General features: G+C 49.7%; 1 protein-coding gene across 1 annotated transcript; it reads right to left on the reverse strand.

Annotated features, from left to right (window-relative positions):
- Positions 1-1,712: 1,712 nt before the first annotated feature.
- On the reverse strand, positions 1,713-6,703 carry LHX1 (LIM homeobox 1; the record flags this gene model as incomplete). Its single annotated transcript, XM_081271802.1, has 5 exons — positions 1,713-2,092; positions 2,479-2,644; positions 4,010-4,287; positions 4,384-4,610; positions 6,534-6,703. The coding sequence occupies 5 exons, from the start codon at positions 6,701-6,703 to the stop codon at positions 1,713-1,715; spliced, it is 1,221 nt and encodes a 406-aa protein (XP_081127928.1).
- Positions 6,704-71,599: the final 64,896 nt, after the last annotated feature.

Genomic DNA, 71,599 nt, shown 5'->3' on the forward strand with positions numbered 1-71,599 from the left:
TTTAAATTCTATATTAACTTATCAGCAAATATCTCTTCAACTGTATCAGTTAAATCCACAGAGTACAAATCTGTATTTAATAGCAGCGGGAAGCCATGGAGTAAAGCTTGGCTGGCATTAGTAGAGGAGTTCAGCCACAGCCAAGGCAAAAACAGATACATCAGCCCAATCCTGCTTCTCTTCTAGCTTCTGAGACCCACTCAGTACCCCTCAGGGCTTCCCTCTAGTCAACTGAAATCATCAAATACCACACCAGTTATCTAAACATCAGGTTTTCTATTTTTATTAAAAACTCACAAATTTATTCAACATGTTTTCTTTCATACAGTGAATGGTCTAATATGCACTGGAGGTCACACAAGCTTAGGTTTATTAGAACAATAAAAGACATATGAGAAATTTAATATATGAAGAAAAAAGTAGCAGCTGTTGACTGCATATTTGACCATAAAATTTAAATATTTTGGACTTTTATTTTAAAGACACAAAAATAAAACCTGTGTGGGTCTATATAAGTCATATTAACAATTCCATGAATGTTCAACAGGACTAAAAATTAGCAAAGATGTTTTTTTTTTTTTAAACCTTGTAACACTTTTTTTTTAACACTTTCTCAGGTTGCTGGTGCCAGGCACCTTTACAGTATTTGTGCTATAATTATTCTATTTGGCAACTGTCTGAATATCATGTTTTCTTTGCCTCGCGTAAACAACACTTTTTTACATACTAGCACAGTGAGCTGAAAGCCCTGCAAATCTGTCAGAACATCTACAGGAAAAGAAAAATAACAATTTTGGTTGATTGCTCAAAACATTTTTTTGAACAAGAGGTTTCAAAACAGGATATATTAGTAAAACACTGAACTCCTGAATTTAACATTATACGTAAACAGTTGACTGTTTTTAGTTCAATAGTCTTTTTTTAAACTTTTGTGTGTAAAGGTAGAATACTTTTCTTGTACAGCCGATGTTCAAGTCATTTTACTGAGTGGTCTGGCTGGAGACCATCCTAACCAGTGTGTTTGTGTGTATCTCTGCGTGTAGAGTTTTGTGAAGGTAGAAGAGTTGATACTGAGGGCTTTACATTTAGAATTTTGCAATTTTGGCAAAAACAAAAAAACAAAAACCCAGACAAAATATATATATATATATAGTCCCACCTGATGCACAGCAGGTTGGTGTTTCTGAAGCTATAAGAGTTTGTTGTCGCTGTCGCTGAACTCTGAGACACTAACAGGGGATATCTCAGGGCTCCAACCCTTCGGGCTGACCCGGGAGCGCGCCGGCGGCTTCGCCTCCCTCACCTGGCTGCGCGCCTCACAGCCTCCCTCCCCAAGGCTCCCTGGATCACCAATGGCTGAGTGCGCCTGCGGCTCTCAGGATGTCTTTCTGCCGCCCGCCGGCCAGGGACACAGCCTGTGGATCTGTCCAGTGATACCGGTTCTGCTGGGGGAGAGTTCTGCATTTCCCTTCCGGAGCCCCAGTTCTGAACCTTGCCATCCAGTGCGCACATCCCAGTCCCGCCTCGAAACGGATTTGGATCCCATTTTGTGTCCCCCTTTCCCATCTGGTCTCCCCAGACCAAGAATGGTCCCCGAGGCTGGAGGAAGTGGGGCAGGAGGCTTGCTTCTTATGTTTTTTTTTTTCTATTTTTCTTAAATAAAAGTTCATTTCTGTACAATCAGGAAACTCCACGAACCGTGAGAGACCCCGCTACCACACGGCCGCCTCGTTCATTTCAGGGGGGTGAGACAGGTGGTTTCCGTAGCTCGCCCCTCCATTAACCGACAGTGAAGAGAAGGGCGGGCTGGGCCCGAAGACCTCAGCGGACATGGAGTGCAGAGACCCAGGCAGGCTGGGCTCTGGGCTGGGTGAGTCCCCTGGGGGGTGCGCCAGGATATCGGTGAACCGCTGCGCGTCGCTGGACGGATGATGGCCGGGCAGAGGGTGTTCCAGGCCTCCCAGAGGCGTCCCGGACGGCCCCGAAGACGGCACAAAAGGTAGGTCCACTGGTGTTTGGGCCTGTGACGACGGGGGACCTTGCGGGAAGAAGTCGTAGTTGCCCCCAGGACCGTAGTACTCACTCTGGTAATCTGCAGAGTGGCAGAAAGGAGGATATCAGGGCAGGGGATCCCCGGGACTGTCAGGACAGGTAGGGCGTGAAGGCGAGCACGGGGGGGGGGCAGGGGGGGCACTAGATGTTTATGGGGGGAGGATCCTGCGGGTCTGGGAGCACGGAGGAGAATTTTGCGCAAAGACAGCCGCTAGTCCCCCCTACCGGCTCACTTTCCTAGTTCAAAGTGAGGAATTTGACCCTTGGTCTCACCACCTCCCCCGAATTTATTCTCAGCCTTTAGCCTTCTCTCCCCTGAATCTTCTCTTCTCTACTCAAAGCAAAGGGTGCCTCCCGTGCTGCCACCCGCTTCCAGCGAAGCCAGTCCCGGCCTGGCGGTGCCCTGCCACTCGGCCGCGCACCCACCTCCGTAAAAGGAGAAGGGGCCGTTGGGGATGAGTTCGCCCGGTTCCAGGCGGTCCACTAGCGGCCGCATCCGGCGCGGACTGCGGAAGAAGGCGTGGCGCCGGGCTCCTAGCGCGCTCAGCTGCTTCATCCTGCGTTCCTTGGAGCGCCGGTTCTGGAACCAGACCTGAAGCACACACGCCGCGGAGTGAAGCCGCGGAAACTCCACTCCCCAGTCCGCGTGTGCGGCGGGACCCAGCCCCTCACCCCTCCAATACCCGACTCTCGCGCTACGCTGGGCTTCCCGGGCGTGGTATGAAATTAGTGGTGGGGTCTCTGAGTAGGACCGCGCAGGGCAGACACTGAGTCAAATGTGGGCAGGATTCCCGACTGGGGGATGTTGGGTAGCCGCATTGTTTCCAACAGTCATACAGTCACAGTTACAGCTTCTGAGGGGCTATACACCCCTATTCACTAAACGCTTCAAAACAGTATCACGCACACAGCTTCCCTTTCACGATTCCTTGAAGCGATCCCCCCCAACCCGCCACTGCCCACAACCCCGTGATAGTGACCGAGACACAGGCGGCTTCTTACTGACTCTGTTTCCCAAGGGCAGTGACCAAAATCACCATCTTCTCTTCACACCTACGCACAAACTCTCTGCCAAATACTTATCCACTGCCTCTCACTAATAGTGATCACAGTGACACGGACACACACACACACACACACCCATTCATACACACAGGTTGGCACGGCCTCTCAAAGGTCTCAGAGCCTGCAGTTCAGGGCCGGCTGCCCCACACACTCACAAAAGTACACTGAATCTCCCAGGCACAGAGCCTCCAGGCATCTTGATCCCACATCTAGCCTTGGGTCAGAGACTCCCACCGCCCTGGTCTCACCTTCCTCCCCCTCCCAATGCATAGGCTCAGTTGCCTCCAGATGGCCTCTCCTCCCCCATCCCACTCCGGAATGCATTCAGGCAGAGCTGACTCTCCACCGAACCACTTCCTTCCCCTTCAATCCAGGATGCCCCCACCTTTCTTTGGAGGGGAAGTCTCTGCTCTGGGACTTGTCTTACTGGGGCAAGAGAACCACAAAGTTGGGGTTGGAGACTTGGAGAAAATGTTGTGCAGAAGAAACTAGAAGAACTGCTCGATTCTGTAGTCCACAGGAACCTCTTCACTCCTTCCTAATGGTGTGGGTGGAGGGTGGGACAGGATGTGTGCAGAAAGAGGGGTCCTAACTGTTCTTGTGGTGTTTGACAGTGTCCTCTCCTCTAGCCTTATGCCAGCTAGCTGTTTGACTCCCCTCCCTCTCCATGACAACTATTGGGCGCGGAAGAGGGATTTCTTGATGTTCCACGCATCGCATCAGCGCATCAGCTTTTCCAAGGTTCGGAGGGAGTCTGGCCTCCCCCCCACTTTCTACCAGCCACCACAGATTCGCTCCCTTCCTCGACTCAGATCTGTCCCAGGCTTGGACCGGGTGCACTGAGTGGCCCTGTGGGCCTCAGGGGGAAGGAGTGGCACGCCAGGACTCTGACCTGGATGACACGCATGTTGAGGCCTGTCTCCTGCGCCAGCTGCTCGCGGATGTGTCGTGTGGGTTTGGGCGTAGCAGCGAAGGCTGCCTTCAACGTTTCCAGCTGCTTGGCTTTGATGGTGGTGCGCGGTCCCCTGCGCTTGGCGCCCAGATTCTGGTCGTCATTCTCGTTGCTGCCCCCTTCCTTGTCGGACACATTAGCGCTCTCCGAGTCCTTGGCGTCATCCTGCGATGGGTCTTGGGAATCCGGAGACAAACTGGGGTCACTGCCCGTGGTGGCTGAGAAGAGGAAAGGGACTGGTGAGCAGGGGCCTGGTCGGCCTTCCCTCCCTCAGGACCCGCCCTCCCCTAGCCAGCTGGGAATCAGGGCCTCACCAGAATGGAGGCTGTTCTCTTTGGCGACACTGCTATTACTTAGGTAATCCTCTTTGCAGACAAACTTGTTTTCGTCAATGATATAGAGCTCCTCGCCGGTGGAAAGCTGTTTGTTACACATCATGCAGGTGAAGCAGTTCAGGTGAAAAACTTTGCTCCGCGCTCTCCGTACCAGGTCGCTAGGGGAGATGCCCTGCGCGCAGCCCGCGCATTTGGTACCGAAACATCTGCAGAGGGTAGGGATTGACCAGGGGCGGGGGAAGACAGAGAATGGGAGAAAGAAAAGAGCAGAAGAAAGAAGTGGAGGGAGGAGGGAAGGAAGGGAGGAGAAAGGCCGGGAAGGAAAAACAGAAGTAGGAAGAAGAGGGAGATGAGAGTGCGCCAAAAAGGCAGAAACAGATTGAGCAGGTGAGGTGGCAGGAGAGAGCGCGGAGGCATCCGGGAAAAGTGAGAGAGGAAATACATGGTTAGAAGAAGGGACTCAAACTGCTGGCCAACCCCAGCCTCAGGGCCCAGGGAAAAAGAGAGTCCTGGAAAAAGGCGGCAAGGTGATCACAGGGGAAGCGGGTTACGGGGACCGGAACACTTATTTTCCAATTAGATTTCAGGAGTCAAGTTCGAATTAGGGCGCCATATGTACGCGCTCAAGAGTGCCGTTTTTCTTTCCTAGCATCCCCTCTTTTTTTTTTAATCACAAAAGGATCCCCGCACCGATAAAGGTCCTGTCTAGCCGTGGGTAAAACAAACACAGTCGCGGAGAGCCCTGGTGGCAGTAGGTGGGCTGCTGCTACGATCATGCCCAAAGCCTGGCAGATTGGCGCAAGTGGGGGTAGCGGCGGGGCAGAGCCGGCTTTAGGCGCCTTGCTGAGTTTTGCTGCGAGCCAGGCCTCAGGGGCCCGCTGGAAGCGGGTATGGTTCGCCGCCCTCTGACTCTGATCCAGTCATTGCAGAGAAAACCGGCGCAGCCGGCTGAGGCTCTGAGGCTCAGCCTCCCACTAATAACAGCGTGCATAGCGCTTTGCTCTAGGATTCCTGGCAAAGCCAAACCACATGTCCTGAATCGGAATTGGGGACTGCGGCTTTCTGGGCCTGTGGGCAGAGCATTCCGTGTGGCCTCGATACTCTCCCCCCCCCATACATCAATTTTGATATGTCACCAAAAACGAAAGAAAGCGGAGACCAAGTCATCCAGTATACTGGGAGGTTTCCAACCCACACAGTGGAATTACAATTCCTATTTGCGCCTGTTCTCGATTGACTTGTGTTTGTGCGCATGAGGTGGTAAAATAGAGAGTTTGAGAAAATACAATTAAAATGGTGAACCGAGGGAGGGAATATAGAGAAGTCTAATGGCTCTAAGGAGCTACGAACCAGTTGGGTCTAGACAAGGAGGTGCGGGGCTGTGGCTGAACAGTGTCTAGGAGGGCTCGTAGAGGAGTCTGCTCTGCACAGCCAGGGTCAGGGTTGGGCCGCTGCAACTGCCAGCTAACCCCAGCAGGGGATGCAGAAAACAAAAACAAAAACCCTAGGGGCACTTTGCTTGCTACAATGCAGCAGTTTGCCCAGGACTACACTTGGAAACCAGTCCGGGTTTAGGGAAGAATACTGGGCCTGCAGGATTGGTCTCAAGGCTGAGTTCTTTATTACTGCTACCACTGCAAAAGTCTGGGGCGCTTCACCCAAAAGCCTCGGTGGTTCCCGCCAAGACATCTCAAACGCAAAAGGCAGTAGCTGGGAAGGAGCAGGGGCTCCTAAGCTCAGCCTGGAAGGGAAACAATCCGGGGAGTCCCCGAGATGTAGTTGCTGGAGAGCTTGGCTTGGGAAAGATAGGAACTGGAGCTGACCCACCCGAGGCTGCCTTATCTTTTCCAAGTTAGGAGTGGCTTCTGGGCTGAGGTGGGCTCCCACCCTTTCTTCCTAGACACGTGCTGCGAAGCCCCGACCCACACTTTCCAGGACGCCGGTAGCCGCTACCCGAGGCTCAGAGCGCCAGCTGGCGAAGAGGCAGGCTTCTGCCTGTGTATCTTGGCTGCCCTCTTCAGCGGCAGCTCCTAATGCTACTGCCTTGACCACGCTGACCTCTGATCCGAAGCTGGCCAGGAAGGGCCCGCCGGGAGGGAGCAGCAGAGGCGTGGGAGGGAAGTACTCACCGGAAGAAGTCGTTCTTACAGTAGAGCTTGCCTTCCCGGGAGAAGCACTTCTCGGTCAGGTTGCATTTACATTCACAGCACTGGACACACTTCACGTGCCAGGCCCTGTCCAGCACGTTCAAGAGGAAGCGGTCCAGGATGGGCCTTTTACAGCCGGCACAGTGCACCATGGTCTTTGGTTTGGTCGGGTGAGGCCCGGAGAGTTAGGAGCAAGTAGAGACCAAGTAGACTCCCGAAGATGACGGCACAGCTCCCCAGCCCCTCCCCAAAGAGGAGACACTCTTGGCCGTGCAAGCCAAAACCCGCAACAGGAAACCAGACGGGGGGAAGGAGGCTGACGCGGGGCGATGGGTGCCTCGCTAGTGTGTGACCCGGGAATCCCAGGGCCACCGGGAGGAGCAACGCCCCCTCAGCTCCCCAGGCGAGGAAAAGGAGTCTCAGGCGGGCGGGAAAGGGACTCTTCTGCTCAGAGCCTGCGGAGGAATGAAGGTCACCAAGAACCGCGGCGGGAACGGAAATAAATAAATAAAACGGAGTCGGAAAAGAAGAGGAAGACACCCGGAGCACGAGTTGCGGGGAAGGCGCCGCTGAGTTTTCTCCGGGCTTGAGGTAGAGCTGTCAGAAGTCAAAGTGCATCTGCTTTTGTCGGGATATGAAGATGGGTGTGTGAGTCCCAGGCTGCCCACCACCGGGGTTTCCCCCTCTTTTTTTTTTTTTTTTTGTTTTTTGTTTTTGTTTTTTAAGAAAAGAACAAAACAAGTAGAGAAGCTTTGGATCCTAAACTGCCGGCATAGTGCAGCGGGTTGGGACGCGCCAGGCGCCCGCGCTGGGCCTGGGGGAGGGGGCGGGGGTAGGCCAAAGGGGGAGGTGGGAGGGAGAGTAAGGTAGGAGATCTTGTCGATTGCAGTTGTTGCTTAGGTTTTCCCCCTTTTGGAGAAGTGTTTGTGTCAATCGAAAACGGAGAGTGACAACTTCGGACGGACGCACTCTCTAGCTCCCCACCGCCCAGCCCGGTCACCTCGGCTGGTGGCCTGCCGGGCGGCCTCCTGGTCCTCGAGGCGGCCCTCCCTGCGCCTGTGTTCCTTTGGAGAGGCAATGCCTTCTGGCTCTTCACCGTGCCTGGCAGTGCATCGTGGCTTCAGTCACAACTCTCAGCCGCCTGGGCGCGCAGCCCGGCATCGCTCGGCCCACGCTCCAGCGGCTGCTTGCGTCCAAACCCACAGTCGCTCTACTTTCTTTTCTTTTCCCTTTCCCCCCCTCTCTTTTCGTTGTGGCGGCAAGTCTGGGTTTCCTTTATAGTCTCCTTCCCCCCTTTTTTTCCTTTTGCAGCGGGAGGAGTCGGGGGGGGAGGGGGCCGCTTGGAGAGCTTTAAAATAATGTCCTCATGCAGCGCCTACAGTAGGCCAGCGGCTGGAACAGTTTGGCGCGGACTGCCGTTGTCGCAAGTCGGGCAGCGGCTCCTTGGTGGCTCTCTCCCGGCGCGCATCCCTGGTATTCTGCCCCAGTCAGCCGCCCGGGTGCGTCTCTCCCCAGCTCCAGCGGCTCGGTCACTGCTTCTGCCTGTTGGCTGAGCTCTGGAAGCCCCCTCGCCTTAATGCAGCGCCCGCCGACGTCACGGCGGGCTGCGACCAATCAGCGCCTCGCGGTCCCTCTGTAAACCATTCTGCATCCCCCGGCCCGGGAGAGTGCGGGGAGACCGCGTTTAGAGGATCAGTGTCGGTACTTACGGCCCCGCGCGGCACCGGCGACGGGCAGCGAAGTGCCCTGGCCTCCTCCTGCTTCGGTAAGGCGTCGGTTTCAGTGGGAGGGACAGAGAGGGCGAGAATAGGCGCAGGCAGAGACCAGAGTTCTGTAGGAGGTAGGGGCAATCCCAGATAGAGCCTTGTCTAAGGTTGGGGTGCGGCCGGTGGAGCTCAGCAGCCCCAATGCACAGTGTAGCTTTTGCAATTCACCGCGTGTTGGCATCCCCACTACCCCCACTTCCCCCACCCCTCGGCTTGCTTTATTTGGCCTGAAAGTTTGCCACGGGCACAGCGCTAGTCTTTGGGGAGGCAGGGGGCGCTTGGCAGCTGACTCTCCCTCCTCCCGTCCCTATTTCTATATCCCCTCCCCCAGTGCATCCAAAGTCCGCTGGGTCGGGTGTCTGGGTGATCTGGGTGTCGTTCTCCTGCAGCGCGCTCTTGGAAAGTTGATTCGGTCGTTTCCTGGTGGGGGCGGGGGAGACCCGAGGCGCGGCGCCCAGGTGGGGGAAGGAGTGGGTGGGGAAGTGCCTCCGGTGAGGAGTCTAAATCCCGGCGGGAAGTTGTGAGAAAATTGTGATCCGGAGACACCTTTTGCAAACAAAAACAAACGACTAGGAGGGAAACCGCGGGGGCTCCGGCAGCTGGGGGGCAGTGATAGTGGCGGTGGGAAGGAGGGAGGAGGAGGAGTTCCTGGGGCGCCACAGAGGGCCTGCAGTAAATGGACGTGTGTAATGCACTGGCATAGTGTGCCCGGCTTCCAATCTGTCCACCGTTCAGGTTTCAGGCTGGTACCAACCTCCCCAGAAAACAGCAGACCATGCCTTCCTGTGCTCTCTCCTTAGGGAGCATATTGTCTCCGTAGTTCCATTTCAGGCATAAATTCAGAACCACTGCCCTCACGGGCGGATTTGCCTGGAAGTGGGGGTGGGGGTCGAATCCGGATCCCGAGAGGCTGATTCTCTAAGAGTCACTCTAGTTTTCCGGAGTACTCAAGTCAACCCCCAAATTGTTTCTACTCCACTTTTTCTAGGCTCAACCTGGATTTCTCACGACCTGGAGTCTGAGGTGGTAGGTCTCCGCGGTCCCAATTTTGCTCCACATTTTTGTTTTTAGGGAGGAGATTCTAGAAAGGTGCATTTAGCCCTAGTAAGAAAAAAGCAAGGTTTAGTTTATATTTTGGAATTGGCCTTTTGATCACTCATGCTATGTTGGGGAGAGCCTTAGGGGAAATGCCGAAGAAACGTAGTAGCAACGAATCTGGATTGTCAGGGAATCCAGCTCCGCAAAAATAGGATACCCTCTTCGGACGAACAGGGAAAGCGCTACATTGAATTCGGCTGGCGTTGGGTGAGGTTGTTGGATTTTAGGTCTCTGCCAACGCACCTTTTTTGCGGGCACATTCCGGCAACTCGGAAGCCCTCCGGCAGTCATTGCCTTGTTAAATCATTGCGGGCGTTAAGTTTTCACTGGAGCTGCCAAGGTCTCTTCTATGCCTCTAGGGTTTTCAGCCCCGAGGCGACCTCAGGGTGCCAGTCTTCTAATGCCTTCTCTGCACCTGCAGCACTTACACACCTGGGCTCCGGCTTCCAGCTGCGGGCTGGGGCAGGGCTGCCGGCTCTTTAGCTCCGACACACCCATCCATCCGCCAGTCTTTCCCAGGAGGAAACTCTGGGCAGCGGCACGGCACGGGTAGAGAGGGCGGCTCTACCATTTAGCGGGCGTACTCTGCGGGCTCGGAGTTGGAGCTCTCCCTGCCGACCTGACGTACCCTAGAGCAAGCCGACCAGAACCCTGTATTCTGGCACCCCGGAGGCGCAAAGAGCAGCGTGGTACACCGGTCTGCGAGGCACCTCTCAGCTCGCAGCTAGGTGAAACTCTCCTGGAAGAGCCAGAGCAGCAGAGCGGTCTCCAGGTCCCCCTAGCCCAGTTGTCCCAGTGCTAGCCGCTAGCGACCTCCACTCAACCACCTCTTTTTGGAATCTATAGCAGCCCTAATCCCAGGTGGCATACCCCCGCCTCCACCCCAGCTGGGCTCCTTCTCATGCAAAGCAGTGGAGCCACAGGGTGGGGGAGCTGGAAAAGGACTGTAGACGGGGACCTGTGTGGCAGCTGGACTAAGCTCCCGGCCCTTTCCGAACCCGAGGCCCGCTGCTTCCTTGGGTGGGCAGGAAGAGGTTGCTCTTTCCGTTTGGGGGTGGAGGGACCGCGGGACCCAGATGTCGGGGAAAGAGGATTCCTTGCGGCGTTTTAGTGCAGTAGGGGAATTGGGCGAGGACCCGACGCTGGCTCTAGTTCCTAGGTCTGTTTGTCCCGGGGTCCAGATGGCTCAGTAAACAAGTCAGCGGTACTAACCCCAGCGTCTACAAGAGGTTGAAGGAGCGCAAGGCAGGGCTTGCCTCTTGGCTCCTGAATTCTAGGTTTAAAGTCCAGATTTAATGCTTACACAGCAACAGCACACCAGATTAATGTTTTGTGTGGAGAAATTGGGGGAGAGCGACTGTTTGTTTTTATTGAACTTTTATTTTAATGCGATTGATTATGGAGACATGGAGGAAAAAATACCTGATTCATCTTTCTAAATTCTCCACCTCCGAAGCCACTCATCTCAGTTCTGTATTGAAACGAATGTCCTCTCAAGGAAAAGCACCAACCTGCCCTCCTCACCCAATGCCATACTTACTGTCTGCATCCTCGAGTACACAAGCGCTTTCCTACCCCACATCCTTCAAAGTCACACAGACCAACAAGCCACTTACACCTTCCTGGGACATTGTAAATTCTGGACAGGTGCCATGAATTTCAGTTTGGAGGTTGGTCCACTGATGGCTACAGAATCCTGTACACCCATTCCCACCGCACCCTCGGAGAAGGACCCAGAGGGTCCAGGAAGTTGTTTTCGGTCCCAATTTCTTTTTCTGAGAAGCCCTTGAATATCAGTACAAGAGGAGAGACCCTGTCTGGAAATTGGGGGTTGGGTGTATTCTGCCAGCCGTCCTCAAGCGTCTCTGTTTGAGGGGCTAAAAGGCGCTCCCACTAACATCCTCTTTGATCCCGAGGCCTTCTAGATCCTGAGCCCCACCACCCCTCCGTCCTGCCACGTTCCGGATTGAACAGGGACGGCTGCTATTGATCCTGAGAGAGCTGTGGCCGCCTCTGGCCACTTCCCTCCTCTTTCCTCTCCAGTTCAGTCTATGGGCCCGCAAAAGGGTGATAAGACCGAGAAAGTAGACGCCTGGGGCTGCCCTGGCTCTGGGTGGTTCCTCTGCGTATAGCCGCAGACTGGTGTATTCTGCAGGCAGGTCAAGGGATGGGGAGGAAGGACCTAGCCGGTATCCCTGAATGCTGCGGGTCAGGGAAGCCACGCAAACTTCGCAGATTGGGTGAGGATGCAGCATGTGCGAATAGGGAACTGTTAGGCCAGGGTCCTTTCGTTCTGATGGATGACTTCTCCTGTTCCTTCCCTTCCCATCTGTCCTCTCGTGATTCGGGTTGCCTTATCTCATTCCATCACTTTCTCCATGAAATATCTACTTACGTCCAGTACTTTACAGTTTGTCTCCCCTGAGCGGCATAGTCAGGGGGTTGGAGGTGGGGGAAAGGGGTTGTATTATCTCCACTTTCCGGGAGAAGAAACCCAAGTTAGGAGAAACCTAAGTTAGGGGGCTTGCCCGAGATGTCTTCATCAGTGCACTATTGAAGGTGAGAAATTGACGGGGTCGGGAGCGGTGTGTACTTTGCCCCTAGCCACGCTTTCCTAGCGGGGCTTGGGCAATGGTGGAGGAGGGACAGTGGGACCGAGAAAGAGCAGCATCCGGCAGGTCGTCATGGTGTGCGCCTGGCCAGGGTAAACAACACTGACTTCCCACGAGGGCTGGGGGGACCCGGGGTATGGGGAAGAGGGCGGGTGGAGCAGCGAGGTCGAGGACCAGCCTGCTGATCTCAGATGCGCGTCAGCGCCAGTGCCGTGGAGCAAAGACGTTTTGGACAGCCTTGGAAAGGAGAGGGTGCTCTGGAGAAGTGAGAAGGACAGGGAACTGGGGGCGGGGGGGGGGAGAAAAGGAGAGAAGGTCTGAGGGGAAAAAAGCAAGAGAGAATAAAAGGAAAATGTGTCCGGAGAAATTCACCCAGGAGTAGAGCAAAAGAAACGGAAAAAGAGACCCAGAAAGACAGCCAGTGACAAAAATAAATAAATAATAAAAGAAGGTGGCAGGGAAAGGCTTGTATCCAGGACCCTGCTGTTCCCAGGGGGGCTTGGGCTGGAACCCAGAGAGTGTGCCGTGTGTGACAGGCGTGTTCCTGGGCGGGAGAAAAGGAGGCGGTGTTTTTTGGTGGGAGATTCAGTGCCCATGGAAAAGCATGTGAGCGGCTCTGGGCAGGAATCCAACAAATAAATAAAACGTCTAAGACGGCGTGACAACAATGTGTATTTGGGTGCGTGCCCGTGTTCCTCTGTCTGAGCACACGCACACCCGGTAAGGAAGACAAACGGGGCTCGTGCCTCTGAGTAATTAATCCTCTGGCTAATTGACTCTCTCCCCATACCTAATCGCAGTGGTCACTGCCCATATCTGGAGAGATATCAAGTGGAGAGAGAGAACCCCAAAGCTAACAACCTTTGGGACTGAGATTGAGTTCTTGCTGGACTTGGCAGCTCTAAGCTCTTTTCCTTGCTTCCTCCTCCTTTTGGAGCAGAGTTCAATAGTTGTTGCTGCCTTGCCCCTCCAGGTTTGGGCAGCATTAATAAAGGTCTCAGATAAGGGTAACCTGATCTCTCTCTCTGTGTGTGTCTCTCTCCCCCAGTCTCTCTCTCTCTCTCTCTCTCTCTCTCTCTCTCTCTCTCTCTCTCTCTCACACACACACACACACACACACACTGAAGCTGTTCTACAGCCCTCCACTTGGGGAGCCCAATCTCTGAGGCTGAAAGCCTCCCACTGCCCCTCTGCTGTACCTCTCCTGCCCCTCGGCAGTACCAAAGCTCTTTCTCCACTATTGTTTGGTGGTGGTGGTGGGGATGGTGGCAGATCCCTGAGCTGCATCCTTATTTGGGTTACTACTTCCTCTACTCATGTGGGACTTGGGATAGTCCTACAGTCCCTAGTAAGGCAGGGGAGGTTTGGGATGGTTTGAGAAGCAGCCTGGGGTAGATGGAAAGAGAACAGTAGGAAGGATGAGGTTTGGGAAAGGCTTGGGAGAGACTTCATGAGACCAAACCGCTCAGTTGTGGGCTGAGGGACAGAAGCCCAGAGGGAAGCAGTTGCCATCTGATAAGAGTGAGGCCTCCAGGGAAAAAGGTAGACATCGTGCCCCATGGGAAAGAACGTCAAGTGTGTGGGAGGCAGAAAGGTGGCCACGTCTTTGTGTCTCTGTGAGTGAGAGGGTACAGTTCTGGTATCTCTCTATGGCGTGGGGAGGGATCCATCATGCTACCCACAGCACCCTTAGTTCTCACGGCTGGGAAGAGTGGGCCAGGAGAGAGTATTGGACTTGGATTGACTCCTTGGTTGCTGAATTGGCTGAAGGAGTCTGAAGTCTATAGTCTGTCTGGTAATGCAGTTTTGAGGCTTGGGTTTTAAAAGTGAATGTCAACTCGAACCCCTGTGAGGTAGAAGTTTTGCTCTGTTGGCCTCCTCAGAGGCTAAATAAATAGATGTAGAGATCCATAAACCACCCAGGCCAGAGAGAGGAAGGAGGGGTGGAAGGGAGCATTTTAGAAAAAAAAATCCACCCCCCCCCAACACATTCTTAATTGTCCCTTGGGAACATTTGTACATTTGACCAAAGCAAATCCCCAAGCAGTATCAAGAAAATTACTCATAGAGACTGGAGGTCCAGAGAGAGTTGGGGATGGGGAGAACAAGGAGGCCAGGAGAGATGGCCAGCATGTTTGTTTGAGAAGGTAAGAAACTTGCCCCCCTCCCCTGCCCCATCTCTGTTATGCTTTAGGAAAAAAGTAAGTGTACTAAAGTTCCAGGGGAAAGAAAGAGAAGGGCATCTAAAAGGCAAATCCAAACCAGAAAGGAAAGAAAGTGAAGAAGAAAGAAAAAGGCGGGGTTGGGGGAGAAACTATAATAAAAGAGGGTGAAGGCGGCCCCAGGAGGTTGGGCCTCGTCCCAAACCATCCATCTTCATTGTCTCCGTGTGTGCAAAGGCAACTTCGGCATAAGGAAAAGCCACTATTGGAGCCGCGGCTTTATTTTATATCCTATACATCAGGAGGGAGGCAAAGCTTTATTTTCGCCAAGAGACAGATATTTTATTTCTCTCTTACGGTTTTATGTGTGAGAGATGTCAGGTTGCCACAATGGATGGCTAATGCATAGGCAAGAGGAAGCCGTGTTGGCATGCTGTGTGTCATGGGGTCTGGGGGGGGGTGAGCGGGCCTGGGATTTAGGGCTGATGGGACACTCTAGGGGATTTCTGCTAAAACATCTCTCTTCATAAATCCAGAAGCATGGTCAGTTCAACAGGGAGAAGAAGGAGTTTTAGAGGGAAAAAGAGTTGGGCTTAGTAATAAACGAACACACAAAGGAGCCGCTTACCTTCCAACAGGCTTGGGCAGTGGGGACAGACGGCTCCATGGAAATGCAGACCCATAGCCACACACATGCCATTCACAGGGAAGTATGTTCCAGGCAGAATCATGTCAGTTTTGCTTTCTTTTCATGTTTTATATTTTTCTGCCTTCTGTTCTCCTCTAGACAGGAATCCTTTTTAACCTCAGAGCCTTGGGGGGAAAAGAGCCATTAATTTGCAAATCATCTGATCTGTGAAAGGATCAAGATGATTGTTTTTCACCGCTAAATCTAACGTCTTGCGTGGACACAAACAGACACAAGCGAGCCCAGAGCCCATCATGCTGCGAACCCTCGAGTGTAGGTCCCAGATTTGAATCCAAGAAAAGCCCCCACCCCTTGTCTTGCCTTTGAATTCCCAAAGTGCATAATGCTCACATTTTCATAACTGGGGAGGTGAGGAGACAGAAAAGTAGGGGAGGTCTGTGAATTACGTGTTCCATTTGGGACTTACATTTAGCATCTCCCCTCCATCCAACCCTTTACCAGCAATTTCTTATAGGAGTAACTTTCATTCAGTCTCATGTTCTACTCTTCATTTTTTCATATCTTGGTTTATCTCCTTTTTCTTTCTTCTCCCCCCACCCTGGCCCCCCATGGAATGAAAAGGTGGTCATGGTCTTCCCCTCTTTTCAGAGACCCTCAGGCAGCACAGGCCCCCTAGACAATAAGCAGGGGACCTGGCCACACCATGCCCAGCCTTTGAGGAAGATAATTAACCTGTCTGGGCCTCAGTTTCCTCATCTGTAACACAAGGGGAATGGGTTAAATGCTTGCTGAGTTCCCTACCAGCTTCCGACCTCCTCTGACCGAATGAGATAATGTGTGAAAACACTTTGTGAACGCTAAAGCCAGACGAATGCCAGGGATTATTATTACGATTCTAATCAATCCTCTTTTCTCCACATGGATCCCGGCTGTTTAACGCCAGCAAGCGGGCTAAAGAGGGCCCAAAGCGAGAAAAGCTTAGCGGAGATGGAAAAGCTCTGTGCTTCGGAGGGGGAGGAAAAACCCTGCATCTCCAGAAACATTCTATCTCTGAGGCCTGTGGGAAGGGATGGGAGAGGGAGGAGATCTGACTTGAAATGACCCATTTCAGTCAACATGGCGACAGAGCATACAGAGCATATTTCTTCAAAAGCATCGTTTGTCTCCAAGTGACTGACTTAGGAACCTGATGAGAAGGCGATCTGCAAATTTTTTTTTTTTCCAGGAAGAAAGGAAAGAGCAAGGTGTAGCTGATTAGCAAGTTAATTATTTCAGTACCCCAAGGGTTCCAGTGTGGTGGTAAGTTGTCCAGCCCTGGTGTAATTTCACAGTCCGTGCATTTCTTGGTGAGCACCTGGGGTGCTTGAGTCTGTCTCTCTCTCTCCATCCACCTGCCTTGTGTCTTCCTGACATACCTGGGGAGAGGAGGAGGAGCTAGGGTAGGAGTTGGTACAGACATTCATAGAGGCTGTAGGTGGGAGGTCCAAGCAGAACAGGGTGGAGGAGGCCTAAGTGATAGCTTCCACCTCCACTGAGTACCTGGTCCTTTCTTATTCCTTTCTCTCTCTCTCTCTCTCTCTCTCTCTCTCTCTCTCTCTCTCTCTCTCTCTCTCAAAAATAATCTTTTGTTTAATAAATATTAATGAAGCAGGTTAGCTGAAATTGGGGATGCCATGAGGTTATTTCCCAGACTTGGCCTGGAGAAAAACTGGGTTGGAGAAGCCCTGGCCTCTCACGTCTTCTGAGCAGCCAGCTCTCCCAAGTGTCTGATTTCTAACCTCTGGCCACCACTTGTTCTGCAGTAGTGGCCTGACTTTAAGATCTGATTCTCCCTCAGGGAGGGTGGGGAGGATTGTGTGGTCAAAGGGACAACTCCCCTCAGAGAGAGAATCTGGGGATGTGAACACGAGCCTCAGAATTAGCAGCTTCTGCCCTCCGTTTGCTCCATTCTGGTTTCTGCTCCCTGGGCTAGTAGGGCCAGCCCTCTGCAGCTTCTGCCGAGCTGGGTGAAGGGAGGGCTCTACAGTTTACTTAAGAGTGGTCCCATCTGCTCAGACTGGCCTTTCATAAGGGGAGGGATTTATGCAGTGTCCTTGTGCACAGACCTGGGATTTGGCTGAAAACCTTGGGCCTCTGAGAATAGTCCTGAACGCTAAAATGTTCAGCCACCGAGATGATTCATGATCTTGTCTGTGTGGACAGGGTGTGTGTGCGTGTGTGTGCATATGTGCTTGAGTGCATGCGTGCGTGCATGTGTTGGGGAGTGCAGACACACGCTGCTAGATGTTTTCTACCATTCTCACTTTGAATCCAAACATTAGGAAACTTTTTTATTCTTCTTCCCCCTCCACCCCGTGTTCACTCAGGAGGTAGCCACGACACCAGGTTCCGGAGAAGCAGCTTCCTGACTTCGGCAGCACAAGGATAGCACAGTACTCTCTGATGCCGGCATTCAGCTGTCCCTCACAGGTTGGCTGATTCCCCCGCTGGTGGAGAGGGCTGGGGGCTGTCTGAAAAGATGGTGCCACTGCTGGTGGCAGGGGACTTGGGGAGCGGGGGTGAGTCCAATTGCTGTTGGGGTTGGACTTGGTCTCCTTCTCCTTCCAGTCCTAGGAAATCTCCGTAGGAGAAAAGGTAGCGAGAGAAACTTTGAATGCAGGAAGGCAGGCAGAGGGAGGAGGTTCTCATTTCAGTCTTGCCAAAGATGAAACCCAGGGAGGGTGGTGACAGATGTTGGAGAGTGAGGCACTGAGGTGCCATGTGGGATCTTGGCCCTGACTCAGGAGATGAATAAGTCCTTGGCAAGTTTGGAAAGACTTACAAGTGCCATGTATTCATCATCTCTGGGGATTAAATGGGATTTCTTTTTGCTGCCCAGTGGCTGGTGAGGAAGTGTTTTCAGCTTGTATGATGCTCGTGTGTGGCTCACGACCCAGTTTGACCTTGTAGAGGAAGACTCTGACTTTCTGGACTCTAGGTTTTCTTTGCCTCAGGCCATTCATAATGGAGGCAGAATTCTAGTTCACTGTTCAGCACTGGGTCTGAAAGGTGAGAGCTGGCAGGCCTGTGACCAGGTGATCTACAAGCCTTTTCTCATTTGGGCTCCAGGAAGGACATAGTTTCCCCTTAAACAAGAGACGCAAGGGACAGTCTCTGTGAATCTTTTCAGGGAGGATTTACCCTCAATTTGATAAGTTTGGTGCTTCCTTTCCTTCCTTCTGAATGGATAACTTTGTCAGTCAACCTGAGGGTCTGTGGAACCTATAAAAATGCTTCCTTTGGCCTCACTGTCTGAACCCACGCTGGGGCTCCCCCTGGTTTGCCTCTGACAGACTGGGAGGAGTAGACACATTCCAGAGACCAGGTCTTGGAGTGTTATCTCTTCCCCCACCCCAAATCCTCACCCTCTACTTTATCTCCCTTTACTACAAATGCAGAGACCTCCTAGGGAAGTGAGAAGGAATGGGTTTTAATCAGGTTTAGGGCAGGAAGAGGAATAAGGGAAGCCCAAAGAAAGATGGGGGCAGTTGGGATTCTAGATGACACTCTTCTGTTATCCTTCTCATGTTTTGTGTATTATATCCTACAAATTATGCATTTGTTGCAGTAATCTACAGCGTATTTTGTACACTTGCCAAATGCTGCTTGGTCAAAACAGTGTTAAATAAAATTGTAAGAAATGCTACCCGGGCTTTGCATGGGTTATTTAATTCTATCAATGATAAACAATGTTAATGTGCAGCATCTCGGTCGGCACAATATCATGTTTCATTTATATATTCTGAGACATATTTAAGCATGAAAGATACTGTTTTCTGACATATACATTTCCCAATGATTACTTAGGAGAAGCATGATAGAAACAGCGGAAAGCTTTTCCTCTTACGTAAACCCACACCCGCCGTGGACACAGACTCTCTGTCACACACAGTCACATGGCTGGCCAGCCATGTACATATCATCATATACATGCTTTCATGTAGGCTTTATAAATATAGATTCAGCTTTATGCACTTGTGTACATCTTTAGCTGTATGTACCAGTACATACATCAGGCACTATTTTGGAGTGTTTGGTACATTTACACATATTTTCTCCTATGCCTACTACACTGCTGCAGAAATTGATGCTAATATCAACACACATGTCATTCCACACATGGATCTTTATAAGTACACACGCGAGTCTCTTACTGCTAAGTCAAGACAGGCCTAGAAGGTCGTGTACCCCCATACGGGAGAATACTCTGTACAGATGCCTACACATCTGTGTTTATGTACATGTGCACATTTGCACACACATTCTCCTATATTGACATTCACTCACATACTCCATCTGGCTATGGAGCAAGAACTGTCCTGTTACTCCTGAAGGCTCCAGACCTGGTGGACAATTTTTGACCTGGGAACTTTGTGCCTTGTATAGGTCTAGAGGACTTCAGGAGGAACTGTTGTCAAACTGCCAGCCTCCCTGGCCTCTGATGAAAGAATATGAAATGCAGGGATGGGAGAGGGAGTTGGTTAGCTGGTCTCTGCAGACAGAGATGCCTCCAAAAGAGGTCTCTCCCCTCTATTAACAACAAAATAAAACAACAACAGCAAAAGAGGTCTCAACTTTTATTTGCTCATTTCACAAACATTTCAGAGAGATAATGTAAGAATCAGCATTCATGATCAGCAACTTTGGTCCTGGTTCTGCTACTAGTTATCTGTGTGGCCCAGGCCACCTGTTCTCTGGGCCTCAGTTTCCACATCTGTGACATATTAGCCGACATGGGTGGTTCTCCTCCCTGGCTGCATAGTAAAATCATCTGGGGAGGTTTTACAAAACACAGATGCCTAGCCAGGCATGGTGGGCATACCTGTCATCCCAGCAATGAGGGAGGCTGAGGCAGGAGGATCACAAGTTCAAGGCCAGCCTGGGAAACTTAGTGAGACTGTGTTTCAAAATTAAATTAAAAGGGTTGGGGATTTAAAGCACCCCTGGGTTCAATCCCCAGTACACAAAAATGAAATAAAATAATAAGAATAAAAAATTAAAAACAGATGCTTGGATGCCAGACCAATTAGGTCATCATCTCTAGATGTGGGCATCTCATATATTTTTTATGTTCAGCCAAGGTTGAGAGTCACTGGAATGAATGATCTCCAAGGTTCTTCTACCCTTAAAACTCTATGTTCAAGAGAACTTTTTTATGTAAACTCCATGCTGGACCCAGAATATTCTGCTTAAAAGTTCTAAATTCACTTAGAGGAAAAATCACAAAAAGTCATTTAAATTATTCTTCAAGTGTAGGAAGAGAAACATTTTGAACCAACTATTATTCTGGAAAAACTTGCCTGCATTCCTAGCTCTGTTTCTTTGTTTGCTCTCTAATCTTCTCTGACTCATCCAATGCTAACTGTATGCCACAGATGCAAATAGTCTGAGTACTTTATAAACGTGATGGATACCTTTGCGACCACACATATTTCCTTTCTGTCACCTCACCCAACCTGTTGGATAGCATACTATTTTTAGAAGGGTAAATGAAAAGACACAGGCCTCAAGAGAACACTTCTCTCCCTCCCCTCCAGCCCTGACTCAGAGAACGCCAGCCCCCAGGCCCACGGCCCAGTTCCAGAGGCTGGAGCAAGCACTGAGTTGCACTAGTGTCCTAGAAAGCTGCTCTCCAGGGCTGGGGACATAGCTCAGTTGGTAGAGCAGGCTTGCCTCGCATGCACAAGGCCCTGGGTTTAATCCCCAGCACTACACACACACACACACACACACACACACACACACACACACACACACGAGAAAGCTGCTCTCCATAGCTCAGTTGGTAGAGCAGGCTTGCCTCGCATGCACAAGGCCCTGGGTTTAATCCCCAGCACTACACACACACACACACACACACACACACACACACACACACACACGAGAAAGCTGCTCTCCACCTGGGCCTTTGGGAATCCCACATTAATATTCAACAACAACAGTTCCCAGGCAGAGCTGGTCCCCCACTGAAAACAAACCCACTCAGTGGCCACACCTGCAGGAGGCCACTAAGGCCCCCTGAGACACCAGAGACAGCCCTGCAGCTCCCTTTTCCATTTAAGGATGTTGGGGGGGGGGGTCTGCCTTTTGCTGGGGTGGTTTGGTTCATCCTGATGGAAGGCTTTCAATTTCCCTTCCACTTAGCCCTCACTCAAGTTGATTTTCAGGTCCACCAAGAAAAACCAGTTCTCTCTTTCCCACTGTCTTCCTTGCACCTCTTAGCTGGCCTGCTGAGGAATTTTGGACCATTTTTCTTTAGGAGCTTTGTCCCAGTGTGGCCACTGATACTCCAGGTAAGCACTGGGTTAGTGACTGGGCTTGAACCCCCTGTGGGATTGGGATCCAACCCCCTCCTCCACTCTTGTTTGGGGCCAGTTTCCCTGTGTGCCTTTTAATTTCTTCACCCTCCTTTTCCTTTTATCGTCCCCTGATGACATGCCCACTCTGGCTTTGGCCCCCAAGAGGGCCGGCCCATAAGGCAGGAGAAATTTCTGGTCACAGGGACATCTCAAGCTATGTCCCTCCCATTCCTCTTCTTCCCTCCTTCCCCTTTCGCCCTTTGCTTGGTGCTGAGGAGGATGTCCCAGAGACAGCGTTCTAAACCCAGAGCTCAGCTTCCCAGGCTTGAGCCCCTTCCCAGGCTCACCTCCCCTGGGGCCTGGGGAGTATCACACCCCAGGACCTGATGGATTCCCCAGCCACCTTCAAAGGGCTCGGCATTTGTTTGCAGTTCGGACCTTGAATCCTGCTCTGGTCATAAATGTTGTTTATTTTGACTAGGACCTACTGAAAGGGGACCAAGGGATAGGCAGGGCAAAGAGAGAATTCTATAGGAGAGATCATAAAACCATTAGCAGGACAGGGCTTTTAAGGGTCATAGGATCATAGAAAATTTCTGGCTGTGAGGAAGATAGGCCATCAGGAGGCGCAGAGATGACCATTCTGTCAGCAAAAGGCCTCTAGGAGCCACATAGGAAGGAGGGGTTGGGGCCCCATGTATAAGGAACTCTTTCTAAAGAGTGGATGCAGGGTGTGGGGGCATGACCCCCCAATAACCTTACACCAAGTAGAGGAGGCCAATAGTTGCTGAACATGATGGATTTGCCCTCCTGGTGGGAACCGCCAATCGCCTGGCTGCATAGCAGAGACTCTTAACCTGGGGAATGGGCACAGCTCCTGGGTAAGGGATTCTGCTTTCACCATTATTTATTGAGTAGCTAGTATATACCAGGTACTGTGCTTGATGCTCTTCCAGCACTCCATTTTAACCTTTGAAATAATTCAGAAAGAGATGTTTTTATCTCTATTTTGCAGATAAGAAAACTGAAGCTCAGCCAGGGGAGGTGGTTTGTCCAAAGTCACACAGCGAGTTAGTGGTAAGGCTGGGATTAGACTTTCAGGCTTCAGATTCTGAACCTACTCTCCTCCCCATCTCCCTTCCCTTCCACGTGGTATCCACGAATGTCAGGTCCCCTGCAGCCTGAGAGAACAAATGGATGTAGGTTTCTTTCCCTGCAAAGCATGTTGGGTTAAGGAAAATTGGGGGGCAAACCTCCTTACAGTAGAGTCTCTGCAGAGAGCACACTCCCATAAAATCCATCCATAGTCAGGACACCAGTTTGGTTGTCTTTCACCTGCTGTGTGACAGATCAAGTCATTTCTCTGAGCCATACCTCTCTGAGCCATACCTTCCAGATCCATTCCAGACCTGGGGTCTCTGTGAAAGGTGAGGGTTGGTGAAGGAGGCAACAAACCAATTCCCTTCCAGCTTGTCTTTGGTTTAACAGCTGGGGCAGGCTAGGGGGAAGTGAGACTTGGTTTTGCCCCCAAAGCAAATGCAGGCAAGGCAAGATTTGCTAAGATCCCTGCTGGGAACCTGAGAGGCTGAGAGCCAGGGCAGAGGCTGGGGCGTAAAGAGGCAGTTTAAGTACCAGGTTCTTCCCTCAACTCTTGACTGTGTAATCCAGTTGCTCAGAGAATGGAAAATCCCCTTCTCCTCCCCCCTCCCCCCTCCCCCACAAAGGCCTTCTAATAGGCCTGCCAGCTTTGGGGCGCTAATCTGCCCAGACTTTACTCTGTGAGCAGGTTGCCCAGGGTCCCTAGCCCAGCTGCCCCTCAGTGGGAGATGGGGAAGGCTGGGGCGGGGTCTGGGGAGTTGGGGAAATCTCCTGTTCCTGGCCTGCCCAAAGGATCAGAGAAAAGAAACAGGACTCTCAGAACTGGGGGTAGGTGGGCAGGAGCGCTGGGTCCCTGGCAGAGGTGCCTGGGGTGGGGCTTTTTATTAGAGAGCCCCATTATTTCATCTGCCTGCTCCTTTCCTTTTTATTTAAAGATGGCTCCCTCCCCAGCACCTTCGCCTCCCCCACCCCCTCCACCTTCACTCATCCATCCACTGAGCGCTGACAGCTGCCCTGCGGGTGAACTCCTGATCCTCCTGTGGCTGCAGACACTGGAGGGGCTCAGGCCACAATGCCCCCCACCCACTGCCAGTCAGCGCACACGCACATGCACACACACACACATGTGCACATGCACACACGTGCACATACTTATATGAGGTGGGGCTGCCTCAGTTGCCCTGAACCAGACAGAGGGAGAAAATAACCAAGGTGAAAGAATAGCAGGAGGACCAGGAGGAGGAAGATGGGATGAAGGGTAGAGAGTTGGGAAAAAATAGAGCAGAGGAGCAGGCGATGGAAGAGGAAAAGAAGAAAACAGAAGAGAGGAGAGGGAGACATCAAGAACAAGAAGATGGAAAAGTAGGAGAATAAATGCAGGAAGGCCCTGGGGACATGCAGCTCAGTGGTAGAGCACCCGTCTGGGTCCCTCCCCAGCACCTCCACCAACACTGCCAACTAGGAACAGATTGTTCTTAGCAGCTAAAGGAGAGGAGGAGACAGAGACAAGTGGGGAGCAGGGGCCCCACCCGCACCAAGGGAAGGTGATCCTCTTGGTCTCCCAGGTGTGAGGGATGAGGTTGGATGGAGTTCCACCCGCCCAGCTCCCACCTCTGGGCACACCGTCCTCCTGGGTGGAGGGAAGCCAGGGCATCCCATGGACCATGTGAAGGCTGGCCGGGCTGCAATCAGAGGGGCTTTTGCTTGTGGGGAGTAGACTGTAGTGATGGTCCCAGGGAACCCCTCAGTCCCTCCCCAGGATGTGCCAGCCCTGGTGGGCCTCACTCATGCAGCATCTCTGCCCTCCTGACTCCCTTTGGTTGCTACTGGAAATTGGTCCCAGTTGCTGGATTTCATATTATGATGGATTGAACCTTAAAGTCCCAATATTTTTTCATTCCTTCATTTTATAGATGGGAAACTGAGGCCCAGAGAAGGGAAGATATTCATTCATTCACAGCTATGTCAGGAGCTAATGGGAACCCTCTACCTTTCTAAACCAGCAGAGAGCAAGGGCCACAGGGTGGCATCTTTCTGGGAGAGGGCCCATCATTCCATGGGTCCCTTCTCCTATCCTAGATGAGAGGAAACATTCGTGTTGTGATAGCTACCATACTCAGAGGCCCTACACTTTTCTTCATAAATCTTCAGATGTATCCACTCAGGGGATAATCTGCATCCTGCATTTACAGAGAAATAAACCAAGGCCCAGAGAACTTTAGCAACTTGTTCAAGTTACACAGCTAGGAATTTGACGGGAGATTTGCTCAAAGCCATGCTGAATTTCTTTCTTTCTTTCTTTCTTTCTTTCTTTCTTTCTTTCTTTCTTTCTTTCTGGGGCTGGCAATTGAACCCATGGCCTTGTGCATTAAAGGCAAGCACTCTACCAACTGAGCTAAATCCCCAGCCCACATGCTGAATTTCTTATGCCATGCCCTCTCTTAGGGAATGAGAGCCAACGTCCTTTCCCTCTTTCACTCACTACCCTGCCACACCACAGGATTAGATCTGAGCTCTCCCATGCTGGCTGGAACTGATATTGTCAGGGAGAACACAGCTGGGTAGATTCCTCTGAACTTGTTCCCCCAACTCTCCTCGAAGACCCCCACAAAGACAAGGTTTAAGGTCTCCTGAGATGCAATGTGATTTATCGGTGATATTGTTATTTTATGAGATGGGCCAAAGAGGTGTCAGGAAGCAAGTTTGTTGTAAATCTCCTTTCTCTGCTCCCTTTCCCTCTGCATGTCCCTTCCTGGGATTTATGGTGGAATCTGTTCAGAGCTGGGGACTTGGGGCTTGGGTTCAGGCCTGGGGTGGGAAGGCAAAGGATAATACATCTTCCTCTCCGTGATCTGCTCAATGAGCACAAGCTACCCCTACTCCATCACAAGCCTGCCATGCATAATCCTCAAAGTCCTCACGAGGGTCTCCACCCCTCTCAACATGGCTCTGCAGACAAGCCCATTGCCCGCGCTAGAGGGAAGCCCCTGGGGCTGCAGCCAGGAGCTGGCAGCCCCAGAATCAACAGGAGCCTTGGAGAAGAGCCCACCTGAGGCTAGACATGTGACCCCCCACCCAATGACTCTGAGGCCAGCAATGCTCCCCCTGGGGATGGTCCCTCCTGGGGTAGTTTGCAATGGATGGGGAGGTAGGAAGGCAGCTTGAAACTGGCTTCTGCCCCCCAGAAAGTAGGTCCCAGCAAAGCTCCCAGGGGAACCTCAAGACCTGCACTACAGATGGCTGTGGGCCTGTACCTGGGGGTGATCATGAAGCTATTCCTGGGAGGGCAGATGGAGGGCGCTTCCTCCTCTCCTCTCTCCCCTCTTCATGGTCTTTCATGGCGGTGCATGCTGGACTGTTGTCCTAAGCTGAGTTTGGCTAGCGCAGAGGTCAGCACAAGCTGGTCACTGTCGGGGGGCTAGAGACCTTTCTTTCTGCTGAGCTCCCCCACTCCCCTCACACAGGTGCTGATGGCCACCTGTCCAGGGTGGTGTCCACTACTTAATAGCTGGCCATTGCACAAGAATTTCTCCAAATAGTCCATAGTCCCTGAAGGATACACCTTGGCCACCACACAATTCCCTACAGTTCCAAGTCCAGGATGCAGGAACTTGAGTGGGCTCAGGAAATCCTGGCTAAATGAACACAGGAGAAAAGAGAAGAGGAGACATCACCCCTGCAGTGGATACCAGGTGACTCCTCACCCTACCCTCTTCCTGTGCCCTCCTGACTGCCCAAGCCACGGCTGTACTGTGTCTCTGGTTAAATATATGGAATTATCTATTATAATACTTCAATATTTATTACATTGATTTCGCTTTAAATGCTTTGTAAATCATAGCAAAAAATAATGGCCTTCCAACAGAGAGTCATATACCGTAATCAACTGGAAGAAAGTCGGATTGTAATTTAAAAAAAAAAAAAAATCCTTATGTGAGTCTCTCGTTTAAATTAAGAGACAGGACGTGATTCAAATAATAAGACCCAAGTGAGGCTGGTTTTTCTTGGCAAATTAGTAGAGGTTTTAACTGGAACTGAAAAGGTGTTAAGGTGGAACACTGACCTTATTAGACCTTAATTATTTTCGTTTGTTACATTCCTGGAGCTGAGGTTTCCCACCCACCTCACCACCCCCCTGCAAAGTGGCCATGTTAAGCCTCATCTCAGGAACTTTGGCTTTAGAGATCACTTCTTAAGAGGCATAAGTGGGATAAGAAGCAGATATTTTACCAGCATTCTAGAATTTCTGGGGCACCCAGATTTGCTAGAGTTTGGAGGCAATATTCTTGTCCTTGAAAGCTAAGAATTCACCTGACTTGAGGTCCATGGCTGCTTCCTCTACCTCTTTTTTTTTTTTTTTTTTGGTACCTGGGATTGAATCCAGGGCACTTAACCACCAAGCCGTACCCTCAGCCCATTTTATGTTTTATTTAGAGATAGGGTCTCTCTAAGTTGCTTAGGGCCTCACTAGTTTGCTGAGGCTGGCTTTGAACTTGCTATCCTCCTGTCTCAGCCTCCTGAGCTGCTGGGATTGATTATATGTGTGTGCTACTACTCCTGGCTGGGGACCCTGGCTTCTTTAGTTTCTTAGATTCCACCTGCTCTCCCTGGATCTACTCTTTGCCCAAACTTCTGGAACCTGCATCTGTTTGACCAAGAGGGAGGAGGGGGTGGGAGCACGTCAGCAGATGGGGGTACATAGCAGGCAGTAGTATTCTCATTATTTACTGCAACCTTCATGCTCCACCTACCATGGCCAGTACTGGCTGATCATCAGTTCCAAAGCCATCTAGGCCCAGCCCAGATGACCATGAACATGGAGCATGCACCCTCCCCACTAAATGGAAATAATACCAGTAAATGGCTTTGTACATGATGGACATCCAACAGTAGTGATGTGATCTCATTTTTGCTGGAAGGACAATTTGCTTCCAGACACCTACCTGCCCAACTAGCCCTGGGGTAGGGTATAAGGGTAGGGAAAGCATATTGAGCCCCAAGAGACCAAGTGCAGACATCTATTCCACAGCTGAACATTGTCTTCCCAAAGGTAACCAAGCCAAACTCTTTTTATTAAATGCCATCAGCTTCAATCCTTCCACTGGCTTCCAAATTTGGATTGATCAGAGCAAAAGACACCTTTTTCTAAGACTTCTAAGGCAGTCTGTTGGGGATCATATCTGGTGGTCCCCAGACAGTGGTCATCATTCTCCAGAAAAAAAGATTGGAATAGGAGTGAAGAATTGGTGGGAATGGACAGAGGGTGGAGGGGACCCACTAAGCCATTGCAGGTTGCAGGGATCCCCAGAGGAAGAGGGAAACCAAGCCTTCCCATGTTTGACCATCAGCTGAGAATATAGGGGCATATAGTATCAAAGTGGGGTTGGTATTCTACAGAGGATATCCTCAAATACCAGTGCATTGGGTCTAAAAGGATGTTAGAAACCATCTCAGCACTCTCCTGCCATAGAAGGGGGCATGGAAATGACCCAGTACCCTTCCTGAGGGTCCATGACAGGGAGCACTGTTGAGATGATGCGGAGGGAATACAAAGCTACAGGTGCTGTGGTCCCTGACCTGGAAGTGGCCTGGCAGACATGAAGGGTGCTCTGGAGCCTTGATGTGAAAAGGTCCACCTGGGCTCTGGGCAAGGGTGGCTAATCCCTGCTCCTGGTCAGCTGGAATGACCCTTTCTGTACTCCACTCATGTCTCTTCTTACTCAGAAAGATAATATGAATGAAGAAGCACATGCCCAGAGGAGTCAGAGATCTGGGCTCCAGCCCTGCATGACCCAGGAAGTACCTCCCCTTTATAAACTCATTTCCTTCCTGCCCCTCTTATATCACACAGGATGGGGGTGATGAGACTTAGCTGGAAGGCTGGTGGGTAAACTGTGAAGTGTTATAAGCTGGGAGGGACTGCTGTGGCCAGCCTGGCTTGTCTATCCAGGTGTAGAGAAGATGACTTCATCGACTTTTTTTTTTTTTTTTAGTAGCAGAGATTGAACGCAGGAGTCATTCAACCACTGAGCCACATCGCCAGCCATTTTTCATATGTTTTTATTTAGAGACAAGGTCTCATTGAGTTGCTTAGTGCCTCACTCTTGCTGAGGCTGGCTTTGAACTCGAGATCCTCCTGCCTCAGCCTCCTGAATTGCTGGGATAATAAGCTTGCACCACTGAGCCCAAATTAGTCAACTTTTATTTGTGGGCTCTGGTTGAGTTTCTGGTTTTTACCTCCCTCTTTTCTTTGTGTGGCTTATCTCCAAATTCTGTTCCACCAAGGAATGGGACAAGGGAGTAAACTCAATCCTTCCAATAATTTGACTGTAAAATAGGTATTATTATACCTGTGTTACAGATAAATAAACTGAGGTCCAGAGAGATTAAATAACCATCACACACAGCTGCTGAGAGGCAGAACAGGGATGTGAACCCAAATCTCTCTAACTCTGGATACATCCAAAACCCAACTGGTGAGGCTGTGTGTGTGTGTGTGTGTGTGTGTGTGTGTGTGTGTGTGTGTGATAATACACAGTGGAACATGAGCTCCACAGGGCAGCGGTTCATAGGTTATTGTTAACTATTGTATCCCTAACCCCTGGAACAGTACCTGGCACTCGGTGAGCAATAAGTATTTTAAAACAACAAATGTCAGTCAGACACAGTGGTGTACACCTGTATCCTAATAAGGCAGGAGGAACTCAAATTGGAGGCCAGTTTCAGCAACTTAGAAAGAAGCTGTCTCAATATAAAAAAAATAAGAAGGGCTGGGGAAGTAGCTCAGTGGTTGAGAACCCCTGGGTTCTGTCCCGAGTACCACAAGTAGAAAGAAAGAAATGACTGGGGATGTAGCTTTGTGGTAAAGTGCTCCTGGGTTCAATCCCAGTACCAAAAGCAAACAAACAAACAAAACATCCCACAAATGTTAATGTTAAGGGCAAGCTTAGTGTAGCAAAACTGATTTAGTAATGAACAATTGATTGAGAGCTGCATCTTACATCACAGATTCACAGAATGTTCTGTGAGGTGAGACTTGGGGGAGCATTTTCTTATCCATGCCTCTCCCCTTGGGTTGTTTCTCTCTCAGGGTACCACATGACAGAGATTGGGGCCTCAGATAATTGAACTAAGAAGAATAAAGTTAGGAAACGGCAGCATTAACAGGGAAGTAAGAGCTCTGTGAATATACAGATTATATAAAAATCATGTCATAGACACAAGTATTGTCTTGCTCTTTGGTAGACCCTTGGGAAGAACTTATGTAGAAAACAATGCATGATTTTTCTATTCTATTCTTTTCTTCTTTCTTTCTGTAGTGCTGGGGATTAAACCAATGGCCTTGTGCCTGCTAGGGAGCACTCTACCACTGAGCTACACCCCAACCCCAGGAACCAAATTTATTTATTTATTTATTTTTGGTACCTGGTATTGAACCCAGGGGTGCTCTACCACTAAGCCACAGCCCTAGCCCTTTTTAATATTTTTATTTACAGACAGGTTTCTCTCTAAATTGCTTTCGGGCCTCACTAAGTTGCTGAGGCTGGCCATGAACTTGTGATCTTTCTGCCTCAGCCTCCTGAGCTGCTGGGATTACAAGAGTATGCCACAGTGCCCAACATCCAACTTTGCATTCAGTTAATTTTTACTGAGTACCTACTATGTGCTGTGCACTAGGTAAGCCCTGGAAGTTCAGAGATGCCCAAGGGATGGTCCCTGGCTCTCAAAACCACAAGGCCAGAGCCCCTGCTAGGGCGACCTTCCTCCAGGCAGCCAGACACCAGTCAAGGGCTTGCTTGGCCCAATTGGGATCTTCTGTCTCTCTTTCCCGGTGCAAAGAAAGTCAGAATCTTGCTTCAGAAGGTCAGCCCAGGGTCCTCCTCCCTCTCAGCCTCCTCATCCCCTGCCCTCCCCCTCCAGCTTTCCTGGCTGAGCAGAAAGGTGCAACAGGGAATCTGAGAGAAATTCTGTGCTGTTTGTTTTGGGTTCAATGGAATCTCATTTACACGTGTTAATTGCAACTAATTGGCACTAATTGGATGAACAGGAAACCCTCTGGGAGCACTCATACCTTTAATTTGTAGTAAATATCATTAATTAACATATGCTAATTAGAGCCAATTAACATTGATTAAGGGTTGCCAGCTACTTGGAAAGTACAACTCTGTGTCCTCTTCCCTTGGTTGTCTGAAGTCAGCACAAAATATGATACATGAAGAGACTGGGGGAGGGCGACTCACTGGGCAGCCTCTCTGGGTGGAGGGGTCCACAGCCTCAGCAGCCCATGCCCAAGCTGGGTACATAAAGGGTGGCACCCCGCCCCTTCCTCTGCAGGGGGAAGGTCCTACAAGATTAGCACTGCTCAGGGAGTCGGGGGAGCAGGCTCAGGAGGCTCTGGGTGTTGAGATGTTGCCCTTGACCAGTTCCTGGACAGCAGACAGCGTGGTGGATGGGTTGACGCACTAGTGGTCAGCTGGAGGGAGTGTGGGCAGCTGAGATCAAACCATATGTGGGGCACCTTGTCCAGACCCATCAGCCTTATCCCAACTTGCATGGTGTGTGTGTTTGTGTGCACGCATGCTTACTAAAGTTCCTCCATCTGACATCATTGTGCAAATGGGAACACTTGCTCCATCTGACAGGAAGTGCATAGATAGTAGGACCACCCCTATCACACATCTCCTCTGCTCATTCTGGGATTTGTTTATTTTTAATTTAAGATTAGGATGCTGCTCAAACTTCCCAGAGTGTCAGATTTCTCTTAAGGATCAGGACCCAGAATGTGGCTCGGGGTAGAGCTCTTGCCTCACATGTAGGAGGTCCTCAAATCACCAACACCACCACCACCACCAAAAAAAATCACTTGTCTGGGAGCCAGGAGGCTTAGGCCTTTTAGTTCTGTTGTTAACTAGCTATAGGACCCTTGAGATTCATTTAAAAATATATAAATTGTTTTATTTTAGTCCAATTATAAAGAAATAAATGTTTATTGCAGACCTCCCTCCCTGCCCCTCCACCCCCCAGTTGCCTTTTTCTGTAACAGTCTCCCAGGGCTCCCCGTCCGCGACTTCCTTCTCTGAAGCAGTCACTCATCACTCATCGTCCCCTGCCCAGTGTCCTTCTTCATCAACAGGAGGCACGTTCCCTGAAGGCAGGGTTCATTTCAGACCTTTATGGACACTAAAGGTATGTATTATATAAGTGGATAAATAAACACATAAAATACAAACTATCTGTAATTTCTACCACTACAGAGAAAATCAAGATTTAGGGGACTGGGGATGTGGCTCAAGCGGTAGCGCGCTCGCCTGGCATGCGTGCGGCCCGGGTTCGATCCTCAGCACCACATACAAACAAACATGTTGTGTCCGCCGAGAACTAAAAAAAAATAAATATTAAAATTCTCTCTCTCTCTCTCACTCTCTCTTTAAAAAAAAAAGATTTAGTGAATGTATGTATGAATGTGTGTGTATTTATGCACATAGATACTTTTGTGCATAAATAAAAGTGGTTAGACATAAAACATGTATATAACATATATGGAGGTGTCTCAGAAGGCTTAGTGTTATTTTTGTGTCAATAACTTCGAAAGTATGAGTGCTACAAACCTTAAAAAATGAAAAAAAAAATCAGCTGGGTGTGGTGGTGCACGCCTGTAATCTCAGCAACCTGGGTGGCTGAGGCAGGAGGATCTCAGGTTCAAGGCCTGCATGGGTAACTTAGGGATACCTTGTCTCAAAGTAAAATAAAAAAGGGCTGGGGATATAGCTCAGTAGCAGAGCTTGCCTAGCATTTATGAGGCCCTGGGTTCCATCTCCAGTACTGAAAAAAAAAAAAAAAATCTTTTAGATTTATTATATGCATTTGGTTTTTGTGAATTTTGAAAAATTTTATGTTCCCGTTTTAGTCCCTCTGATTAAGATAGCAGTGAACCCCCTCAAGAAAAATAAAATTAGGATTTTATTAGTAGAAATTCACAAGACAAAATGTGTAAATTAAACTTAAATAAATAAATGTGCAAATGGCAGTTTTGTAAGCTTGTAGCATTTACAAATCTGAAGTTATAAAAGCTTAAAACTGTACTAAAGCCTTTTGGAGGGTTCTCTTTTACAAACACACCTAGTGCATGCTTTCTCAGGGCTACATGATATTCCGGGGAACACAGATACACTGCACTGTGTTTAACCGGGTTCCAAAATTTAGGTTGCTTCCAGTGTATTGTTATAACACACGCTGCTGGGGTGGACATTCTTTCACTTAAAACCTTGCACATATCTTGAATCACTTCCTTAGGAGAAATTTCTAGAAGGGGAATTGTGGAAGCACAGGGAATGTCCACTTGCTGGGTGTGGCTAACGTGTCCTGCACTGATTTACAACTCCTCAGTGGAGGATGAGAACCTGGTTTCTTCCTGTTCCTGTCAACACTGGGTACAGTTCTTCTTTCAGCCACTGAGCAAGCCATTAGGTAGATTTTCTCCTCTGTGGAATGGGGCGAGTGTTGCTGGCACGCCTTAACTCATGTGGGAGAACGTGGGTCATTACTTAACCCAGGACTGGGGTGTTTGTTCTCCAGGTGACCTGAGAAGAGAAAGCTTTACAGTGCCCAGAGCTGAGCAACCATGTGATGGAAAGGGATGGTGGCCCCGGTGGATAGGACCTGGAGAAACCTCACCTCCCAGGGACGCTCTGTGGGGATCCTCATCCACATGACAGAAATGGGGCTGCCCTGGAGAAGTTTGGGGTTCAGAACAATGCTAACCACAAGGTTGGAATACGCCCCCTGGGAGCACCCTTGTAGGGAGACAGGTCCTCTTCTAACCTTCTCATACTGGATGCTGTAAGTACCATTTAGCATCCCCATTTTACAGATGAAGACACTGAGGGGCAGAGGGGTTAGCTAATGTGCCCTAGCTCACACAGCCACCAAGTGGCAGGGCTACCATCTGAATTTAAGTTTAGAGCCTACTTGGTGGCCTTGTTCCGCTGCCTCCCTGCCCTTCCCCTTTGACTTCAGCAGCCAGCTCCTGAGGGGGAATCCCAGGCCACAGGGAGCTCCTCATGCTGCATCCGATCCCTATTCCCAGCTCCCGCCTCACAGAAATCTGAGGTCTGAGGGAGAGCTGCTGGCGAGGTTCACAGCAGCTTAATTACCAAAGTGATTTTAATTTGTTTTTGTTAATTGAAATCTCATTAAGCAAGTAATTTACTCCAACACAGCTCAGGAGTCCACAATTCTATGGGTGAGGAGGCAGAGGGGGCTTTTAGAAGTTGCTTCCATCTCTGGATTGCTGGATTGCTGCACTACTTACTTAATCCTGTGGCCTGTGTGGATTCCAGTGTGCGCACATGTGACCCTCCCACTGTAGGGTCCTCCAAGGTGGCCAGGGGTACCCTTTCTCCTTGTTTGCTGGTACGCCCTGGTCCCAGTATCATGGGTCCTGCCCTGCAGGCTTGCTGTGTTCCTTGGAATAATGAGGAAAAAAATGAACCTGAGTTGTCCTTCCATGGGTCAAGTGTGCACCCAGGTGTGTGGTGGGTGGTGGACACACACACACACACACACACACACACACACACACACACACTCACAGAGTTTCCTATTCACTCACCTTTGAGCCTCACCCTATTCTGGGTACTGGAGAACCCTGGGGGAGTGATGGGTCTTCTATTCCTTCAACTAGCAACTTCTCCCCACCCTGTCTCGGGGACAGAGGCAATTTCTAAACTGCTTTCTCCACCCATGATACCTGTGCAAGTGCTGCCACTTGCACAAGGTATCCATTCCAAGTCCTCCTGGTACACTGCCCTCCTCCCCAGTCAGGTTTCTACTGAGTTCTGGTGGGTCCTCTCTTTAGATTCTCTCTCCTACGTACCAAGGGGATGTGCTCCTCTGGCCTGCTTGATGGGAAGCTCTGGGAGGCAGAGATGTTGCCTTGTCTCACCCACCCACCCTGCAGGAGCTGGAGATCCTCCCAACCCTGAGCATCTCTAGTTCTGCTCATTCATTTCCTAGTGAATGATGCATGGATAGTGGTTTGCCCATCATTCCGTCCGCAGCTCAGCCAACACTTTGTAAAAATTGTGGTAAACGAGGCTTGATGGCACATACCTACAATGCCAGCTTCTTGGAAGGCCGAGGCAGGAAGATTCCAAGTTTGAGGTTGGCCTCAGCAATTTAGTGAGGCCCTAAGCAACACAGTAAGCGCCCATCTCAAAATGAAAAATAAAAAGGTGAAGGGATGAAGCTCAGTGGTAAAGTTCTTCTGGGTTCAATCCCCAGTACAAAAAATAAAACATAAACAAAAGCAATAAAAAGTTTAAAATATTATGGTCAACTGGGCATGGTGGCACATACCTGTAATGCCAGTTAGTTGGGAGGCTGACACAGGAGGATCTCAAGTTCAAGGCAGGTCTGGGCAATAAGACTCTGTCTCAGAATAAAATAAAAAGATATGGGGATGTGGCTCAAAGGTAAAGCACTTGCCTAATGAGGCCCTGGGTTCAATCCGTAGTACTATATTTTAAAAAAATTGATGTAAAATATACATTTATGCCAGGTGTGGTGACATACATCTGTAATACCAATGGCTCGGAAGACTGAGGCAGGAGAGTCTCAAGTTCAAAGCCAGTCTCAGCAACTATGCGAGACCCTAAGCTACTTCGTGAGACCCTGTCTCAAAATAAAAAGTAAAAAAAAAAAGGCGTGCGCGCGCGCACGCGCGCGCGTGTGTATGTGTCTATGTGTCTGTGTTTGTACTGGGGACTGAATCCAGTGGTGCTTAACCACTGAGCTGAATCCCTAGCCCTTTTATTTATTTATTTATTTTTATTTTGAGACAGGGTCTCACTAAATTGCTGAGGCTGGCCTTGAACTTTCGATCCTCCTGCCTCAGCCTCCCGAGTCTCTGGGATTACAGGTGTGTGCCACTGCACCCATGTGAAATGGCATTTCTTATAGGAGGTCTTTTCAGAACCCTGGACTCTACTGGTCACCTGTTCCTGGGGCCCCTTTCATTACTGTCATCTCCTGCATTATAATCCTTTGCCATCTTTGTCCCTCCTTAGCTGAAAGTTGCTGTGGCTCTGGCTCCACTTGTGAGGGTCCTCGACAAGTTTCCCAAGGGGACCACTGCGGGCGTTCGCGATGGCTCACTGTTTGTTGAAAGGGACTGTGCTGGGGGCTGCAGGCAGTTTCCTCAGTGTTCCTGGGACTTGCTCATTCAGCGCCCGTAGCTTCCCCTCCACACAACTGCGACAACAAACATGCCCTCCAACTCCCCTGGGTGGGGTGGGAGCTTGAAGCCAGTGCGAGCACCTATACCCTGTCTGGCACAGAAGGTGACTGAGATGGCTATGACAGATGCCTCTAACTGGTCCTCCAAGATGCGTCCATGTGCCCACATGACTGTGGCCCTGAAGGGACCATGTCAGGAGAGGACTCTGGGCCCTACTGGGTCTCCGGAGCTCTGTCTCTGCAGGCGTTTTCCATCTCCCCTCGTGGGCCCTTCTTCCTCTTGCCCCTGCCTACTGCCTCTTGGTCGCTTTCCAGCCTGACATTTCCAACATGCGATGCCATATGTATTGCTACTCTCAGGTAATTATCACGTAAAATTAAGCTAGTCTTGTACATGAAACCAGCAATTAGCCAGGGATTGAAGGTCAGGGAGAGCTCGTTTATAGAGTCCCTAACAAAATGTTAAGTGGAAGTGTGTGTCAGATGGGCCAGGAGGCTGGATTAGCCGGGGTCGCAGCAGAGGGACCGAAGAGCCATGGAGGCTCCCTGCTCTGCAGGGCTGGGCACAGCGGGAGGAGCTGCCGGGGTAAGGCTCACACGTTCCTCTCCCAGCTTTCAACACGGGGCACAGCTTTGCAGGGAAGGTCGCTATGCCTGCTCAGACCCATGCACACCAATGCCGTTTCCCCATCCATCGGGAAACCTAGTAGGTCCTGCCCCAAAGCCTGTATGTCAATTCCACCTCCTGCCCACTCCCCACCACCCTGACATTTCCCCTGGGGCTTTTCACATCTGTTTTGGAAACATGAGGACAGGACACTCTCTTTTTTTTTTTTTTTTTTGGTACCAGGGGCACTCAACCATGGAGCCACAGCCCCAGCCCTATTTTGTATTTTATTTAGAGACACCGTCTCACTGAGTTGCTTAGCACCTTGCGTTGCTGAGGCTGGCTTTGAACTTGTGATCCTCCTGCCTCAGCCTCCTGAGCCACTGGGATTATAGGCATGAGCCACTGTGCCTGACGGACAGGACACTCTTGCAAAATTCAAACTTTGCTCATAACTTTCCCTTTGGTTGGAATGCTTCCCGTCCCCCTCAACTCCTTTATGATAAGCCTGGAAATTTTCAATATCTCCTCTAAAATTTCCCAGGCTTCCCTTCTCTAGGAGTTTTTTTTCAGACCTCTTGCTTTATTCCATAAGTAGTAGAGACTGCTTTTGTACCACGAACATGTTCCCAAGGTTGCACTTGTGCTCTGTGGCAATCTGTCGGTGATGTGTCTGCCTCCCCTGCTGGACTGTGAATTATTCATCGATTTCGGGAAACCTAGAGCTGCTCAATAAATGTTTGTGGGGTGAACATATAAATTATCCTCTTCTGCCCTTTGTTCTTTTATATATGCTTCAAGGCCCTGCTCTGGTGTCACCTCTTCTGTGCAGGTTTCCTGGATTCCCCTCCCTGGTAGAATCCGTCACACTTTCTATGTTCCTACAGAATTTGGTGCATGATTTTATTACAGCACTTATCAAATTGCCTCCTATTTCATTTTTGGTCTATGCAGGGCTACAACTCCATTCACGTAGAGTGACGTAATGCAGAGATTGTAACTGAATTTGCCCACTAGGCAGTGACCTTCTGTACAGCAAAGATTTTATGACTACTAATAGCCTGCCGTGTAACATGCTCTCATTGTCCACATTAATGCCCATTCAGAGTAGGTACACAATAGATATGCAACAAATGTGAGTTTAATTACCAAACAGGGGCAGGAGGTTCAGCAGAGAGAACTCTAGATTTGGAGTCTGAGGACCCAAGTTCCTGCTCTACATTGCTGTGTAGCTTTGAGTGAATCACTCAACTTCTCTGGTCCCCATCCTTTTAAATCAGGTCCTATGTGTTGAAGGGCCTGAGACAAAGTAGGTGCCCCATGCATGTCAGTTTCCCACTATCTTTTCTTCATCTGTAAAATAAGGACTTCTTCTGTTTTTGTTTTGGGGTACCAGGGGTTGAACTCAGGGGCACTCGACCACTTAGCCACATTCCCAGCCCGATTTTGTATTTTATTTAGAGACAGAGTCTCACTCAGTTGCTGAGGCTGGCTTTGAACTCGAGATCCTCCTGCCTCAGCCTCCTGAGCTGCTGGAGTTACAGGCGTGCACCACTGTACCTGGCTAAATAAGGACTTTTAAGATTTCTTGTGTTCTTGTGATAAGATGGGCTTTCAGGATTAGAAGGAGTTTTAAAAGGCATCTGGTCTGCCCCTGGTATCTCTAGTAGGTGATCATCCACTCTAGTTTGCATATCTCTAGTGACAAAGAGCTCACCTTCTTACAGTACAGGCCATTCCACCTTCAGACACCTTGGCCTTGAAAAGAGCCCCATTACCTGACACTTGCCACATAGGCATTGCTGCTGCAGCATGAGGCTGGCCCCGTTGCCTAAGATGACCTTCATAGATAGTGACCCACTCCAGGCTCCAAGACACCAGTTTTACTGCCATGCCTTTTGTGACTTGATCTGAAGCCTAGTCACCCTCTTGGTCCCTTCCTCTGCACTTACCAATCTTTGTCGAAGACTTCCTGAGATGGGGCACAGAACAAGAAGGATTATCACCTTTCTTTGCTTAGAACCTGTGCCTCTACTAACGGAACCCAAGATGGTGTAATTGTTATGCATGTTTACATATATCAGGCCTAGCAAGGATTTTACCATAGGGAGGCAAAGTTGAGAATGAGTAGAATTCCTTTTAATTTTTTTTTGACATTTCAAAAGTCTGCATTTAAAAACCTCTACCACAAACTGAATGCACCTGTAATCCCAGTGGCTCGGGCGGCAGAGGTAGGAGGATCGCAAGTTCAAAGCCAGCCTCAGCAACAGCAAGACACTAAGCAACTCAGTGAGACCCTATCTCTAAATAAAATACAAAATAGGACTGGGATGTGGCTCGGTGGTTGAGAGCCCCTGAGTTCAATCCCTGGTACAAAAAAACAAAAATAAATACAAACAAACAAACAAAAAAACACCACCACAAGTCAAGTCCAAAAACAAATGACTAACTAGGGGAAAAAAAAATTACGTGCAACTCATACACAGGCAAAAGCTACCTTCCTTAATAGATAAAGCAAATCCACAAATCAATATGAAAAAGAGCCACAACTGACTAGAAATAGGCATAAAGGATATTGGAGGGTTGACAGAAAAGGAACTGAAAATTGCTTTGAAATACATGAAAAGATGGTTAGCCTCACTCATCATAAGAGAAATGCAAGTTAAAATTATAATTTATTTTCAGCTGTCACATCAACAAAGATCAAAATGTTTTCTTGGTAAAAGTGTAGGGAAAAGGCACCCCCATACATTGTAAGGGTCGCTTGTTCTGATCTCTCTGGGGGATTGGAAGGATTTGGCTTTTTTTTTTTTTTTTTTTTGGTACTGGTGATTGAATCCAGAGGTGCTTAACCACTGAGCCACATCCTCAGCCCTTTTTTAAATATTTTATTTAGAGACAGGATCTCGTTGAGTTGTTTAGGGCCTTGCTAATTTGCTGAGGCTGACTTTGAACTTGAGATCCTCCTGCCTCAGCCTCCCAAGCAAAGATTTGGCTTTATCTACTAAACTTTCAAAATGTGCAGACACTTGAACTCAGTGATTCCACCTCTAGAAATGTATCTTGGAGATCTACTCAAATGTACATATTACAAGATTTGCTCCATCAGGGCAGAGACTTTTGCCTGTGTAGTTCACTGGTCCAGCTCTTCTACCTGAAATGCTGCTCAGCTTACAGTAAGTAGATGTTCAATAAATATCAGTTGAATTAATGAATAGACACATGGATGAATATAAAAATAATATATGTTCAAAGTAATTCATTGCAACATTCTTTTTTTTTTTTAAAAGTACAAGACTTTTTAAAAAAATTCTTAGTTGTAGTTGGACATAATGCCTTTATTTTATTCATTTTTATGTGGTGCTAAGGATTGAACCTAGCACTTCACACGTGCTAGACGAATGCTCTACCGCTGAGCCACAACCCCAGCCCCAAGACTTTTTTTAATATTTATTTTTTTTAGTTGTAGTTGCATACAATATTTTTTATTTTATTTATTTATTTTATGTGGTGCTGAGGATCGAACCCAGGGCCTTGCATGTGCTAGGTGAGCCCTCTACCGCTGAGCCACAATCCAGCCTTCATTCCAACAGTCTTAGGAAGACCAAAAGAGCAGAAATAACATCAATGCCCAACTATAATGGAGTAGTACCATCCTGTTAAAAAGATCAAGCTGAGGATGTTGCTCAGTGGTACAGCACTTGACTAGCATGCACTAGGCCCTGGGTTCTATCCACAGTATAAGGAAAAAAAAAAAGGCAGGTCTCTCTGTATTGATGTGTAAGAATTTCCAAGATACATTAAGTGAGAAAAGCAGCTGGGTGTGGTGGTGCATGTCTGTAATCTCAACTACTTAGGAGACTGAGGTGAGAGGATTGCAAGTTTGAGGCCAGCCTCTGCAATTTAGCTAGACCCGTCTTAAAATAAAAAATAAAAAGGGCTGGGGATGTGGTTCAATGGTAAAGCACTCCTGGGTTTAAACCCCAGTACTATAGATAAATAAATTCAATAAATAAGAAAAGCAAGATGCAAAAAAATATATGTAATAAAAATGCAGCCGGCTGGGCATGGTGATGCACACCTGTAATCCCAGCTGCTCAGGAGGCTGAGGCAGGAGGATCACAAGTACAAAGCCAGCCTCAGCAACAGAGAGGTGCTAAGCAACTCTGAGACCTGTCTCTAAATAAAATACAAAATAGGTCTGGGGAGGTGGCTCAGTGGTCAAGTGCCCCTGAGTTCAATCCCCAGTACCCCCCAAAATAAAAAAAAATGCAGCTGGATATTTGCTTGTCTAAGCAGAGAGTGTCCCTGGAACGAAGCTCTCCAACTGGCCACTCTGTTTGCTCTTAGACAGATGGATTGGGGTCTGGAGCGTGGGGTGGGGGTAAGCTTCACTTTTCAGCTTATTGTCTTATGGCTTATTTGAATTTCAGAACACGTGAATGGGTTCCCTCTTCAAATAAGCAAATACAACTCAATATTTTAAAGTAACTGCACTCAGGAATTAGCCTGATGCTTTGGGACCTATGTGTATGTGTACGCCTGGGGCTGCACATTTCTGAACATGTACACTTCAAATTTATTTTGTTTACAACTGTGAATCAGTCTTCCTAAATGAAACACAGTTCCCACAGCCTTCCCCTGCTCCATCATTGGATTTTTTTTTTTTTTTTTTGGAGGGGGCGGTGCTGGGGATTGAACTCAGGGCCTTGTGCATTCGAGGCAAGCACTCTACCAACTGAGCTATATCCCCAGCCCTGCTGGATTATTGTCAATGGTTTCCTACTGTCTGTAGAGTCCATGCAAACTCCTTGTCCCGAGTGCTAAGGTCTTTTGTCGCCTGACCCCAGCCCACCTCCCACCACTTCCTTCACACAGTCTTGCCCGGGGAAAATGGAGCTACTTGCTCTTTCTGGACCCACTGAGTCTTGGATAGTGCTCCTCGGAACACTAAGCACCCCCTCTCCTCATTGCCATATCAAGTCCCACCTGCTCTTCAAGACCCTTGTCCTTCTTCAGCAGGGCTTTCTTGGTGTCCCAGTTGGAAGTAGACCTTTCACTTTGTGTGTGTGTGTGTGTGGTATTGGGGATTGAACCTAGCATCCCTCTACCACTGAGCTACACAACACCCCTAGTCCTTTTTATGTTTTATTTTGAAAAAAGTCCTTGCCAAGTTGCTGAGGCTGGCCTCAAACTTGCAATCCCCCTGCCTCAGCCTCCTGAGTAGCTGGGATTACACGCATGCACCACGGCACCTGCACCCAGCTGCTTTTACTTTTTAAAATCTGCATTTCTTTTATAGCATTTAGGTTTCTTATAAACTTGTCTTAAGGTTTTCCATACTTGAAAACAGTTCTCCCAAGCTGTTCAGAGGGTGGCAGAGTCCAATCCTGGGTGCATTGTCCTCAGAACCCAGTAAAATGCCAGGCACCTTATAGGTGAGAGAATAGATCTGCCTGAGTCCAGGCAGGGACAATAAGTCTGTCTGGTCCTTGTACCATCTGAGCCGTCACTATCGTTTTTTGACTTTACTGGGGAAAAAGCCTTTGTCATACCTCATTGCACACGGCCCCAGGCGGGGCCTTCTGTAGATGGCTCAGCGTGAACCCAGGTGGCCCATCCACACCCAGCAGCCTTGGCCGCAGAAGAGGGGCCCAAGCGTGACCAGACGGTGAGGCAGCCACATTCCAGACGGATGAGGCAGGCAGGGGGAGACACATGTCTGGCCTGTGACCCACCTGCACATACTCAAGCTTCACAGACCCTTGAGCTGACCCAGGGTTCAAATCCTCCCTCTCCTTAGATGACACTACATAAGACGGCAGCTTGCTGAGTTTCAGGGTCCACTTCTGTAAAATGGGAACCGCAAGGCCTGCCTCCCGTGGCCCTGTGAGGACTGGAAAGAGTGTCCAGGGAAGGGGGCCCGGCATCCTGCAGGTTCTCCGAGGTGGATTTCCCTGGAAGTCAAGGCTGCCAAGCCACAGTCATGGCAGACACCACATCAGCCCAAGCTAAACCTAGAAAGGCAGATGTATTGCCAAACCCCCGCATGCCAAGCAGCACTGTACTGCAAAGCCAAACTAGATTTTTTTTTTGCTCAACCATTGTTTGGGGTGACTTGGCCCCAGTTGATACGGTCAGTGAGAGCAGCAGCCCTACCCAGGGTGTGGTTGGCATGGTGGTTCACACAGGGGCCTGGGCCTGTGCGCGCACACACACATGTGAATGCCTGTGCTTATTGTGTTCAGGTGTGCTACAGTCACATGCCTGGGGACATCCTGACAGCCATGCCCGTGAGTGTCCATGTGTCCCCAGAGGCCTGTGTTTGACAATGACCATTCGGGCCATGGTGCTGGCGTGGAGATGAAGGCCGACTGGACCACGCTACCCAGTGGAATAAAGGTTGGTTAGAGAAATCCTGAGAAAAGATGGGGCAAATCAGAAGAAAGCTCGGCACAGTGGCTTCTGCCTGTGGTTCCAGTTGCTTGGGAGGCTGAAGTGGGGAGGTGGGCCTGAACTCAGGAGTTGGAGGTCAGCCCTGGGCAACACAGTGAGACTCCCTTCTCAAATATAAAGACTCCAGGGTTGGGGGTGTGGCTCAGTGGCAGAGCGCTTGCCCAGCAGGTGTGAGGCTCTGGGTTCGATTCTCAACACTGCACAGAAATAAATAAATAAATAAATAAATAAATAAATAAACAAACAAACAAACTAACTAACAAATAAATAAATAAAATAAAGATGTTGTGTTTTAAATAAAAGACTCCACAAGGGAGCAAGGAACGTGAATGACAGTAGAGCGAGGTGCCACCAGCATGAACTTGGAACTCCTCCTGGAACAGTACCCCGTATCAATTCTAGCAGGTCACCTTGGGCAGCTCACTCACCCTCTTTCGGCCTCAGTTTCTCATCTACAAAATGGGGGTTAGAATAATAGTACCCATTGATTTGGACCTTTGGGAGGATTAAATGAGCTACTATGGGAAGGTGCTCAGCAGGGTTCTGGAGAAGTAGTAGTAGAGAAGGATTCTCTCCCATTCGACTGCTTTCCTCTTCTTTTCACTCCAGGATGTCACCTCCGGCCCCTTCTCCCTTGCTCCCCATCCCCCACTCCCAACTACATCCTGGTCTTTGCCTAGCCAGGCTGGGAGCAGGCAGTGCGTGCCAACAGAGAGTGAGCGGGGAAGATGAGAGACGCTGGCTTCACCTCTTTCTTTCCTTCTTTTCTCTTTCCCCAGCCATGCTCCCAGAGGCAGGAGGTTTAGGGTAGTGGGAGGGCTCCAAAGAACAGACAAGCCCAGCCATTCCTGGTGGGCTGGGGTCAAGCCCCTCCTTGCTCCATCTGCCCCTTCTGCAGTCTGTGCGGTGGCTTGGCCAGCCCGGCCCAGCAGGCTGGACCCCAGGCCCTGCCAGCCCTGCCCAGGCTGGGGGCGGGAACAGGTCGCAACCTGGGGTCTCTGAAGGGTCCTCCTGTTTTGTTTTATTTTTCCCTATCTCTGTTTTCCGAGCCCTGGTCTTTCCCAGCCCCGTGGCTTGGACTCTGTCCTGCGCCAGCTTCTCTGGCTGTCTGGCCCGTCCCTGCCTCTCTGCCACCACCTGCCCTGGGTCTCCTGCCAGCTCTGGGCTCAGAGAGCATCAGGCCTGTCAGCCTCGGCTCCTGCACACACCCCTCTCCGCCCCCTGGGCTGAAGGCCCACAGCCCCAGCATCTGGAGGGGCTGGCGCTCTGCTCAAGCCACCCTGGGCCCAGGGCCCCACTCCCTGTCCCCCCAGCCCATCTTCCACTCTTCCCCTCTCCCCAGCGACTAGAGTCCTCTTCCCACCCTGCTGCCTCCTCCCTGCCTAGGACAGCTTGCTTCCCTCCAGGCCTTGGCTGGAGGCTCAAGATGAAGCCGCCTCCCCCCACAGGCTGGGAGGGGGGAGGATCACCATGGCAACCCAGAAAGCCTCCCCTCCCCTTCCTCTGCTGGCTTCACAGAAGGGACTAGAGCTCTGGGGTGTGTGGGGGGTGGGGGAAGAGGAACCCTCAGTGATCCAGGATGGAGAGTGACAGAGGGACAGGAATAGCTGATGGGACATTTGTGAGAAATACAGGCCTGACTGTGGGACCAGGGGTCTTCAGGGGCTGGGTTCAGCTGCATGGATTCTAGTGGGGCCACAGTGATCGGCTGAATTTCCCAGCGTGACTGAGATTCATCTGTGCAGCTTGTCAAACACAGAGCCTCAGGCCCCATCCTAGACTTACTGTATCTCAATCTGCAGAGTTGGGTACTTAGGGATCTATATTTTAAAGATTTTTTTTTTTTGCCCTGGTGATTCCTACACCTACCAAAATGGTAGACCCACCTGGTCATTAGAGAATAACAGGCCTGTGTTTAAATCCCGGCTTGGTCATGCAAAAAAAGGTGCTAGCCTGGTGATGCCTCCAAGGCTCAGTGTTCACTTCTGTCAAATGGGGTCATAGCACCAGCTTTTGTGTGTTGTGAGAACTGCGATTGCAGATCAGGCTCCTTGCAGACAGCTTGAGTGTCTTGCACAGAACTGGGTTCTGCCATCTCTGGGGAGACTGGCAGGGTCCATCCAAAGCATGACCCCCTCCCCCATGCCCACCACAGCCTGAGCCTTCTCTGCCATTATGTGTTACAAGACACTGAGAATTCTCGACACTGGCGCAACACGGAATCATTAAGGCAAAACAATAAATAAGGGCCTAGAAGTTATTACAGAGCTGACAGCGCACAACGCCATCCTGCAAAGCAAATATGAATTATTTCAGAACATTTTAAAATGAAAAATCCTCTCTTCTTCCTGCCCAGCCTTGTAATCCATTAACTCCTCTTTCTGCCCCCTTTGCCTGGTGAAGAGTGGGCAGACCAGGAGGGTCCCAGCCCAGGAGGGTCCCAGCTTCCTGGGAGTCAGATTGGGATTCAGCTGCTTATTCTTTGTCCTGAACATCTTTTGGCTTATTACAGGCACCTGGTTTTTTGTTTTCTAACTGCATCAGTGAGTGAAGGGCTCCTGGGAGCCTCACCTCTTCCCGAAATGTTATGTCCCTTTGTAGTTTATGGAAGACCGTCCCATCAGCTCCAGGAAGATGGGCTACATCTGTCCCATTTTACAGAAGGGGAAGCAGGTTCAAGAGATGTCAGCAACAAGCTCAGGGTCTAATAAATAGCAGAGCTGAGACTCAAGCCTGGGTCGTCTCACTTCGAGTTGAAGATTAAAAGAGGACTTGCATGTCATACTCTAAATGCTATTATTATTATTATTCTCAAGTACTCATCCGAGTGCTGCCCTAGTTAACCAGCACTATGAGAGGACCGCTGTGGCCATCTGTCACTTTTGACCGCTCAGCATGCTTCCCCTGTTCTGCTGTTTTAGCACCCTTTCTTTCAGAGTGGTGTCCTCCTCCCCTCGACATTTCACTTGACATCCTACCCATTGCTGTTTCATGCCCTCTCTTGGCCTGCAGGGTGGACAGAAGATCCAGGATTGCCCAGTCACAGCAACCCACTTTTCTGAGCACAGTTATAGACCTGAGCTGAAACCACTGGAATATTAACACTGGGATTTTATTTTTAAATTTTTTTTTATTAAACATTTATTATTATTTTTTTTTTAGGTGTAGATGGACACAACACAATGCCTTTATTTTTACGTAGTGCTGAGGGTCGAACCCGGGTCCCGCCCATGCTAGACGAGTGCTCTACCACTGAGCCACAATCCCAGCCTCAACCCTGGGATTTTAAATACAGACTCTGAGAGAGGCAAGTTTCCCCATTCGGCCTGGCAAGCTCTGTGGGGCCAGGTCCATTTTTTCCCCACCTAGCCCTCTCTACCCCACACGGAGGAAGCCCACCAGGAAGAAACGATGTGGCCAACACATGGAGGGACGCAGTAGCAAGACTTGGCAATATTGCTTGAGTGCTTGGATCTTGCACCTCGAATCAGTTCTACCTGCGACTCTCAGTTACATAGGCAATAATCTCCACTTTTGGATTAAACTAGGTTAAGTTGGGCTTCAGACATTTGTTCTGATAGATACAGGTGCTGTGGGGGTGGGGAGAGGGCAGGTACAACATATGGTCTTAGGTGATATACTCAGAGTCGGGCCCCACCCAGGAGACCCATGCAGAGTATGTGTGGGTTTCATCACATCCTAATCCCTCCAGGGGTACAGGAGGCTGAGTGTGCCCATGGAGTGGGCCCCAGACCAGGATCAATTCTGCCCTCTGGGTGATTTGAAGCAAGCCTCGCTTCTCTGGACCTCAGTTTCCTCATTTGGAAAACAAAGGGTAGAACTATATTATCTCAAAGGGGTCTATACCGCTGAGGTTCTGGAATTCACTCCATATTCCAATGTGTTCTAGTATGGCTACAGGTCTTTCCAGGATCCCACCACTACCAGCCTCTTCCATTTCATCTCCCATGATTCTCCCGCCATCATCCCATTTCTGAGTACTTTACATACCTCGGCAATTCTCAGCTCTCACTTTATCTCCTTGAACAAACTATCCATCTATCCTTCCATCCATCCACCCATCCATCCATTTATCCAACCATCCATCCATATGTACATCCATCCACTCGTTTTATCCATCCATCCAACCACCAGCTCCTGAAATCAGACACTGTTCCAGGTTCCACTGTTCCTCATGGAGCAAACACACAGATACAAATGTGTTAGAGTTAGTTAGGGACGGGGAGAAAGAGGATACTTGGCAGAAGGTAGGAGGGGGCCACAGCTCTCTCTGAGGAGGGATTGTTCTTTAATGTGAGCCTGGAAGGTTGATTAGGGAAGAGTCAAGGGAAGGAAAGGAAGGACACCTCAGGCAATTGGAATAGCACAGAGTGCTGTGGGTGAAAGAAATTCATAATGGAAAATGCATGGCCAGCACCACCTGCCAAACTCCTATGCGTCCTTAGAAACCCTGCTCAGATGGCGCCTTCTCTGAGATGTGCCTCCCTGACCCCTGAGTCAATTACTCCTTCCTCTGAATATCCTTGTGCTCCTATAATTGCGCCTGTCCCTTGCTGTATTATGACCTCTTTCCATGCTCGTATCTTCTCTTAGGATGTATGTTACTTTATGTTACTTTAAGGAATGCAGTTGTCTGGAGTTGCAGTGCCTGGCATACACAGGTACTCAATAAAAGCTTTTGGGGCTGGGATTGTGGCTCAGTGGTAGAGCGCTTGCCTTGCATGTATGAGGCATTGGGTTTGGTCCTCAGCACCGGATAAAAATAAATAAATAAAATAAAGGTATTGTGTCCATCTACAACCAAAAAAAAATTTTTTTTAAAAAAGCTTTTGGACTGAGCCCATCTGAACAGTCCTTGGTGGACAAACATTTAGCTGGCTGTGTGCACTAAAAGAGAGGTGCCTCAATGTTCTGTGTCTTCTTTATCTGATTAAACTCTGAGGAGAGTAAGGAAAGAGGATTAAAAAGAGCCTCTACTCATCCTACCCCATCATGCCACTGTCACCTGCAGACCAGGTCCAGCACAGAGGCCTTCTGCAGATCCAGCTACCCAAGATGTGATACCCAACCCAGCCATTTCCGTCAATCCTGAGCATGCAGCTCACCCCATGCCTACAGGCAGGAGGAAGTGGGCAGCTTTTATGGAGTCCTTCTGGGCAGGCTCCTGGCCCAGGCATGTTTACTTCTCCCAACAGTCCCGGGAACACGCTATTTTTCTTTAGAATTTTTTTAATATTTATTTTTTAGTTTTTGGCGGACACAACATCTTTGTTGGTATGTGGTGCTGAGGATCGAACCCGGGCGGCACGCATGCCAGGCGAGCGCGATACCGCTTGAGCCACATCCCCAGCCCCGGAGCACGCTATTTTTATTCCCACTTTGGAGATGGAGAAATGGAGGCTCTAAGAGTTTCAGAGGCATGCCCAAGAGCTTTCTTTCCTGTTCTATGACACCAGTGCCAGGCCACAGGGAGCCACCTCTCAAGGGAGGAGCCACCTCCTGAAGATGTAAGCAGCCACACGGACAAGACAGGCTTCCATTTATGAACACGAGTTCCACAAGTACCTCCTTCACCTGGGCTAGAACTTCCAGTCTCTGCTGTCTCCAAGGATGCCTCAGTTGCTCTCCTTCCTCCTCTTCTCTTTCCAGCCACTGACTGTTCCCCAGAAATCCATTTCCTTTTCTAAGCCTTAATGCAAGAATGAGGGGAGCCGGTTGCGGGGGATGATGGGAGGATTAAGTCAACTCTAGAAAGGGAAAAGGGGAAAAGGGAGGGAGGGGGAGGGGGCATGGGGTAGGAAAGATGGTGGAATGCGAAGGTCATCATTACCCTAAGTGCATGTATGAAGACACAAAGGATGTGACTCTGTGTACAACCAGAGATATGAAAAATTGTGCTCTGTATGTGTAATATGAATTGTAATGCATCCTGCTGTCATATAGAACAAATTAAGATTAAAAATTAAAAAATGAAAAAAAAAAAGAGTGAGAGGAGGAGCCCCTTGTTCCACTGTCATCCTGGGGTGGAAGGAAGTTGGGGGGGGGTTCGCAGGGCGGGCACAGATTCTGTGCCTGGGAACATAAGTTGGATCCAGAATGAGCTTTCTCAAGTGACAGTGACCTTGAGAAAGACAAGATCATTACAAGTCTCTGAGCTTCAGGTTCCTTATTTAGAAAAGGAGGCTATACCACCCGGACTTTTGAACAGGAGACTTAAAGGAGACAGGGTATGTGTGCCCTGCTCTATTGTGGACACACAGGAATGTTTAATATACAAAATGATGAGTTTCAGGGAGGCTGGAGGAGAAGGTTAGGGTGGGGTAGGGTGGGGTGGTGGCAGAGGGAGCTGTGTACCCAGAGAGAAGTGAGGACAAGAAGAGTGGAGGAGTGCTGAGGGCTACAGAGAGACCATCAGGCTGGATCATAGCAGTGAGGTGGGCAGGGTTTCAATGCCAAGGTGACTTTGCCCTAAGGATTAATATATTGCACCCATAGAATCTTTTGTCCGTGTGAGTTCCTATTAGAAGCCCCACGGGGCAAGCAGAGACAGGGAAGAATTGAGGCCCCCTTCTTCACCACCCCAGTCCTAGGAAGGGCTCCCTGTAACTCATCAAGCTCACTGAGCATATTTTAAAAGCCCCTGCAGTGGAGAAGGAATTAGAGAATCCAACAGAATTTCTGCAAAGACCCAGGAGGTCTTGGAAAATACAAGCTGGGTGTCCCTTGGGGACGAGGTGTCCAGGTGAAGGAGAGCAGTCCACTTCACTGCTGGTGTCAAGACTCAGGTGAGTGGGCTGGGGATGTGGCTCAAGCGGTAGTGCACTCGCCTGACATGCGTGCGGCCCGGGTTCGATCCTCAGCACCACATACCAACAAAGATGTTGTGTCCGCCGAGAACTAAAAAATAAATATTAAAAATTCTCTCTCTCTCTTTCTCTCCTAACTCTCTCCTCTCTCACTCTCTCTTTAAAAAAAAAAAAAAAAAAAGACTCAGGTGAGTGCCTCGTGGGGTGCTTCGCCATGTGGCCAAGGGCCAGTGGCACCCCCTCCAGCATTTACCTGCTGCCGTGGACATTCTCTGGTAGAGCTGGGCATTACCTCTCACTCAACTTCCCAGGTCTGGTCATCAGGCCTCAGCCTGGACACGGCTTCCTCCAGAAGGCTTTCCTGTTCTCCTCCTCTGTGCCCTGTCCTGGATAGGCCTCTCTGGTAGCAAGGATTCCCCTGTGCTTTAATCATTGGCTTTCGTCTCTCTTCTGTTAGGTTTCATGCTTCATCTTGGGGCATCTTTCCCGGGCGTCCAGCACAGCGCTTGGTGCAGAGAGGGTACTTAATAAGTGCTGGTGAATGAAGGCACAAGCCTCACTCCTGCATGGGAGCAGTGAGCGATCAAACTGTGAGCTCTTTGCAGACAAGGGATGAACTTTTTTTTTTTTTTTTAATATTTTTTTTTTTTGAGAGAGAGAGAGAGAGAGAGAGAGAGAGAGAGAATTTTTAAATATTTATTTTTAAATTTTTCGGCGGACACACATCTTTGTTGGTATGTGGTGCTGAGGATTGAACCTGGGCCGCATGCATGCCAGGCGAGCGCGCTACTGCTTGAGCCACATCCCCAGCCCTGAGGGATGAACTTCTGAAAGAAGCTGCTGAATGGTTCCAAGGGCCAGCCAGGGAGAGGCTGAGAGGGGACGATGGTGCTGATCTTCCAAGGTGCTACAACAATCCCACTGAGTGCTCCCACTTCTTTCCTCCAGGGGTTAACAGGCCTTCCACTTGGGACATGCTCTGGCTGTGTGTCCATCTGCTCACCACTTTGCATGTCCACCGGTGCACATTCGCAGATTTGGAGGTATATTATGTAGATCTTTGTGCCTCTAGGTCTGAATGGACATCGGGGGAACAGAGCTGCTTGGAAGTGTCTGTGAGATCACAGACACCCAGGGCAGCAGTCAGCAGGTGTGTCTTTGTGTATTCAGGTGCAGTTGTGACACCTTTACATGCACAGTGGTGTGCAGAGCATGTCTGGGGTGCCTTTGTATCTGTGAGCACGTATGTGCTTGCACTGAGTGTGCCCTTTGGGGCCGGGTGGGGCCGGGTGTGTTCTGTCACTTTGCCCTGATTAGCCTTCGCTTGGAAGCATTTAGGTGACAATTTACGGCCGCACCTGACCCTGGCCTCTCTGCCTCGTCCTTCGTGTGCGGCTGTGGCTGCCCCCTGTCCCCTGCCTTCTCCCTGCCCCCTGGGCACATAACTGTGATTTATAGCTGGCCTGTGGGGAGCAGCCCCCTCCTCTCCATCCACCTCTCTGCGGCTCCAGTACCAGATGGGCTGCCTGCTGCTCCCTGGAGCTGCTCCGCTAGGGAGGGTAAGGCAAGATGACCAGCCGCCAGGTCTGGCGGGACCCCTCCCTCCCTCCCGGCTCACTCTCTTTCACACAGTCCCTGTCATCCTGTCTCGGGCTTGTTCTTGGCTGTTGGGATTGTGAACTGAGATGGGAGGTCAGAGTCTGTGACACAGAACCCGAATCCACTCCCACCCATCCTCCATTCATCTGCACTCCCGACACAGATAGACAGACAGATGGACAGTCACATATAGATAAAGGCACCGATAGCTCCACATACAAGGATGCTCGTAGGGTAGATTCTGACAAATGCACGAGTATGTGCTCGCGCACACACACACTTACACGTGCAATGTTTATGGAGAATCTGCATACGTGTGGGGGCTGGGAAGGAAGCCAGGCCCCCCCACCCCCACCCCCACAGCCTGGCCAAGCCTCCCACTCTCTGCTGGGTTCCCGCATCCCCCCTTCCCCTGTGTCTATACTCCCTGATGCCAAAGGGTATCTTCTCCAGCTCATGCCAATCCATTATGAAGGTCCACTCAACCAGCAAGGGCATTTCTGGGGGTGTCCCCAGGGTGGACCCCTGGGGGTCTGGGGCTCAACCTGGTACCCCTCCAGGCTGGTGTAGCTGGGAGCAGGACGGTAGTGGAGAAACCCCGGGGTTGTGTCAGGCTGAAGGTGAGCAGTGGAAACAAAAAGATTGGAGTAAATTATTATTCCCCCCATGGCTTTCCCAAGGAAAGTGGAAGCAGCAGCCTGAGGCCCGTTTTCCTATTTGATGGGGAATCAGATAAATGGCAGGCAGCTTGCTCTGATAAGGCCTTGCTCTGGGCACAACCTCTCTCTCTGCAACCCTCTTACTATGCATAGAGGAAGGCTATCTCTGCAGCTGCACCTTGACACAAATATATCTGCACCCGAGATGAAGCAATTCCCCCAGAAATTACAGCAGGGGGATTGCATCTGAGGAGGGGGCCCTAGGGAAGGGCGGGGGCTGCAGGGGGGTGTGAAGGAGAGGCCTGGGACAGGCAGGGACAGAAGAGGGAGGCGGCCAGGAGATTGGGAGTGGGGAGGAAGAGAGAGGTCAAGAGGACCGTTCCAGGGAGGGGCCTGGAAACATCTTTTGTATAAAACGTAGACATTTTCCCCTACTAAGCAGCTTTCCTAGAACTATTCTTTTTCTCTTGCATCATCATCCTGTTAATAAGGAAATTCTACCCAGCACTCCAACTGCACCCCCTTTGACATATTCTCTCTGCTCATAGAATTAAAAATAACACATGGACCAAAGCAGATTTTACAATAATTTGCCTAGATGGAGAAGTCTCAGCTGCCTTAAGAATGTTCTTTTTGTAGGGGGAATGGGGTGGTGATGTGATTGAAATAAATATGTATATAAATATTTTTGGAAAGATGGAGAGCACAGAGCTCTGACTGTTGGGACATTATAAACACTTTTCCAACATTTCACATGACTCTGCGTGTGTGAGCATACGCACATGTATGTATGCAAAAACACACATGGATGTGCCTGTGCGTTTGTCTGGGTGTGTGTTTGTGATCGCTTACGCACACACCCCCACACAGTCTGCCCCTCTCTCTCCCCCAACATCAGTGTCTGTTCATCTCTGGAGTTTGTGTATTTCCTCTCTCCTAGCCCAGTCTTCAGATAGCTCCCCCGTCCCCAGTAAGTCTTGCTCCCCTCTCTCCTGCCAGACACCCCCTACCCTCCTAGCTCCTCCTTGGCTGGGCAAAGGTGCCTGAGGGTGCTGGCAGAAGGACTTGGCAGGACAAGGACATGTGGGAGGGGCAGTGGGTCATATGGGTTGGGGGGATCTTGAAATCTCTGGGTCTTTTGGGTACAGGGGGCTTGTCGGGGTGTGGATGGGTAACAGGAGGCATCACACACGACCATGGGAGGGGGTGAGGGGAAGAAATGAAGTGTGAGTGTATGCGGGTGTTCCCCTCCCTCCCCAAATTGGCACCTGCCTTGGGTCTGACTGTCGGAGCAGCTGCTAGACACAAGAGCAGGCTGACAGATGCCACAGCCCCCGCCTTTGTCTGAACAAGAGAAAGATCACACCCTCCCCTTAAGCCCCTGGGGCAGCTGAGGCTGGGAGGTTTTCCCATCTCACCCTCCAACTCGATCTCTAACCCTGGAAAGCAACAGGGGCCTTTAAACTGTCTCTCAACTTAGCAGACACTGAGGGGTGATGGGAAAGATGTAATAAAGCGAAAGTTCGGGGAAGAGATGTTTTGAACCACTTTGCCTAAACTCTGTGACGCATTCCCCAAACCCACTCATGTGGGGGTCGGGCACTGTCGGCAGGGGCTGGGGAGATTTTTCACGCCAACCTAAATCAGCTGGAAAAGGGCCAAGCGAGCAGGAAGGATCAGGGCTCCAATCTCATGTCTGTCCCTGTTCTAGGACCAACTAGTTTATTTTCTGGGCTTTGGCTTTTTCTCAGCTGTAAAATGTGGGAAGCAATTACTCAAATGACAAGATGTGATGTTAAATAACATGGACAACTGTGGTTTTTAGACACATAGTAGGGCGATGGGGTAAGAATATGGCTGGTTGTGACTACGTTTTCCCTGCTACTGGTTTGGACTGTGTCTGGATTAGCCCAAGCCCTGTTTGCCCTGCAGGAAATAATCCCTGGGAAGTATATTGCCTCTTCTGGGCGAGTGGGATCCTCTGGATTTGCTTGCAAGCTATGTCTGGAGATAGGTTGCAGAAGAGAGCCCCCCAAGGGGACTACTGTGGGTAACAGGCTGGGCGTGATGGGAAAGAACACCAACCCCATCCCAAGTATTCTGCATGTAGCACTTAGTCAAGGGGTGGAAAGGGCTAGACAGCCTGGGGACTGTTCCTTTAGAGCTAATAATAGAAGAACCTCCCCTCCAAAGGGAAGCCTAGAGATTGTGGATAGGTGTGCTACAATTTTCCATAGAGGTAAGCCGGTGTCTACCCCAGGGCATGCATTCATCCCTAGACTGGGACTTCGACTATCATTGATCTCACATTGGGACATCGACTATTAAATTCATCCTTGTAGATCACTGCCTGCCGTTGATCCTGATATCGGGGCATTGATCCTCACACTGGGACATTGATTTCCCTTAAGCAACTCTGCACTGGGCGTTGATCTCTACATTGGGATGTTGACTTTCTTACTCATCCCTATGGTAGGACATTGATTCCTTTCAACCAACTCTGTATTAGGACATCGATCCTCACATTGGATGTTGATGACCTCGACCAAATCTTCATTGGGAAATTGATCCTACATTGAAATGTTGACTCTCTTTCCCACCCAACTCTGAACTGGGACATTGATCCCATATTGGGACATAGAATTTTTAAATCACTCTCAGTATCCTGACATTATCTACCATCCAACCCTGAAGAGGGACACTGATTTTTATTTTAGAGCGTTGGTCCGTTCATTCCATCAATCATTCATTGAAGCTACTAATGTGTCAATTTGGGGACTGATTGGTATCTCTGTTTTTCTTTCTCTTCCTATCCTCAGCCCCTTTGGAAAGATCCTGATTCCCTTCAATCTTCATATTTGAATACTGAACCCCTGCATCCATAACCCCATTTTTCCTCTGCCAATGACTTCAACTAAGGTCTGTTTTCATCAATCAGGACAACCTACTGAAGTTGGGGGCCATATGTAGCATATTGGAAGCAACACAGACTTTGGGGTCATGAGTTTGAATGCTGGGCTTTGTCATTTATGAGCCTCAGTTTCCTCATCTTTCAAGTGGATCAAGGATACCTACTCTTCAGGTTTCTTGTGCAGATTAAAGGAGAGCATATACAGTCATGTGCTTTGGTCAATCCCATATACCATGGTGGTCCCATAAGATTATATTTCCCAGTGAATCCTGTTTATCTTAGTTTTTGTACGCATGTTCTATAATGCTCACATAACAACAACTAGTTAACAAAGAACAAATTTCTCAGAACACATCTCATTGTAGTGATACGTGACTGTATATGAGCACATTGCATGGGACCTGGAATGTAGGGAGCACAGTACTTTATAACAAGGCTTTCTCTTCCCTTCCCTTCGTTTCCCCAGCTTAGGAAGATGCTCATAAGTTGGCATGCCTATGTACATCTCGCCCCCAAAATATACTGCTGGTGGGACCAAGACCCTCCCTTTCCTCAAATACCTTGTGCAGCATCCCTCTTGAAATGGGTCCCTCACAGAAGTCCAGATCTAGCTTTCAATAAAAAAAAATCCATATAATATAGATGGCAAAGAGGAGAGCAACTTTCCCACCCTGCGCCTGTGTGTAATTACATGTTTTGGCTGCGTGCTGGGCCCGGGATAAATCTGTATGGTAATGCAGGCCAGGGGCTTACGATGTAGGCACACATGCTAATTTTTAAGCCACAAAATCGCGGCTGTTTTTCATTTTCATTTCCAACAACACTGGCAGAGATTAGGTCCTATTAAGCACCATGGGGCCTGTCCTCCCCCTGGCCACCTGCGGGGCTCTTCATGGCTTTCCTGGGCTCATTGGGCCTGGCGCTGAGGCAGACACATCCTTCCTAATTGTAGGGCAAAGCTTTGCCCAGGAGGAGGTGCCCAGGTTGCTAGACTTCTCTTGTCATTCCCACCCAGGGGAAGTCTCCCTTCTGCCTGGGGAGAATGCGGGGGCCCATGGTGCCCAGGGGAATTGCAATTCCAAGCTATGTTCACTCCAAAGCCCTGGGGTGTCCTCAGGAGACTGGAGAGCAAGGGTTCCACTTACTACTGATCATTCATTCCTAGCCCAGAGCACGTGACTTTGTGTCAATCACATTGCAAATGACCTGTATTCCATCTTGCAAGGCCATGAGAGTGTAAACTAGGGGATCTGGAATATTTCTTCTAGTTCTAACATTTTGCATTTGAGTTTCCTGTCCCCCACTAAAGGTCAAGTGGAGCCGGGTAGACAGCAGCCAACGCTGGTTACACATGCACCAATGCGTAAACTATAAATGTCCATTATCTCGTTGAATTTCCCCCTCCACTCCCTAAGGTAGCAGAAGGCTAAACAGCAAATGCCATCTTCACTACTCACAGGCTGGATGATCTGTTATCTCATCTGTAAAATGGGGGTGTAACTGATAAGGGTACTACTCCATAAGGTATTATCCAGATCAAATGAATTGTTACAAAGTGCTCAAGATCCTTAGAACAGCCCTGGGCATGGGCTGTTGTCTTTAGTATTACAGATGAAGAGATGGAGGTGCAAAAATGGCTAAATGCTTGGCGGGATGGTGCACACCTATAATCCCAGTGACTTGGGAGGGATGTAGCTCATTGGTGGAGCCTCCTTGGGTTCAATCCCCAGTACTAAGGACGGAAAAGATAAGGTCACAAAGAAACCAAACTAGGACCCAAACTAAGTCCTCCAAATTTCTCCAATACATGCTTTGCCTCCTTCACCTCTTAGCACAAAAACTTCCTTCTCCACCCATTTGAGGCAGGGCCAGACTCTTAGCCTCCCTTTCTTTCCATTCCTGGTTACCAAGCAAAATGGCAGCAGAGAGATGCTGAGATCAGCAAAAAAAAAAGTCTAAGGGGCCCTCCAAATGGGGCTCCTTCCTGGCTGCTACCCCCAACCTTGACTCCCAGGGGCACTTGGGTGCAAGGAAGCCCGTCCAGGCTCAGCCGGTGGCTGGGGTCTGGCAGACCCTGGGCTTGTCTGAGGAGAGCTGAGGGCGGGGAGGTGGAGCTGAGCCCAGCCCCCTTCCATTCTCCTCCATCTGCACCCAGAAGCAGCCGAGCGTGGCGGGGCCACCCCCCTCGCCCCCGCCCCCTCGCCCCCTCCCCTCCAGGGCGGGGGCTGCTCCGTCTCTGGGGGAGAACCTGGTCTGTGCTCAATTTCATGCCACTTAATTCGCAAGTCTGCCCGTGAAAATGGCGACAAATCGGCCCCAACTGCCCAAATGTCCCGTCCCATCTCGGACGTCTCTCTGTCTCTCCTGCAGCCCCCTCCTCCGTCTGACAGCCCCTCACCCATCAGAGGACAGAGGGAGCGTCCTCGTCCTCGGTGGCAGCAGGCGAGGGCCTTGCTGATGACTTGGACCCGCCAGGGCTCTCTCCCCCTTGCCCCATATACACCCGTCTCTGAAGAGCCAGGCTTCAAAGTGGGTCACAGCCTGAACCCAGAGGTGACCCTCAAGTACGTGGTCGCTATTGGGAACTGTTTTATTTTGAATTTTAATGTTTCGGTGTAATGCTTGTTTATTTTTCTTTTTAGAGCAATTTAGGTATTTTTTGAATAGGACAGTCACATGGTTCAAATTTCAAAAAGCTTTGAAGGGAGGGTGAGATGTCTCCCTCCACCCCTGTCCCCAGCCCCCATTTTCCATACTCCCTTGTTCTCATCCCAAGGACAAATAATGTCCCCCAAATTCTTATTTTATTTGTTTTGTTTAGATATACATGACAGTAGAACATATTTTTGCCACACATGGAATGTAACTTACTCTAATTAGGACCCCATTCTGTGGTTGTACACGGTGCAGAGTTACCTTGGTTGTGTATTCATACACAAGGATAGGAAAAGTTATGTCCCATTACTTCTATGATCCTTCCTATTCCTCTCCCTCCAAAGTCCCCAAATTCTTGGGTTTCCTTACAGAGCTCTTTCAGGCAAAAATAAGCAAATATGTATAATCTTTCCTGCTTTTTCCATAAATGGTGGTATGCTGTTCACTGGAATCTGCATCTTCCTGTTTCTGTTTACCCAGATATCCAGTGGTCAGAACCTCCTGTCCCACACCCACCCCACTCCCCACTGGGGCTGTATGAAGTTTTACCCCTTCCTTCTCTTCACCATAAGGGTTTCCAAGCCAGACAGATGGGAATTCAAGTCCTGTCTATATCAGAGACTCTCTGGGTGACCTTTTTCAGATTCATTTTCCTATGGGGCCTCAATCTTCAACTCAGTAAAATGGGAAGATTAATATATACCCACCTGACAAGACTACTGTTACCCAGCAGTGGGTGGGAAATAAGTCAATGGATGCAAAGTGTCAGGTGGTGAAGTGTAATTCATTGTCCATTCCTTTTCTTTCTTCTCTGTCCCCTACCAGCTGACCGCCTTATGGGTCCTTCAAAGGGTAGTTCAATGTCCCCTCTTTCTGAAGCCCCTGATAAAGGAATTGGAACTCCTCTTTGCATCTGTAGTAGCTCAGACCAGCCTTGAGGAGTGTCACTGTGGTGTGGAGGAGTGTCACCGTGGTGTGGTGCAGCATCTCTATGTGTCTTCTCCCTACAAGGATGTGAGTAACTTGAGGACTTCTGATGAGGTCAGAACAAGGATATGAAGGTGTAAATACTTGCAGTCTTTCTTCTCCCCCGTTCCCACACCTGAGCTGATCAGGTGACTATGTGCAGATTCAAAGTGGAAGTAGCTTCATTCAAGAAAACATAAATTGGGCCAGGCATGGTGGCATACACCTCTAATCCCAGCAACTTGGGAGGCTGAGGCAGGAGTATCACAGGTTCAAAGCCAGCCTCAGCAAAAGCAAGGCACTAAGCAACTCAGCAAGACCCTGTCTCTAAATAAAACACAAAATAGGGCTGGAGTTGTGGCTCAGTGGTCGAGTGTCCCTGAGTTCAATCCCTGGTACCCCCCCCCAGAAAAGAAAAAAAGAAAGGAAAGAAAGTATAAATTGGGAGTGCTGGTACATGCCCATAATCGCCAGTGACTTGGGAGTCTGAGGCAGGAGAATCAAAAGTTTGAGGCCAGCCTTCGCATCTTAGCGAGACCCTGGCTCAAAATAAAAATAAAAAGGACTAGGGATATAGCTTAGTGGTAAAGGGTCCCTGGGTTCAATTCCAAGAAACAAACAAACAAAAAAAAAAAGTATAAGTTTATAGAAGCAAAAACTGCAGCAGAATAGAATGGATCCAGTTGGTAAGTGGTGGAGGCAGAAGAAGGCAGAGCTGGAGTTCTAGGAGGAGACAAAGGAAAATAGAGAGTGGTGGGAATGTAGTGATAGATAGGACTTTGGGGAAAGTCAGGACTGAGAGGATTTTAAGAAAGCTTTGCGGTCTGGTGTGTAGTGTAATTTCCTTTCCCATATTGCTGCCTGTTCAAGAGAGGCAGAAGCTTCATTGCCAATCAGTGCTTTTGGAAGCTGTTAGGATTTCCTTTGGATGTGATCCAGGTTGCAAATGGCCTAAGATTTGCTAGATTGCATTAAGTACAGGAGTATGGAGGGAGAGGAAGGGGGAGCTCGTGCAGGCTGTGGCTCTCATTTTCTTCTCGGGTAGCCCATGTGGTGGACAGTATTCATGTGCTCATGGCAACAAGTTCCCGGAGAGCCCTGGAGTTTGATAAATACCTTTATGTCTGCTGTTCCCCTACATTTGTGGATAAAGCCCCAAGATTTGTAACTGGCACAACTATTGAGGACATATCAGAAGTGCTCCCTCTCTGTGGTCGTGACACAGACAGGAGGGTGTTGGGTGTGACTCTCTGCCAGCCTCTTTCCTTCTTTCCCTCTAAAGAAACCTCATCAGGAAGCACCCAAGTCTGATATTTTTAGATAATTATTACTTTTTTTTAAAACTTCTTCCAGAAAGCTTGCAAAATGGGATTCATGTTCCTCTTTGATTTTAATTTCTGATTGTTTATTGTTAGTATGTAGAAATAGAATTGATTTTTGTATATTAACCTCTGATCCTGCAACTTTGTTAAACTTAATAGATTTAGTACCTTTTTTCCCCTGTGAAGATGCTCATGTTGTTTGTATAGAGTTCTTTTTCCTTTCCAATCTGTATGTGTTTTCTTTTTCTTGTCTTATTGCACTGACTAGGATCTCCAGTGTAGTGCAGAATAGGTGTGGTAAGAACAGATATCCTTGCCTTTTTCCTGATCTTAGGAAGGAAATTGTCCCTATCTCATAGTTGTGAAAATTGAATCTCACAGACATCTTCAGCAACAATCTGCCCACCTCCAAATCCTTGCTACTCTACAAAAGTGGGGAATTACACTAATATCCACTTTGAAGCCTCCAGTTCTCCACCCAGTTCCAGATATATGACAGCTGATTCCTGAAAATTTGCTTTTTAGTTGAGTGTGATGGCACACACAACTGTCATCCCCAGCCACTGAGGCAGGAAGATCACAAGTTTGAGGCCAGCCTCAGCAATTTAGCATCACCCTCCCTCAAAATAAAAAAATAAAAGGACCGGAAGTTCAATGATAGAGCATCCCTGGGTTTGATCCCCAGTAGTGGGGGGAAAAAAGAAGCTTGGGGTCTGATGGGAGGTGGAGGCATGAGCTGAAGAATGACATAAGGGGCATCTCTCATCTGGATGTGGGGGTGCACAGGAAGGCTGGGGATGGAGGAATTTCCATCCCACTCTGGAGTCTCACTTCAGAAAGAAGTCCTATGGGTACAGGCAGGATCTCTCATGGAGACAAAGAAAAGATTCAGGTAGAAGACTTTTGAGGACAAAAGGGAGAATAAGGTACAGCTGAAGTCTAAGAAGAACAGGTGGTGAATCAATATGAGAACTATGGAGACAGACTTCCAAGGTTTGAAGCCTAATTCCTCCAACCGTGGGACCTTGGGCAAGTTACTTAGCCTCTCTGTGCTTCAGACGGCTCGTGTGTAGAACAGGGATAATCATGTTTCTTCGTTTTAAGTGGATGGTAGGGTGATGCTAGTTAATACCAGTGGGTACTCCATGGTAAGTGCTGGAAGGGTAGATGACTAGAATTCTTATTGAAGTAGAGGACTATCAGGGGACCCCTAGAAGCCACCAGGGATGGACTCCTCGTCCCTTTTTGGAAACATACACGTCCTGTTCCAAGTCACTACCATTGTTTCTAGAGAGAGCTCGTGTCTCTCTCAAGTGGTTAAATTCCTTAGTCTCTCCGAGCCTCAGCTCTTCAGAGATCAAATGGGATTCGTTCTCTGCGGAGACCAGAGGATGAGGCAAGGTAGAGCACAGTCAGCACTCGGCACTGGCAAAAATAAGGACAACTTCCAAGTGCCTGCTCTCTATGGTGCCACCAAGGGTGCTTAATCTGTGTTTTCTCACTGGTCCTCCACACCCCGTGGGGCAGACAGGTTGTGCCATTTTCTACATGAGGAAACCAAGCCCCAGAGGTCAAATGACATAAGGGCTGTCAGCCAGGATTGAACCCAGGTAGGCCCACTTCCAAAGTCTGAATCCCTATTATTTTTGCACAGTTCTCCTTCTGGGACCAAGGGGCCTGGGCTGCAGCATCTGGGTACAGGTGCCCCCTCCCCCAGGCCTCCCCTCCCAGACCCTCCCCTGGGTGGGGGGCTGCCCTTCAGTCACTCGCTTGTCCAGCCAAATGCGGGCGGGCAGCTTTGGTGCATGAGGCAGATGGGACGTTCACAAAAGCCCCCGCACCTCTCCAAGCTGGTCCCCCCCCACACGCCTGATTACCCCCCAATACCCAAGTTACCATTGATACAGTGGTGCCGGGTGATTCAATTAGTGCAGCCGGCATGAAAGCAGCAGCACAAAGAGCGGGGGTAGTTAGAAACTCATTTTCTTTTGATTATTATAGCATCTCACACGTGGAAGCAGAAAATTATAGGCTCATGTGTCTTTGCTTAATATCCTCTGGGGCCAGATTTGTCGTCATGTTGAAGTTAGCTGTCAGCATTGACAAAATCATGCGGAGTTGATGGATTTACAGTGCCAGAGCCCAGCCAAGCTGGAGAGGTGCCGATCGACAGAGACGCACCCAGGCGCTCACACACACGCTTCGGTTCACCCCACACAGACCCACGCGGCCTACCTTAGAGACACTCAGGGACGCCCTCATCATGATTTGTGCAGCTAGGGACACTCCTTGCACACGGACATACAGCGATCCAGACTCACAGAAATGCACGCACACAAATACACCTCCCACACTACTATGTCCTCACTCAGTCTCATGCAGAATACTTGTCCCCTCACGCTGATGCTGTGCCCGGACACACAGGAACACACACATGCCCCCTCCACCACCAGGACGCAGGGTAATGAGCACACCCAGGGTCTCCCCCTCCAGCCCCACCCTGACTCATGCCCATCTATACACACATAACCCCAGATACACTGGCACCCACCCACACGAATGCAGGCACACTCATATGCACACTCATGCCACTCACTCATCCTTCCACGATAATACACACTCACCTAGATCTTCCCACACACGTGGGTACACAGTCACTCGGACACACCCATACATGCCGACTTTCCCCCATCCAAACAGCATGCACAACTCATCATATACTGATAGATTCCCATCCAGACACACCGGGACACGGAGATGGCATCCTGACTCACACATCCAGATGCATACATGCATCCCATGGGGACAGGTGTGTGCATACAGAGCAAAAGACACACAATTCCACAGCAGGCACAGGCATGAAGTCATCGTGATGCATTCATGCAGGGCTCAGAGCACGCACACCTACACGGACACACGGGGAGGGAAGACAGAGGCATAGACACATCCGCTTCCAGCGTCTCCCAGTGTGAACCCCCTTTCTTCTTTTTTCTTCTTCCTCTCCTCACCCCCATCCCCAATTGCCCTGGCTGGCAGGGGAGTTCCTGGGGAGTGAACAAACACAAGGTAGGCCTGCCCCCCACCTCTGGGTGCCTCGTGGGCCCCAGCTCCCAGTTGCTGTTTGTTGGAGTGACTGACAGGGGCCGTAGGGTGGGGATGGCGGTTACAAGTCCAGCCCCAGTAAGCCACTCTGGAAGCACTGGGTTAACCTCGGTGTCACACCAGAACCTCTGGCAACCGGGCCAAGCCCCAGCATCTAGGCTCTTCTCCAGAGACTCTGATGTAATTGGTCTGCAGTGGGGTCCAGGCCCTGGTGGGTTTTTAACGCTCCCCGGGTGACTCTAAAGTGCAATGGGCCGAGAACCTCTTGAGGCCCTTCAAGCTGTGGCCTGAGACCAGCATCAGCTGGGCACGTGTAAGCGCTGCAGAACCTCACCCCAGACCCAGGAGCACAGAGCCAGCCTGAAGCGCAGGAGGGTTTCCTGGGAATCCAGCTCAGGTCAAGGTTGGAGGAGCCCTGCTCTGCAGCGCTGTCTCTTTTGAGACAAAGCCAGCTGATCCAAGGAGCTGGAACAGACACAGCAGGACCAAGGCATGCCTGAGCGTCCTCCCTGAGCCCAAGCAAAGTGTCCTCTTCACTTGAGAAGGACATCAGGGACCAGATGTGTCTGACCAACTTCTCCGGGTGGGCTTCCTGGTCACCTCTGCTCATCCCTGCCTCCTTCATCTCAGCCTGGTCTTGGAGATATGCTAATCAGTGTGGGAGTCCACCCTCTCACATAATTATCATATACCAGCCGCTCCTCATCTCAGGATAATTTTCTCATCTGCATAATCGTATTTGACTTCCTTATGGATGTGAAAGCCCCCTTACCTTGGGCGAGTTAATCTTCATTGATTGAATATCAAATTCACCCAGATGCGGGTGAGGAGGCTTTCCTTGCTCAGCAGCAGAGCACCCCGGGCTGAACTGAGTGTTGCTCAGCTGGGGGTCCTGGGGTTCGCTTGTCTCTGTCCTCCCCTGCAGGGCTGGAGGGGGACCCACTCTCTTTTGTGGGTGAATCTTTCCACTTGGGCTGTTCCTTTCTTTTTCTTGCTTTCTCCATTTGTCTGACTGTCTTTCTCCTGTGCTCCTCATGTCTTGGCATTTTGGTTCTGTCTCCCTGTCCACCCCCCCCCCCCACTTTCTCTTCCTTATCTCTCTAGGTCTGGGACTGTCCCTTTACTTGAAACTCTTAAGTGTCTCTGCCCTGCCCATCCTCACAACTTGGTGGGAGAAAAAAATTTACACACACACACACACATATACACACCTCCACACCCCCACACCCCCCCACACACACACAATTTCCATCATGGACTCAGTAAAAGCTCTGAGATTCTTGGAGAGACAGAATACCCCACCCACAGGGGGAGGTGGGGATGAGGAAGGAGGAGGGTAGGATGCTTTGGTTCCTAGACCCAAATGGCTGGGAGACCCATTCTCACATCAACAGTAAGGAAGGAACTAGGTTTTTTACAGCAATCCTGTGGGTTAGGTGGTACTTCCCCATTTAACCCAGAGGATGTGAGCATGGGTCGTGGTGGGACCAGATTTGAGCCCAGGCCTTTCTAACTCTGGAGAGAGCCCATAATTATCTGGGAGGAAGATGAGGACAGGCCAGGCCTTCTGCTCCCAATAAGCCGTGAAGCAGATAAGTGAATCAGCTTAAATCTAGAATTTATTTCTCTTCGACTCTCTCCTCTGTTTCAGGATTGAGCCCCCAAGGGATCATCAGGGTTCAGTCATGAGAGGAGCTTTTGAGGACTTTAGACAAGAAAGAACATGAGATTGGTTTTCCCTCTGGGCCCCTGGGGTTTTTTTTTCTCTCTCTCTCCTGCAATCAAATACTTTCTCTTTTAAGGGCAGGAAATAAGGTGGGCATGGTAGCACACACCAATAATTCCAGCAACTCGGAGGCTGAGGCAGGAGGATTGTAAGTTCAAGACTGACCTCAGCAATTTATAGAGGCCCTGAGCAACTTAGTGAGACCCTGTCTCAAAAAAGGGGCTGGGGGGCTGGGGATGTGGTTCAGTAGTTAAGTGCTCTTGAGTTCAATTCCTGCTACAAACAAAAACAAAAACAAAACAAAGCAAAACAAAAAAACACTAAAGGGCAGGAAATAGACTTCCCAGTTCATCTATGTAGAGGGATTTATTTCTAGGGCTAAGTCCTGCAGAGCTTGGAGCATAAACCTTATACTTCATGATGTATGTTGTTCACCAGTTTATCCACATTCTTTTTTTTTTTTTTTTTTTTTTTTTTTTTTTTTTTTTGCTGAGCATTTTCTATGTTGTAAACATCTTGGGAACCATTAATGATATAAAAAAAATTATGGGGGGGCTGAGGTTGTGGCTCAGTGGTTGAGCGCTCGCCTAGCACACAGGAAGCACTGGGTTCGATCCTCAGCACCACATAAAAATAAAATACAGGTATTGTGTTCACTTGCAACTAAAATATTTTTTTAAAAAATCCTGGGCACAGGTCCAACCCTGAAGAAGTCCACTGTCTAGTCAGAGAGTCATAGATAGGAATAAATGATTATAATATACTCTGAGAAGTGCAATTGTGAGGGTGTCTGTGGGTGCAATTTCCTCTGCTACAGAAGGTATCAGTGAGGAGGTCATATGTAAAATGGGTCTTGAAGGATGAATAGGAGTTTTCTAAGAAGAGAATAGGCTGGTGTTCCAGGCAGAGGGATCAGCATGTACAGACACCCACAAATACGAAGAACATGCTGTGTTGGGGAGAGTGAGGCTGTTATTATGAAAACTGTCTTAGGTAGGGATGGTGTTGAGAGATGACATTGGGAAGGCCGTAGGATACAGACTGTGAAAGCTCTCTAGGTCATGAAGGGAACTTTAGTTCATCACAACCCTTCAAGGTAAGGAAGCTTGGAAGGTCCTAGAATCCCTCACTTCCGGCTGTTGGACAGGGAAAAGGAGAGGGTGGAGAAGTGCAGCTGCTTCTTAATCTCCTTGGCCCCCAGAATTGCGCATCATTTCTGCTCATGTGCCATTGGGGAGACTTCACTGCACAGCCTCAAACACAGGCCTCAGGTAGGACCCGGCAGGGCAGAGCCTTCCAGGGATAGTTCCCCTTTAGAGGGTGGATCATGACTTGGTGAACAGCTAGCCGCCTCCACCCCTTGGTAGTAGGGTGGTCAGCAGGGTACGGATGGACCAGGAATAAGGGTTGAGTTGGGAAAAAACTAGAGAAGTCATGGCAGGAGGCTGTTGCAGGAGTTCAGAGAGAGTGAATAAGGTCCTTGTTGCTAAACTGCTTACTCCGGACAGCTGCTCTGTGGGGGAGTATTGTGCTGAAATAGAAGGCACGTGGGTCTGTGGACTTGGGTTCCAGTCTCGATCGCCCTCCATACTCATTGCATTACCCTGGATAGTTTACTTGACCTCCAAACCTCAGTTTCCCCATCAGTAAGCTGGAAATGATCGTGACACCTGGATCCCATTGCCATTTTGAGTGCTTAGCAGAGGGGCACACAGAAAGAATCCCAAAATACTAGACAATGTCATCATTGTTGCTATCACTATTCAAGGGAAGACAGGCCGGGTTCAGGTTCTGAGAACCTGAACTTGAATGCTTGGGCTCTGTGTGGCTTTAGACACTTGGCTCTCTGTGCCTCAGTGGGCTCATCTGTGAAGTGATAATAACGCTAATGCTTGCCTGGCAGGGTGCAGGGCTGCCACAGGATTAGAGCCCTGCAAACAAGACAACTGAGGACCCATGGAAGGAGCTCAGGAAATGCCAGCGATTGTTTCCACGATATCACTGATTAAGGTTATCAACTGTGCAGCTCTCAGCATCCCTATTGTTGTCTCCGAGTGCATAGCACCTAGTAGGTGCTTTGCAAATATCCTATCAGTGAATGAGTGACCTCCCTCTAGAAGCTTCTTTTATATAGTTCCTGGCCTGGGCTCCATTTCAGCTATGGATTTTGTGCAGGATTTGCTTTGTGGCAGGATAGAGTAATGCTTAAGAGCTAGGTTTTGCCACTTGCTAGTTATGGAACCTCTCGGAGCCTCAGTCTTTCCATCTGCATAATGAGACTATCGACAGCACACAGGGTATCGGGCTGTGGGAAGTATAGCCAAAATCAGGCCTGTAACCCGGCACTGTAATCCCTACCTTCCCTGTATTCATGTAGGACTTCGGCTGAGCCTATGGAGAAGGGAATGGGAATGGGGAGCCGAGAAAGAAGGTGGAGCTGGCTGTGTGGGCCTTGAATGCCAGACTGGATGGTTCTAATGGGGCCTTGCTAACTCTTTCCCAGGCTGCTGGACAGGGGCCTTGGTCTGAGGGCTCCTCCTGTAGACCCTTTGAGACAGAGCAAGGCTGAGGGCATCCTACTCTGGCAGGGATGTATCTCTGGACTCAGCTGTCTCCAGCTGGAAGGGAGGGGAAGGGAAGGCTATTTGCAATTCAGATTGGGGCATAAGGGAGAAACTCCTGAGTTGGGGAGGAGTGGGGGACACGGTTGAGTCAGCTGCCTCACTTCTCACACATCTCCACTCTAGATCAGCCCTTCCCTGCCTGGTGGCACTCCCTCAGAGCACAGCTTGCTTAGAGCACCTGCTTTGCACTGATGATCATGGGAGGGAAGTACTATTATTACCCCACTTTACAGAGGAGGGAAGTGGGGTCCAGAGAGGGAAAGCAGCTTGCCCAAGGTCACATAGTAGTCAACAGGCAGATCAGCGAATTAAATCAGGTTGCCTGGCTCCAGAGCCCACCTTATTCAAGCATATTACCACCCCAAGTTCCTCCCAGATGCAGCTTCTCTGCCTTCTGCCCCCAAAGTCCTGGCAGGATGCTGTGTGAGGCATGTTCAATGCACTTGGCTCCCCTCTGCCCAGTCTGTGGAGATGCTCTGCTTGGCCACCTCAGCAGAGCGGTCATGGGGCCCAAATCCCTCCCATTCTCTGGGCCTCTTGGGACCTCTGGGTCATAAGAGGGAACCCAGGGGATGCAACAAATGACCAGGCAGGCCAGGTACAGGAACTCACAATAGACGACCCCTGGACACACGTTTAATCTGGGACAAGATCAACCTGGGACTGAGCAGTTCAGACTGTTGGCTTTCTTCCCCTGTCTACAGAGAGGGTGTGAGGCACCTTCACATACGCTCCCATCATGTGCTCTCTAGCCACCACGTGGTCCTGGCTGCAGGGACCATTGGCTCCCTCTTACAGATGAGAAGGTGGCCATTCCAACAAGGCCCTCCTTGGTCAGTCTTTGTTCCCTGATGGATAGAAAGGCCCAGCCCCCACTCCCTACCCCCCTTGCCATTCCACCCCCCCACGTCCCCCCCCATCCAGTGGAGGAGAAAGGAACTGCAGTAGGTGTAGACATCCCCCACCTGGACACCATTTCCCCTCCATGGAACTTCTCTACTAAAGAAGACATTCATCCAGGTGGAAGGCAGGGAAAGAGCCCGTGACAATGGCAAATTCTCCTCCACGCTGAAACTGGGCTTGGTCCTCACTCACTGTGTGACCTGCAAGCCATTCTCTCTCAACCACCATCATTGTCTCATCTGTGAAATGGGTAGCAGATTCCCCCCTTCACAGGACTGGTTTGTGAATCCAATCAACTAGTACCTTGTAAGCCCCAGACCACCCCCTCCTGGTAATGAATGGAGGCTCCAACCCCCCCCCCCCCCCCCCCCCCCGCAGGTTCTTGGTTCCCTCTGGAGCAGGCCTCTTCCCTCTGTGACCTCTGACCTCTCCTCCTCCTCCTCCTCTCAATTCCTTCTCAGCAGGGGCTGTGAGTCCCTTCCCCCCATGAGGCCCAGGGGGCCCAGAGAAATTAGACCGAATCAAAGCAGAAAATGAGTTTTCATTCATCTTGGAATGATGCGAGAGGTTACGGGCAAGACAAATAGCAGCCTCCCGCTCTTCCTTTATCACTGTCACCGCAATTAATAGGCTGTGGCCTTCGTTATCCAGGCCTTTGCTAAGGAGAGAGCAGGCCCCTGGGCGACGCTAACGAGGGAGAGAGAGGAAGCAGAGCAGGCCAACTACGCCTACCAAGTTCTGTGAGGCCATATGCTCACCTGGCCCTTCAAAACTCACCCTCCCCCCACCCCCCGCCCAGATGAGCTTAGGAGGGGGTGCAGCAGCACGTGGGAAAGCCAAATGGGGTCCCTGTGAGGGGAATGGCAGTCCCTGATACCTCCAAGAGCTTCAGCCAGTCTGTGACCATCACTTCAAGTTTCCTGAGTATTTTCGGAGTTACAATTATGAGGTCCATACTCTTCCTCCCCATGCAACAACCCATGAGTTGGGCATCGGTTCTTGGATTTTTCTGATGAAGAAACTGAAATTCGGAGAGGTACAGTTACTTGTTTGAAGTCACACAGATTCAGAAGAGGAGGAGCCAGGATTTGAAGACGGGTTCTGCTGGACTCCCAAAGCTTGGGTTCACATTCTGTTGTTCAAAGCTCTGAAAGGAGTGAGGCCTGGAGACAGGTCCCTGAAAGTTTCTATCTTCACAGTCTTAGAGGAAAGAATTAGAGATCAACTGATATATAGTAGCTCCCCACCATGGTCTGGACCTGGGGGGCCTCAGTCCTTGGAGGCACCTTGAAGTTATTTCCGGTCCTTACCCTAGATCAAGTCTTTGTCATGCACCAAAATGAAAGCCCTTCTTCCTAGCGTGAGAAGATAATATTAAGATAATTTTTTAAATGAATTCCTTTAAAGGGTTACTCAATGCCTAGGAGATTTGGCTCATTGAGTATTTGCTCAATCAATGAATACTGTATTACTTATCTATTACTGTGTAACTAATTACTCCAAAACTTAGTCGCTTAAAACAACAATAAACATTTATTATCTCTTGAAGTTTCTATGGGTCAAGAATTTAGGAGTGGCTTGGCCAGGTGGTTCTGACTTAGTGTCTCTCATGAAGTCACGGTCACATGTTGATGAGGGCTGTCAGATCTGCTTCCAAGATGGCGCACTTCCGTGGTTGGCATGTTGGCTGGAGGCCTGACTTCCTCTTTTCATGGTGCTTTGCACAGAAGGCTCAACATGGCGGCTGGCTCCCTCACAGCTAGTGACCCGATAAAGCAGGGTAGAAGCCACATGCCCCTATAAGCTGGATCTGAAGCCATACACTGTCACCTCTGCCATACCTTACTAGTCATGGAGATCACCCTGATTCAGTTTGGGAGGGGACTACCCAAGGGAGAGAATACTGGCAGATGAGCATCTTTGGGGGGTCACCATGGAGACTGACTACCATATATCCTAATATTAAAACAGCATTCTGAAGTGGTTGAAATGGATCCTCAAGATTCAAAAACAATAACTGAAGGAGGCTAAATCTGGGGTGTTAAAAAATCAGGACAATCTTTACCTTCAGGGGAAGTAGGGACAGGGAAGGGCCACAAGGGGGCTTCTGGGGATCTGCCGATGTTTTGTTTCTTGATTGAGATGCTGGAGGCACGAATGTGTCAACTTTGTGAAGAAACCATTGAGAGCGATGGGTGGACCTTATGTATGCAATGCTTCCATTAAAAAAAATGTTCACGGGTCCTCATACTTGAAAATATTGAGAGCCATCTGCATAGTTCTTATCTTCCCACTTTATAGGACAGAAAGCATTGAGGCTCAGAGAAGGAAGGTGACTTACTCAGGGTCTGTTGGTGGCCCAGGGTAATGTCTTAGACTGGCATTCTAGCCTCCTGGTCCTGGGGAACCGCCCTTTGCAGGTAGTGTGGTCATGGACTGGGGCTGGGGGCTATGTTCCTCTCCGTAGCGGCCCAGGTTTGCTCCAGAACTGCTGGAAGCTGTGCCAGCTAGGCCAGGGTCAGCCATTGTGTTTCCAGCTCCCAGCTGGTCCTCTGTGGGCTGGTCTGGGGTGTTCTCTGCTCATAGGCAGGTGGCCTGGGTGAGTAGAGAAAGGCTGATCTTAGGAGAAGCCTACATCCTGGGGTAGAAAGGGGACAAGTATTAGGGGAGGGAGTTGCTCTTTTTCTGTGTACGCCTCTCACTTGGATGACAATGTCCATCTGCCTTGGCTGGACTTTCAGGCAGGGACCTAGCCTGATTCAGCTCTGTGTCTCTCGTATCCACCTATGCATTCAGCAAATATTGACTGAGCACCTATTCTAAGCACTGGAGATGTGACAAGGGACAGAAAAGACAAAATCCCTGTCCACAGGAAACAAATGGTAAGTTCACTCACAATAGAATAGGTTAAATCCAGAACATGAGGGTGCACAGACGTGCATGTGTGTGTGTGTGTGTGTGTGCGCGTGCGCACGTGTGTAGTTGTGACAGGGAAGATTTATTGATAAAATGACATTTAAGCAAAGACTTGAAGGCAGTGAGGGGTGAGCCTAAGGTTATCAGCAGGAAGAGCACCCCAGGCAGAGGGAAGCTTCGTTGGGGGCCTGGCGTGTTAGGCACAGCAAGGAGCCCAAGGCTGGAGGAGGCAACATGAGGAACAACACCCCACAGCTCAGCCCCCATCTTGGCCTGCTGTTCTCACACTGGGTGACCTGAGGGCCCTTGGTTGTAGGGTCAGGATACTACCTCCTACCTCACAGAGGAGGGTCAAACTCATACTTTTACCCACATGTCCACAAAGGCTGAGCAAGACAGACAGCCCACCTCCCCTGAAACATCAGCTTTGTGAAGGCCAGAAGAATCTCTGGACCCAGAAGAGTGTCCCCAACAAGCACCACCACAGACCATCTGTATATATGACCAAACAATGATAATACACCATGAGGAACCATATCCTGGGGGGGGGGAATGCAGGGAGTGCCTGGCAGGAAGCCCAAGTCGGTGGGGCAGCAGACCTGGAGAACAGCAGGGAGGGCTTCCCAGACCAACTGATGAGTTCCAGGCAGTGGGGGACAGTATGTGCAGAAGTCCAGAGGCCCGAGAGAGCAAATTATGTTGCAGGATTTGAACATGGTTAGAGCAGGGCATTAGGTGGGCTGAAGGGGCAGGGTAGACGGGGACATGAGACAGGAGGGGCTGGGGTGGGAGGAAATGTCTAGAAAGCAGGTAAGC

The sequence above is a fragment of the Spermophilus citellus genome (genome assembly GCF_964194105.1).
Source record: "Spermophilus citellus genome assembly, chromosome: 17".
Classification (NCBI taxonomy): Eukaryota; Metazoa; Chordata; class Mammalia; order Rodentia; family Sciuridae; genus Spermophilus; species Spermophilus citellus.